Source organism: Rattus norvegicus, chromosome 1 (assembly GCF_021556685.1).
Source record: "Rattus norvegicus strain SHRSP/BbbUtx chromosome 1, alternate assembly SHRSP_T2T, whole genome shotgun sequence".
Lineage (NCBI taxonomy): Eukaryota > Metazoa > Chordata > Mammalia > Rodentia > Muridae > Rattus > Rattus norvegicus.
Window position 1 is genome coordinate 88870509 of NC_141534.1, and position 70838 is coordinate 88941346.

Consider the following 70838-nt stretch of genomic DNA (forward strand, 5'->3'; position numbering starts at 1 on the left):
GAGCCAAGCCTGTGGGGGCAGTGACGTGTGGGGTGGTCTGCAGCAGGGCTTGGCTAATGGGCAGTGTGGGGAGAGGCATGGGATGCAAAGGGGATGGCTGTCAGGCCAGAAGGATAGGGAGCGTGGTGCCGTGTAGGAAGGCCGCAGCTGGGCCGCATCAGGAGAGGGGAGAGAAGCATGTGGCTCCTGCCCTCCCACTGGGCCCACTTTGGCACCCAGAGCTCCCCACCCCCAAAGTCTCTGAGAGCAGATGTCTTGCAGCCTGTTCCCAGAGGGTGTGGGCTGGGGGTGGTGACGGAGGGGAGTGGTGGACGTTTTGCTAATGGGCACAGGGTGAAAAGTGAGGTGTGTATTTGTGTTTACAGGACAGCCAGATTGGGGATGGCAGGTGAGTTGGGAGGAAAGGACACACACTGCTGGGCAGCTGTGACCTGAGCTATTGGGCTCTGGGGAAATAGTCCAAGTCTCCTAGGGGATGCTGTCACCTCCCTGTGCTGAGACCTGGCTGCAGGGGGGGAGGGGGAAGTACCAGTTGAGAGTGAGTCATGTGACCCATGATACCATGACCAACAAATAGACAAGCTTTTCTTGGTGGGTCTCTACCTGCTTAGTGTCAAAGTGTGACTCTGAGAAAGCAGGTACTTGTATAGCACCCAGGTCACAGAGCAGGCAAAGCTATGGGCAGAGACCTTTTCTCTCACTTTGGCCTCTGGTCAGCTCTGTAGCAACCCACTGTTAGGAGACAGATACAGCAGGAGTGGCCCCAGGCCTCTGGTAGCACAGGCTGCGGAGGGGCAAAAGCACAGAAACATAGCCCATGGCTCCATCAGCCCTGTAGCCAGTCTTCCAGGAGCTTGGGTGGGGGGCAGAGCTACAAAAGTCACAGAGGGTCTAGGGAATTTCTTTTAGCTCACGGGAGGTGTGTGCTTATTGTTTATGCCGAAAGGATTTATGGCGCACCTACTATGCACCAGGCATTGAAGATATGGCAGCAATCAACAAAACCAAGTCCTGTGCTCTAGGAACTGATTCCTGGTGCCAGGCAACAACAGAAAAACTGGAACGCCTGTGGCCCATCAGACGCGCCCCCACAGGCAGTGAGGGAGGGAGGGAGGGAGGGAGGGAGGGAGGGAGGGAAAGGGGCTGCCAGCTTGAGTTGGGGTCAGGGTAGCTGAGCTCTGGTAGAAGGAAGCAAGTGAGCAAGTAGAGAGGGTTGTGGCCAGCCACCTTCTGGGGGTACACAACGGTGGCCAGCCTACTGTAAGAGAGGCGGTGGGCACCTTCTCAGTCTGGCTGGAACGGGGCACGGGGGTGGGGGAGGGCGACAACTGGATAGGTCCTGCAATAAGAGATCCACTTCAAGGCCCCAAGTGAGCTATACTGAGGGAGGGCAGACAGCCCCTGCAGAGCCTGGCTAAGGTCTGTGGCAGGGCTATGGGGTAGGTGTGGCAGTTCCTGGCTAAGCTCTTCTCCACACACATACCAACATGCAAGCCACAGACCTGGCCTGAGGTGACATGGACATACATGATGGACACACATTTTTTTTTCTTTTTTTTTTTTCGGGGCTGGGGACCGAACCCAGGACCTTGCGCTTCCTAGGCAAGCGCTCTACCACTGAGCCAAATCCCCAACCCCATGGACACACATTTCATGAGGTGCAGGGGCTAGTTAAGATCTGGCTTGGGACAGAGTACAAACTCACCTGCAATCTGTTCTTCGGTCAGCTGGTCAGCCTGGAAAAGGAGGGAGAGTAAGTCACTGGGCCAACCTATCCACCCACCCTGAATGCGGCCTCCGCCCCCTGCCCAACCCCCTTTGCCAAGGCCAGCTTCCTAAAGCATTCCTGCTAAGCAAGGGAGGATCATGTCAGAGTCAGGGCCTGGGCTAGCTGGGCCTCACTGGCACCACGGGCCTGGCAGGTGCAGGCTGGGGAAGCATCTAGAGCTGCTCCGGTTCGACCTAGACACAGTGCGTGTGGTGCTGAGGTTTCACTCTGGGAGCCCCAGAGGCTGAGGCAAGAAGCCGCTGCCCTAGAGGCCTCATCAAGCACTCTAGAAGGCTCCAAAACAAACAGGCCAGCCGCTGGGTAGGGCAGAGGGAAGCCTTCTGGGGCTGTCTTTGCTAGTTTCTCTGTCACCTATTTGGGGGAACTAGGTCCAGGCAGTGTGGCTCCAAATGGCAAGATCTCTTCTAGTTGGTGTCTCTAAGTTGCTCCTTAGAGAACCCTGGTCAGGCAGGAGACGACTCTGCCCACTTATATGCAGGGCAGGTGCAGCACACTGTTCTATTCTGTGACTTTTGGACAAGAGGACCAAGTGGCAGGGAGGGGACTGCAGCAGGCAGCAATGGTGGCAAAGAACTGAAATCTGCTTGGGCTTCGCCTTTCCAGATTCAGCACTGCAGTTTTTAACCCTTTTTAGTCTGGGTTACTTGAGGCCTGGCCAGCCATGCAGACAGTCCTACTACATCTAGGGTTTCCTGGAGGAGACACAGCTCTCAGCTTTTCCTTTACTGGAGCCCTGGTTATCTTGGGGTGTGGAGGTCCTAGAGGGAGGGGCGAAACGGGAGCTGCATCCAAACTTCAAGCTTTGAACAGTTAATAAGGCCAGTTTTCTTTGTGTGTGTACCCCCCCCAATCTCCTCTGTCTTGGGGTCACTGTAGTCCAGATGATGCTTCCTTCCTTTCCCCATGAGGGGAAGGGGTACCATGGCCACAGTGGGATCCTGGCCTGAGCTTGGGAGTCCCAGAAATGGAAGTGAACTATGGCAGCTCCATGGTGCATCATTGTACGAAGGCTCTGGAAGTCCCAGCAGAGGTGGCAAACTATCACCTGCCCCCACCCCTTGAGCTGGTCTTAAAGACCTCACTCTCCCCCATTCTATATCCATAAAGGATGCAATGGGAGGGGCAGGGGTATCATCTAATGTAGAGGAAGAGGAACTAGAGACTAGAGACCAAGCCCCGAACAGGCAGTACCGGAGGAGAATCAAGTGATGAGGACAGATGGGAGGAGGTGCCTGCAGAGGGGGTGGGGTGGGGAGAAGGAAGATGTAAAGAAAGAAATGGTAAAGGCCAAATGGGTGGGTCGTCTTCTGCATAGCTATCAAAGATGGCTCAGAGCGGTGGGCTTCCTAACACTAACCTGGTGGCCTGAGCCTGAGGGCCGGTGAAGGCAACCAGGCCCACCTCTTGGTTCTGACACCTGAGGACACTGCTGCTGGCTGCTTCCAGCAAGTGAGAAGAGAATGGGCTTCTGGTTACCGAGGCCAGCCTGTGCTGGGGGAGGGGAGGAAGGAGCGGGAGGAGCAGTGGGGAGGACGGCTATGGAGCCCATCTGCTTCTCATTCTCTTCCACGGGCCTAGGCTAGGAAAAGTCGGCCCACTCAGGGACCTTCCCATCACACAGTGATGTCTGCAAGAAGCCCTGTTCCCTTTCCCTCTCGGTGACAATAACCGGCGGTAGGGGCAAGGAGGCCAGGCAGGCTGCGGAATGGCCAAGGCAGGCTCTGGAGGCCGCTCTGTGCCATCTCTCCCCAAAGAGCTGGGAGCTGCAGAGGCACTGTCACGGGTGCTGCAAATAGGCGTGGCTCTGGCTCTACAAGGGCCTGTCAGACACTCTCCCCAGCATCCAGGAGCCCTTCCCCTGTTCACCAAGGAAAGGCCGCAGAGACCACGGTGGGGCTGCTGGCCTGGAAAACGGATGGCCCAGGCAGCAAGACCAGCTCACTGGTGGCCTTCCCAGACTAGACTGTTAGCCTTCACCACACAGTAAGCCGCATGCCTCCAGGTCTCTGAACCTTCACCTCAGGGTCCAGAGAGGGGCTGGGCAGAAAAAATCAGCTTGAGGTGAGGAGGGAAGAGGGAATTATTTCTCTGTTTTGCCCCAGCCCCCAGCAGGTGCCAGAAAGCAGTGTCAAATGAGCTCAGAAACCAAGGCCAGGGCCCCTCACCCAGGGCCAAGGAGGAGCCAGAGCTCAGGCCAAAGTCCAAGGCCGGTTACCAGGGGCTGACTCTTCCCTCCACGCCTTGCTGAATACGAACAGGAAGAGAAAACCTGCTCAGGGCCAAAGCTGAGACCCTCCTTTGGAGGTGGGGAGTGGGGATGCTGGCAGCTGCCCAAGCTGCAGGGCCCCTTTAGCAAGGTTCTGCTGGGGGGAAATGGGGTGGTGGCAAGAAGAGCCCTCAGGTCTGTGTCAGCAGTATGAGATCTGATACACGGTGGCGGCTGCCTGTCCTCCCCAGCTTTGCCAGGGAGGGTGGTGCACGAGGTTCCCAGCCTCAGCCTGGGGAGGGGGGGCTGGGGGTGTTGTGGGTGGCAGGACCAGGGAGAAGTAATCTGCTATTTTGCTTCTAGAAGCTTTAACTGTGGAAGCTGGGGAAGAGGCATGGAAAGGACAAGTGGCCCTAGAGTCAATGACAGGGTCCTCAGAGGTCTTCTCTGACAAGCACTGCAGCCCCCACCCTGAGGGATGTAACTGGGCGTCTGTCACTGACACCACACTGTACTGCATTGCACTGTCATTTGGCACAGTGAGGAGAAGCAGGTGCATGAAGCTGGAGGAGAAAGGCAGTCCTCCTGATCTAGAAGGGACAATGAGGGGGCCAGGCTTCCTGGCTTAAGCAAGAGAGCTCACTTGATGCACCCCAAACTTTGACCCCACTCTGATTTCATGCAGCTTCAGTGCGCAATAGGGACCTGAACAACTCCGCCCACCTGCTCCCACTGCCTCGGTGCCTTGAGCCTGGCCCAGCCCCATTCTTCCCAAGGAGAGGGGACCACACGTCTGACTACTCCTTTAGGTTTTCTGCTGCAGCCCATTGCCAAGCCCGACTCACCAGTCTTTGTGTCAGGACCTTTCCCCGGAGACACCCACCTCTAAACCTAGTCCTACCTCAGCTAACATCCATTGTCTCCTACACTTCTCTAGAGGCCTGTCCAACCTCACCCCTACCACCCAAACTCAAGTCCTCCCCCATCCCTCACCTTGGAAACCCCGTTTTCTCTGACCCAAACAAAACACGCCTTACCAACCCAACCTCTCTAGTGCAACAACCCAAACAACAGAACCCTTCTTAGCTACCCCCAACCAAGTTCTCCACAAGGGTCCCTGGTTCCCCCCCACTACCTGTGATTACATTCCCATTCCTTTAAGACATTTCTATGAACCCCCCCAACTCTCCTCAGTCCCCCCCTGGCTCCTCACAGGCTGCAAGAGCATCTTCTAGCCTCTGATGCCACCCACCTCGGGCTCCTCCTTACCTCAGCCTGCACCTGACCCTCCTCCTCGTCAATGCTTGTCCTTGGAGACCCCTCCCCCACCGGGGTCTAGTGTGCAGAAGTGACCCAGGATCCCCATCTATCCTCTCTGCAGAACACTCCCTAGGGACCGATCGGTCTCCTTCTCACACTCAGGCTCTGCTACCCCAAAGTCTTCATCGCCGGCGTTTCCCATTTCCTCCTCCCGGGTATCGGGTGGATGTGATTCTAAGACGAATCGCCCCGTGAGGGATCCGAATGCTGCCTGGGGGGTGGGGGGGTGGGGATGTCCTGGTGCTCTCCATTTGAAGCCTCAGACTGTCTGTTTGGGGGTCCTACCAATTCCATCTGCAGCTAAAACCGCTTCTAGAAGTCCCAAGGGCCGCATGGGAGGTCCCGAGGGACCCGGCCTCTCCCTCCCAGGGTTCGCTCGCCATCTCGGGGGTCTCTACCCGACTTCGGCCGCCTCACTCACCATGGCGAGGCACCGGTATCCGGAGCTCGGGGATCGAGGTTACTCTGGCGGCGGCAGCAGCTGCAGCAGCTCGAGCTCTGCCGCGCGTCCGCGCCTCCACACTCTTTGCCCGCAGCGCGCGCCGCCGCCACCGCCGCCCGCCCCAACGGTCCCTCAACGGCCGCCGCGCGCGCCCCGCCTCGCCTGGCCCCGCCCCAGCTGGCTCGCGCGCTCCCGCTGCACTGCGGCTTCCTACGGATCCCTCCGCGTCAGGACCCTGAGGTTCGCCCCCTTCCACAGAGCCCGGCGAAGCTGCTGCCGGGCACGCGCACGCGCACGCGCGTTCCCCGCTGCGAGGACTACTTTCCGTCTCGGCGCTCTCGGTCCCTGGCGTTCGCTCCGCTTTCCTCTCTGGCGGAAGGGCACCGGTTGACGGGGAGTGACGCGTCCCTGTGTGAGCCACGCCGCTATTGGACCCGCCTCGTGGCGGAAATGAGAACGCAACTCCGATTGGTCCGGCCTTCCCTGCAATGCGTCAAACTGGGGCGAGCCACCGCACGGTGTGTGTGGGGGGCAGCACGACCTGTGTGGCTTTGTAGAGCCTCAGGGAATAAAGAGGCGAAGACGGAAACAGAGTGGATGTTGGAGATGCGAAGACCTTGTCTCTGTGGCTCGGAAGTAGCAAAAGGTATGGAGGAAAGCAGAAGGACTTTCTTCTCTCTCCCCTTGAGCAGGTTCAAGATGGTTTAATCCAAAATCTGGGAGTCTGGTTTGGCCCGACTCTTCACAGTGGCCGGCTCTTCAAGGTTCCGCTCATCTCCTGAAGGTTCCACCCCTTGCTCATAAAATTCGCTGGGATGGCTGAGCGGGTGAAGGCGCTTGCAGGCAAGCTAGATAGTGTGAGTTCGATCACCCGGACTCACGTGGTGGCAGGAAAAACAGACTTCCACAAGTAGTTGTCCTCTGACTTAAACATGCGCACTGAATAAAGAAGTGTAAATAAACAAACACAAAATTAAAACATGCATAACAACAGCATGTGGGAATCTCGACTTGGCTCTTGATCTCGGGGTCTGTATCCAGGACACCCTCTGGATACAGAACGTTCTTTTCTTTCATTCATTCATTCATTCATTCATTCATTCATTCATTCATTCATCTAATAAACATGAAATTTGGGCACCGCTGTTTGACAGGTTTGGTGCTTGGTATCCCCAGATATCATACTTCTCAGTCACTCTCTTTTCTAGACAGTGTGACTCACTTCTTATTCTAGGGGTTCCAAGCCCTAGAAAGAAAAAGAACGTTTGCTAAGGGTACCTGAGACTACTGTATTGTATACCACAGTGTATATACTGTACACTCTGTACACTAATGTACAGAGCCCTCATATAGGATGGGAGCTGGCATTTCTTCCTTTTTTTTTTTTTTTTTTTTTTTGGACTGGGTAGTCCTGGCTGTCCTGAAGCTCCCTTGGTAGACCAGGCTGGACTCCAACTCAAAGATCCATCAGCCTCTGCCTTCCAAATGCTGGGATCCCAGGCAAGAACTGACGTTCTCCACCATGACTGACAGAGGAGGGGTGGGGGGGTGGGGAGAGAGAGAGAGCAGAGAGAGAGAGAGAGAGAGAGAGAGAGAGAGAGAGAGAGAGAGAGATATTAATTCAGCTAGGCTAATCATGATGCCCATCCAGAACAGGATGTAGGCTGAACTAATGAGAGACCTTCCCTGGGTTTTTGACTCTGGAGCTTCTAGGGTCAGAAAACGTTTTCATGGTTGTTGTGAGGGGGAGAACATAGTCTTTCTGTAGATGCTGCCTGTGGACATCTCTTAAATCTGTTCTCATCTCAGGAAAGAAACCGTCTAGAGCAGAAGGAAATAAGACTGGCAGGGCAGAGGTAGAGAGGAGGAAGGATCTTGTTGACATTGGTTTAAACTGCAGCCTGTAATGTGAAAAATTACAGCACACGGCAGTGATTCTCAACCTATGGGTCATGGCCCTCCTGTGGGTCACTTATTGGACATTTACATAATGATTCGTAGCAGTGGCAAAATTACACCTTTGAAGTAGCAATGAAATAATTTTTTAAAAGATTTTTATTTATTTATTATGTAATAGTGTTTTGCCTGTGTGCATGCCTGCAAGCCAGAAGAGGGCATCGGATCCCATTACAGATGGTTCTGAGCCACCCTGTGGTTGCTGGGAATTGAACTCAGGACCTCTGGAAGAGCAGTCAGCGCTCTTAACCGCTGAGCCATCTCTCCAGCCCACAATGAACTAATTCTGTGGTTGGGATTCCCCACAACACGAGGAACTGTATTTATATGGTTGAAGCATTAGGAAGTTGAGAACCACAGACTCAGGACATTAAAATGTGTTCTCTCTTTTTGGAGTCAGGGTATCTTAGTTTGGTTTCTATTTCTGTAATAGAGGCCGTGTCCAAGAGCAGCTTGGGAAGAAAGGGTTTATTTAGCTCACAGGCTACAGTTCTTGAAGGGAAGGCAAGGAAGGCGCTCAGGGCAGGAACCAGGAGGCAAGAACTGAAGCAGAGGCCATAGAAGACGCCTGCTGCCTGCCTTGCTCCTCATGGCTTGCTCCACCTGACTTCTTATATCATTCAGAACCACCTGCCCAGAGGTGGCATCCCAAATAGATCATCAATCAAGGAGACTCCCCAAAAGCTTGTTCACAGGTCAAACTTAAAAGGGAATTTTCTCAATTGAAGTTCCCTTTTCTCAGATGAATCTAGCTTGGGTCAAGTTACCATAAAACTAACCTGTACACAGGGTCTTACTATGTAGCCCAGGTTAATCTTTTTTTTTTTTTTAAGATTTATTTATTTATTATATAAGTACACTGTAGCTGTCTTCAGACACACCAGAAGAGGGCATCAGATCTCTTTACAGATGGTTGTAAGCCACCATGTGGTTGCTGGGAATTGAACTCAGGACCTCTGGAAGAGCTGTCAGTGCTCTTAACCACTGAGCCATCTCTCCAGCCCCTGGGCTAATCTTGATTCTTCTGCCTCAGCTTCTTCATTGTTAAGATTGCAAGTGTATAGCTCTTTTTTTTTTTGGACCCAGTCTCAAGTATCCCAGGCTAGCCTCGAACTCGTAACATACCAAGGATGATCTTGGTCCTCTTCCCCTTCTGCCTCCACTAGATGTATGCTAAGATTGCAGGTGTGCCACTACCATGGCAGGTTTCATCAGTTCTAGGACTGAGCTCAGGACCCTCTGCCAAGGCAGTCACACCCCAGCTAAGCGGGAATTCAAGCAGTGCCCTGAGCTGCCAGTCTTTGGAAGACATTATAAGGGATCCCAGGGGCAGCACACATTGTATTTCTCTCTGCTATTCTGTTCTTCTGTCTTCCAGAATAGTTGCTGGTTTTGCTAGCTGTGTTGTCACTCAGAATAAGAGCAGCATTTCCGAATGACCTTCCAGTTAGGTGTGCTTGCTTTACTAAATTCTACCGAAGAAGCTACGTGGAAATTATATATTCAATTTCAGGGCTATACTTTTAAAAGGGAGTGTGCTAGGTTTTTGTTTGTTTGGTTTTTGGTTTTTGAGACAGGGTTTCTCTGGAGCTCTGGCTGTCCTGGAGCTCACTTCTGGACCAGACTGGCCTCAAATTTACAGATCCACCTGCCTCTGCCTCCTGAGTGCTGGAATTAAAGGTGTACACCACCATACCTGCCTTTGTATTGTTTTGAGACAAGAAGATTGAAAATCTGATGCCATCTGGGTTGTATAGCATGACCTGTGTCAAAGGGAAGTTTGTTCCTTTCTTTTTCTCTTTTTCTCTTTGTTTCTTTCTATGTCTGTGGCTGTTTTGCCTACAGTATCTCTTCGGACAACATTCATGCCTGGTACCTGAGGTGGCCAGAAGAGGGTGCTTTGGATCCCCTAGAACTGGAGTTACTGATGTTTATGAGCTGGCGTGTGGGTGCTGGGAATTGAACCCAGGTCCTCAAGAAGACCAGCCAGTGCTCTTAACCACTAAGTCATCTCTCCATCCCCCAAAAGAAGTATCTTTCTTTTTTTTTTTTTTGTTTAAGATTTATTTATTTATTCCATGTGTGTGAGTACACTGTCACTGTCCTCAGACACACCAGAAGAGGGCATCAGATCCCATTACAGATGGTTGTGAACCACCATGTGGTTGCTGGGAATTGAACTCAGGACCTCTGGAAGAGCAGCCAGTACTCTTAACTGGTGAGCCATCTCTCCAGCCCCTGGAAATTTCTTTACGTAAATACCACAGCCCATTATTTCTTTCTTTAAAAGCTTTCTTCCTTCCTTCCTTCCTTCCTTCCTTCCTTCCTTCCTTCCTTCGTGTGTACATATCCGTGTGAGTATATGTGCAGCTGTGTGCGAGTGTGTGAACACCTGTGTTCCTTGAAGAGCCCGGAAGAGGGTGTTAGTGTCCACACACTCTGTCTATTCCTTTGAGACAGGGTTTTTCCCTGGACCCGGAGCAGGGGGAGCAGGGGTGGGGGTGAACCGTTTTGTTTGTTTTTATATCTCCAAAGCTGGCTCTTTTGTTTTATTGTTGGTTTTGACAGACTCTCACCCAGCCCAGTCTGGCCCTGGACTCACTGTGCTGTTAAGGATTGGCTCAATGCTTGTCCTGTCTCTGGCTACCACGTGTTGAGATCACAGGCACTCGCCAGTGCATCTAGTGCTAGGATGGACTCCAGGCAGTGAACCCTGAGCCAGCGCTCTACCCACCAAGGCTGCCCTCAGGCCCCATCTTTCCTTTTAATCACAGCCTCCTTAGAGGGTATGATGCAACATCCCATTGCTTGGATTTTATTTCCCTAATAACTAATGGTATTGACCCCACTTTGTGTGTGTCCAGGACTTGTCTGCAACCTTCAGAGAAGGTTGACTCAAATCTCTTGATCTTTTAATTTTTAAATTTTTTATTTTTTTACTGATGTGAAGCTTTGGTCAAGCTATTTCCAATAGTATGCATAGGCTGCTACGGGGAATACAAATTATTTATTATTATTTATTTTTATTTTATGTGCATTGGTGTTTGGCCTGCACATATGTCTGTGTGAGGGCGTCAGATCCCCTGGAAGTAGTGTTACAGATAGTTGTGAGCTGCCATGTGGGTGCTGGGAATCGAACCCACATCCTCTGAAAGAGAACCAGTACTCCTAACCACTGAGCCATCCCTCCAGCCCGCAATTGTTTTATTTATTTTATTTTACTTTTTTGTTACTATTTGGATTTTTGAGACAGGGTTTCTCTGTGTAGCCCTGCTGTCCTCTCTGTAGACCAGGCTGGCCGCAAACTCAGAGTGCTGTGGATAAACCACTGCTTGGCCTTTTGCCCATTTAAACATCAGCCTGTCTGTCTTCTGATTGTTGAGTCTTGGTCTTCAAATATTCTGGGCATGGTGGAGCCCACCTTTAGTCCCAGTACTCAGGATGCAGAGGCAGGTGGATCTTGAGTTCCAGGCCAGCCCGGATTACATAGTGGTACCTTGTCTCAAAAACACAACACAACAAAACTAATTCTAAGGAGGCTAAAGCGAGGGCCCAGTGCTTAAGTGCAGATACTGATTTTTCTGTAGGACCCAAGTTCTGTTCCCAGCAGCCACATTGGAGAGTTCACAAGCTCCACAAGCACGTGTACCTCCAGCTTTAAAGTAGCCTTCCTGGAACTCACTCTGTAGACCAGGCTGGCCTCAAACTCAGAGATCCACCTGCCTCTGCCTCCCGAGTGCTGGGATTAAAGGCAGGCTCCACCACCACTGCTAGGTTTAATTAGAGTTTTTTTTTTCATAAAGATTTATTTATTTACTCCATGTATATGAATACACTGTCACTGTCTTCGGACACACCAGAAGCAGGCATCAGATCCCATTACAGATGGCAACCATGTGGTTGCTGGGATTTGAACTCAGGACCTCTGGAAGAGCAGTCAGTGCTCTTAACCACTGAGCCATCTCTCCAGCCCCTTAATTAGAGTTTCTATTGCTGCAATAAAACACTGTGATCAAAAGTAACTTGGGGAGGAAAGGATTTACTTCACTTTATAGCTTATGACCATAAGCTATCACTGAGGAGAGTCAGGGCAGGAACCTGGAGGCAGGAGCGGAGGCAGAGGCCATGGAGGTGCTGCTCACTGCCTTGCTCCTCATGGCCTGCTCAGCCTGCTTCCTTATAGATCCAGGATCACCAGCCTGCGATGGCACTGTTTACAGTGAGCCGTGCCCTCCTGCATCACTCAGCAATCAGGAAAATGCAGCACAGCCGTCTCTACAGGCCAGACTGGTGGGGACATCTTCTCAGTTTCTTCCCTAATGACCCTGACTTGCGTCAGGTTGACATAAAACCAGCTGTCACAGGATCCCATGCCTCTGGCTTGTCTGGACACACACCTGCAGCCACATGCCCATACCTCCTTCACACAGAAATAAAACAAATTTAAAAACACATAATTACGGCATGTTATTGTGTGTATATTCCGTGTGTGTTCTGATAATGACAAGGGAGGCCCTGAGGAGGGCATTGGATGCCCTGGAGCTGGGTCACAGGTGGATAAGTTGCCTAATGTGGGTTCTGGGAATGGAATTGGAGTCCTCTGGAAAAGCAGCAGATGCTTTTAACCACCACACCATTTCTCCAACCATCAATAGATTCTTTTTGCTTGTTTTTGACATAAGGCCTCACTGTGTAGCCCTGGCTGGCCTGGAACTCACAGAGACCCTCCTGCCTGTACCTCTCAAGTGTTTCACAATTTGTTCTTGCTAGGACACTGCCAGTAGAATATGCAAATTAGACATATGCAAATTGATTGTCCTGCAGGGATGCCCTCCATTCTTTCCTTTCTTGCTTTTTTTCCTTCCTGTAACCCATGTTGTCTTTGAATTCATAGCAGTCCTCCTGCCTCAGCCTCCCAAGTGCTAGGATTACAGTCATGAGCCACCAGTCCCAGCCCTGAGAACACTCCCTGCACTGAGTCAGGCTTACACTTAGCCTACCGCCCGTGTCCCTCCCTAAACAGTTGTCAGAGACGACATCTCCCAGCTCTGGTTCACGTCCTTGTTGGCTGTGTGATCTGCATCGGTTTCATGGTCGTCTCCGAACCTTGGTCTCTTTTTCTGTGCAATGGGAACTGCAATATAATTTTTCTTTCAAAAATTATCAGGAGGATTTAGTGATATTTTGTTCTTGGAGCATAGCGTAGGGCCCACTAGCTGTGCATCATGACCGTAGATATCCGGCTGTTGTGTGTCTCTTGTCAACAGATTTGTCTGCGGTGACCCCTGTGAAGTATATGTGTCACCCTTTGGATCTGTCTACACATTCGCTCTACATTAAGTGCTCAGTCAAAGCGATCTGGGTTTCTTTCTTTCTTTCTTTCTTTCTTTTTCTTTAAATCTGTATCTTTTTACTTATGTACTTTCTTATTATTCCACATGACTGGATGTGTGGCCGGGCAGCATAGGCTAACGTGGTGCCTTTGGGGAAGGCATCAGATCCCCTGGGAGTGGAGTTACAGATGGTTATGAGCCATTATAAGGATGCTGGGATTTGAACCTTCGTCCTCTGGTAAAGAAGCCAGTGCTCTTAAGTGCTGAGCCATCGCAGGTTTATATATGAAAATCATCGCTCCTTTTATTCTTGGCTGTGTGATTTCAGGCTGGAGACCTAACTTCTCTGTTAGGACTGCAGTGAGGACAGATGGAGAACCCTCAGGCCACAGGCAAGGCTGGGAATAGACATCCAAGAGCCCTGCAGTTCATTCATATGCCACTAGAGGGCTCTCTGGAGAATAGTCCTACCATCTCTCTGAACTAATTCCTACCCTGGTTGATAGAGCCCTAACCCCCAACTGGGTCAAAGGCACAGGCCTTGGGCTCTAGTCTGTTTGTGGAAAATAGAACCAATGATCCCCTTCTGATTTTGTGGGAGAAAACTTAACAAGCAGGTCTTCCTTTTAACAGCATCGGAGGGAATGGCTATCACCATGGCAACAGATGAAGGCAGACAGCCAGTTAAAACCATCCGCTGATTCAGGGTGGTGATTGTTTCAGAATATAGTAACATTTTGTGCTAGAACTTCACAAGACTCCTTTCAACTGTATTTTCGAGAATTTTTATTTATTTATTTTTTCAGTTGCTGGGAATTGAACCCAGCATGCACTCCATCATTAAGCCACATCTCCCACACCTTTTCTTTCATTTAAAAAAAAAAGCATTGTGGGGGGTTGGGGATTTAGCTCAGTGGTAGTGCTTGCTAGGCACAAGGCCCTGGGTTCGGTCCCCAGCTCCCGGAAAAAAGAAAAAAAATTGTGTGTGTGTGTGTGTGTGTGTGTGTGTGTGTGTGTGTGTGTGTTTGAGACAGGACTTCTCTATGTAGCCTTGGCTGTCATGGAACTTCCTCTGTAGACTAAGCTGGCTGAGTGCTGGCTGGGATTCAAGGTGTGCATCACCACCACCCAACTCACTTTTCTTTCTTTCTTTCTTTCTTTCTTTCTTTCTTTCTTTCTTTCTTTTCCCCGGAGCTGGGGTGTTTCTTTCAATACGTAGTTTTTTTCTCCTCTCTCTCTCTCTCTCTCTCTCTCTCTCTCTCTCTCTCTCTCTCTCTCTCTCTCTCTCTCTCTCATCTATCTTTGTGTATCTATGTGTACATGGCAAATATGTAGAAGGTAGAGGACGACCTTACTGGAGTCCATTCTCTCCTTCCATTGTGGGTTCTGAGGTTCTAAACGTATGCCATCAGGTGTGGCCAGCAAATTCCAGTACTTGTTGAGCCATATAGGAGGTTCCTGCCCCCCCCCTTTTCCGGGCCTTGCGCTTCCTAGGCAAGCGCTCTGCCACTGAGCTAAATCCCCAACCTCCTGCCCCTTTTTTGAGATAGGGTCTTTCTACATAGGCCTGGCTGGCCTGGAACTCCCACTGTATAGAGCAGGCTGACCTCAAACTCACAGAAATCCACCTACCTTTGCCTCCTGCGTGCTGAGATTAATGATGGGGACCACCATGCTCAATTTCATTTTTAGTTTTCAGGTTACATCTTCAAAAGCGGGCCAGGAAGATGTTGAGCTCACTATATATGTAGATTGGGCATTCCTATCCTGCCTCAACATCTTGAGTGGCTGAGATGACAGGTTCTGAGCCAAAAAACCCAATTACATACTTCAATGCCCCCCCTCAATTACTGCTTACCACCGTTGACCACCAGGTGGCGCTATGGGAACGTTTATGATCTTCTGCCTCCAAGCTTTCGGTCCTTCTGGAGTCTAAATCTCTTTGAATGCAATTCGAAACAACAGTATTCAAAACTTGGATATAGGAAACAGGCTGGGCTGTCAGAAATCGGATCAGATAACAGGAAAACTCAGGCTGTGTCACTCATTTTCTGGTCACTTTGTGAAAGGCTACTAGGGAGAGTCACCAGGAGGGAGAGAACAGATGTCTCCAGCACATAGCCAGTTAAGACGTGAAGGGATAGTGTGTGGAAGTGGGGGTTCACACTGGAGTACTTGCGGGGGTCATGTGTTCCCTAGAGAGAGCCACAGATACCTAGGTGATAAACTAGAAGATAAACTAGAAGATAAAGTTGGGCATGGCACCTCATACCTGTCCTGCCATAAAAGGGAGGCAGAGACAGGAGAATTGCTATAATTTTGAGGCCAGCCTGGGCTACATAGTGAGTTCTAGCACAGCCTGAGCTACAGAATGAGACCCCGTGAAAAAACTAAAATAAAACCAACAAATAAAAGAAATAAAAGAGGGCTGGAGAGATGGCTCAGAGGTTAAGAGCACTGTCTGCTCTTCCAGAGGTCCTGAGTTCAATTCCCAGCAACCACATGGTGGCTCACAACCATCTATAATCAGGTCTGGTGCCCTCTTAAAGCTGTATGATGTATACATAATAAATAAATAAATGTTTTAAAAAAAAGAAATAAAAGAAAAACAAGTTGTTAATTGTTACTTGTTTTTGTACTACTGATGATGAAATCCAGGACCTACTGTATGTTTTTTTTTTGTTTTTTTTTTTTTCGGAGCTGGGGACCGAACCCAGGGCCTTGCGCTTCCTAGGTAAGCGCTCTACCACTGAGCTAAATCCCCAGCCCCGACCTACTGTATGTTAAGCAAGGGTTCTACCACTTAACCACACCCCAGCCCCTCACTGGAGGATTCTAGGCAGGGGCTCTACCACTGAGCCATGCCCCCAGCCCCTCACTGGGGGATTCTAGGCAGGGGCTCTACTGCTGAGTTTATTTATGTAAATATGAGGGTAAAACAATATCAGGAAGTTGGGTTGTGTCATTCACTTGCCGCCAAAGCTGACTACCTGAGTTCAATCCCTAGAATCCATGATAAAAGGAGAGAACCATCTCCTGAAAATAATTGTCCTATGTTCTGCCCTTGCTCTCACTCTCTCTTGCTCTCTCACTCTCTCACTCTCTCACTCTCTCTTGCTCTCTCACTCTCTCACTCTCTCTCCCTCTCCCTCTCCCCCTCCCACTCTCCCTCTCCTCCCCCCACACTTTTAAAGAGGGAGAGTCACCTTTGTAGCACATATCTTCTTGGTACCTGACCGCTGACCACCAGATGGCGCTCTGCATTTGGGAACCATCACCAGGATTTAAATCTGCGCCACATTGAGTTAGAGCGTTTGCTAATTTATGTAAGACAACAACCTCTATTTTCTTGTTTAAGTATAAATCTGGAAGACCATTGTGCTCTCGTTCTCTCAATCTCATGGAAAGAGACAAAACCGTTTTTCTGATTTCATAAACCCTCAGGTATTATTCTCTACAAAACAGAGGTGAGGGTTTACTGCCTTGTCACCATAGCAACAGATGATAGAGATGCAACCAATCAGCATTCAGCCGTCTTGGGGGGTGAGGTTTTTTGTTCAGTCCTAGGAACAATTTATAAGAGAATCTCAGATTCTTTTGTTCAAATGATTCTGTCAAGGACAGACTTACATAAACAGTCTTCCAGCCAACTTTGGTATGCAAAATGGTACCCTTCCCCAAACACCTGCAGGGGAAAGCACTCCTCACTCTCGCTTTATGTGTTTATTTGTTCGTTTTCTTCTTTAATTATTTACCTTTTCGAGACAGCGTCTCAGGTAACCCCAGCTGGCCTCGAACTCCCCATCCTTCTGCCTTCAAACTCCCGATGCTACTACTTCCACTTTCGGAGTCCTGAAGTGACAGGCGTGAATCTATACAGCTGGTTTTATGAGTTGCTGGGGATCAGACCCATATTTTCGTGCATGCTAGGCAAGCATCCTACCGACAAAGCTACACTCTAGCCCTTAGTTTTGTTTTCACGGCTGAACTGTTAAATGGTGTTAATCTAAGGCTTGGCCTCCTTCCCGTGGCATCCAGAGAGCTCTCTATTGGTATGTTAATAGTGGTCCCTCTAGCACCTGAAGTATGATCCCAGATGCTCCACAGCTACAGTGACTCCTCTAGATATGTCTAGGGCGCTGTCTGCAGGTAGACTCCACAGTGTCTGAGTCTCAGATAAGCCAGTCAACCCCTCCTTGGCTTCTAGCCATGCCTTGGTGGCGAATGTCTTTAATCCCAGCACTTGGGAGGCAAAGGCAGATGGATCTCTGAGTTTGAGGCCAGCTTGGTCTACAGAGCGAGTTCCAGGACAGCCAGAGCTGTCCTGAACCCCTATTTCCAAAACCAAAATGAAACAAAAGGGCTTACACTGCGAATGCACCATTGGGGTTGAGCTCCCCATGGTCAGTTCTCTGTGCTATGACAGGTTGTGGGGTGCTGTATTTGGTCTCTGTCAGGAGGGTAATGTGGAACTGTGAGATTGTGTCTTTTACATACACGACAGAGAAGCTGCATCCATGACATCTCAACCATATGCCTGATAAGCCCTCAACCTGGACACCCGTTGACATGCCAGTGTGGGTGGGGAGAACTTCCTGATACTCCCGCCCCTGAAATAAAAGAACTACAGACAATGAGTGCTGAGGGAGGGAGGGAGGGAGGGAGAGAATTAGTCTTCCCCAGGGATGAACCCCTAATTGATTTTCCAATATTGAATGGCTAGTCCTAAAACAACCACATACATATGAGCAGCAATAAAAACAGCATTAGAAGTAAATAAAATCGGAGCTAAGGCTAATGACTTCTTTATCTGCGGTCCATCCCGGGCTTGAGCCCACGGTCCTTGTGAGCATTCGTGATCTGGAAGCTCCGTGATCCGGCACATGCATGAAGGGCGACCGGGCTCCAGGGGCAGTGAGACCATGCTCTCTGTTGACAAGAGACCTAGGGGTTCAACAGCCACAAAGCCTGTGGCAAATTATGGTGCCCCAGACATTGGAACACCCTTTTCCTGCCCTTCCTGGAAACAGTGTCCTATCTTCCTATGCCAATTTATCTTGGGAGCCTGGACAGTGCTGTAGGTTATGGGTTATTAAAACTGTGTTTTTTCCCCCTGAGGTTTGTTTTGCCTTTGTGTTTTAAAATTACATTGTATTTACTTATTGTGTGTGAGAGAGGGCAAGCCCCACAGTACAGGGGCGGAAGTCAGAGGACCATTTGAGAGGGTCAGTTCTCTGTTTCCATTCTGTGGTGCCTGAGAACCCAGCCCACGTTGTCAGTCTTAGTGCCAATCCCTTTATCTGCTGAGCCATCGCTATCCCAAACCCCACCCCATTTTGGAGACAGAGTTTCACTATGCAGCCTAGACTAGCCTTGAACCCATGACTCTCCTGCCTCAGCTTCCTGAATGTTGGAATTACAGCCATGAGCCACCACTTTCAGCTTATAAATACCCTGTGGGTTCCAAGCATAGAAATCCAAGAAAAGGGCTGGAGAGATGGCTCAGCGGTTAAGAGCACCGACTGCTCTTCCAAAGGTCCTGAGTTCAAATCCCAGCAACCACATGGTGGCTAACAACCATCTGTAATAAGATTTGATGCCCTCTTCTGGTATAGCTACAATGTATATAATAAATAAATAAACCTTAAAAAAAAAGAAATCCAAGAAAAATGATTTAAGAAGATTAGTGTAAAGGGCTTAACTGGCTCACATTACCTCAAAGTCCAGGACTGAATTGGGTTCAGGCAAGGTTAGCTCTAGGTTCCAGAATAGGTAGAGCCCTGAGCCTATCCGTCCCCACATTAATAAGTGACTACACAGGGATGAGGAATCTAATTGGTCAAGAGGATTGTGAAGGAAGGCTAACTAGGAGTCACATGGAAGGAAAGGTCAGATGGTTGGAAGCCACCATGTGGTTGCCAAGAATTGAACTCAGGACCTCCGGAAGAGCAGTCAGTGCTCTTAACCACTGAGCCATCTCTCTAGCCCTTTTAATCTTTTTATTTTTTTTAAAGATTTATTTATTTGTTTTATATAAGCACACTGTCACTGTCTTCAGACACCCAGAAGAGGGTATCAGATCTCATTACAGATGGTTGTGAGCCACCATGTGGTTGCTGGGAATTGAACTCAGGACCTCTGGAAGAGCAGGCAGTGTTCTTAACCGCTGAGCCATCTCTCCAGCCCCTTGAATCTTTGTCAAATGAAAAAAAAATTTTTTTTGAGACAGGGTCTCTCTACATAGCCTTGGTTGTCCTGGAACTCACTATGTTCACCAGGCTGGCCTCAAACTACAGAGATCTGCCTGCCTCTGCCTCCCTAGTGCTGGGATTAAAGGGGTGCCCTGCTGTGCCTGCCTGAGGTTCACAATCCAGCGATTAGCATGTAGCTCCTGACATCAACACCTCATCTCTCACCTCCACCCCCACCCCTAGGGTTGGGGTTACAGGTGTGCAGCATCAGTCAAGCACAGTTCCATTCAGATGCATCTTCTGTGTGCTCTGATCTCCTTAACCCAGGTTTAGCAGCCTTAAAAGATTAAAGTACATTTATTAGTTTTTGTATGTGTGGGTAGAAGACATGATTCACTTGTGGAGATCAGAGGACAGCTGTCTGGAGGTAGTTCCATTGTGTGGGGTCCAGGGTTTGAACTCTGATCATCAGGTAACACATGTTTTTATCTCCAGAGACATTCCACCATCCCTTGACACACTTTTTTTAATTATACAATTTTTAAAAAAATGATTAATTAATTAATCAATTATTTTATGTGCGTTGGTGTTTTGCCTGAATGTATGTATGTCTGTGTGAGGATGTCAAGTTCCCCTGGAGCTGGAGTTATAGACAGTTGTGAAGTGCCTGGTAGGTGCTGGGACTTGAACCCGGGTCCTCTGAAAGAGCAGCTAGTGCTCTTAACTGCTGAGCCAACTCTCTAGCCCCAAAAGAAAAGGAAAAAATGGGTGTGGGGAGAGCTGGAGAGATGGCTGAGTAGTTAAGAGCATATGCTTCTTCTCCAAAGGACCCGAGTTAGGTTCCCAATTCCCATGCTACAGGAACTTCAGCGCCAGGAGATCCGGCGCCCTCTTCTGTCTGCCCTGGGCATTGCACTCTGACACGTTTTGTTTTCTCTTTGTGGCCCTGGCTGTCCTGGAATTCGTTCTGTAGACCAGACTGGCCATAAACTCAGAGATCAACCCACCTCCACCTCCTGAGTTCTGAGATTAAAGGTGTGCACCACCACCATCACTACTACCCAGCTTCTGTACATATTTTTAGAATTTATATACTTTTTTACGTACGACATTTTGAGTCAGGGTCTTGATATATATAGCTTAGCCTAGTTTCTTGATTCAGCGTTCCTACTACTTAGAGCACACGCATGTATTGTCCTCTGGTGGTGATACCCATTCAACATAAACGTCAGAATAAGGTATTGGCATTAAAAAAAAAAGGGGGGGGCTGGAGAGATGGCTCAGCGGTTAAGAGCACCCGACTGCTCTTCCAGAGGTCATGAGTTCAATTCCCAGCAACCACATGGTGGCTCACAACCATCTGTAAAGAGATCTGATGCCCTCTTCTGGTGTATCTGAAGACAGCTATAGTGTACTTATATATAATAAATAAATAAATCTTTAAAAAAAAAAAAAAAAAAAAAAGGGTAGCTGGAGAGACGGCCCAGCGGTTAAGAGCACTGTCTGTTCTTCCAAAGGTCCTGAGTTCAATTCCCAGCAACCACATGGTGGTTCATAACCATCTACAATGGGATCTGGTGCCCTCTTCTGGTGTGTAGCCATACACGCAGGCAGAATATTATATGAATAATAACTAAATACATCTTTAGATGAAGAAGAGGAATAATAATAATAATAATAATAATAATAATAATAATAATAATAATAATAAGTTGCTCAGGAAAAGGGAGGAACAGGAGAGAGGAGCCTGTGTAAAAAAGAAAAAAAGAAAGGGCGTATTTTACTGGACACTGTAGGGGCATGCTCCTCGGCCCAGTACTCAGGAAGTGGATGCAGAAAGATCAGGGAATTCCAGGCTAGCCTGGGCTACACGAGACTCTCAAAACACAAACAAGCAAACAAAATGTGTGTGTTCCTCTGTGTGTGTGCCCGTGTGTGTGTGCACATGTGTGTCATTTTTAAAGACACCAAGGCAGGTGAGATCAACAGCTTTTTTTTTTTTTTTTGGTTCTTTTTTTTCGGAGCTGGGGATCGAACCCAGGGCCTTGCGCTTCCTAGGCAAGCGCTCTACCACTGAGCTAAATCCCCAACCCCGATCAACAGCTTTTTGTTTTAATTCATTTATTTTTAATTAAGTTTATTATTGACTAATTGGAAATAATGAAAAAATAAAATTAAGAATACAGTTCTTCAAAATACAGTTCTGTAGGGCATTTCCACTCAGATGCGAGGTGGTTAAATTGATCTTGCGCTAAGGATGTGCTGATCTGGTTGCCAGGGCAACAGAGCCAGTGGGGCTGAAGAGGCGCTGAAAGAGGACCAACCTGTGTGCTCTCAGCTCCCACACAGCTCAGTCATAGCCTGCTGCAAGAAAAACAACCCCGCAATCATTTGCTTATCTGGGGGCGCCAGGGAACATTGTGATGTATTCTCTAAGGCTCTGACTCAGAAAATTCCAGTTTTTTTCTTTTTCATTTTCCTTTAACTTAGAGAGGATTTTTTTAAAAATTACATATTTATTTATTTATTATCTGTCTATCTATCCATTGTGTGTGTGTTCTTCTTGTGCACAGGAGTGTGCCACAGTTGTGTGTGGAGGTCAGAGGACAATAGTTCTCTTTGTTCACCACATGGGTCCTGGGGATGGAACTCAAATTGTCGGGCTATTCAGCAGGAACTTTTACCCACTGGGTCAAATTACCCAGCCCTGATTTTATTTTTATTGTTTTGGAGACAGGTTCCCATGTAGCCCAGGCTAGCCCCGGGAGTAGCTGAGGATGACCTTGAACTTCTGATCCTCCTGGCATTACTTCTCAGTTACAGGTGTGCACTCTGCTATCTGAACTACCCTTTCAGTCTTCTTTTCTTTTGAGACAGGGTTTCTCTGTGTAGCCCTGGCTGTCTTGGAACTCGCTCTGTAGACCAGGCTGGCCTCAAACTCAGAGACCCACCTGCCTAAGTAATGGAACGAGAGCCACCACTTCCTAATACTAGTTTTTTGTTTGTTTGTTTGTCTTGTTTTTTTGTTTGTTTATTTGTTTGTTTTTTTCAGAGCTGGGGACCGAACCCAGGGCCTTGTGCTTGCTAGGCAAGCGCTCTACCACTGAGCTAAATCCCCGACCCCTTGGTTTTTTTTTTTTAAGATTTATTTTATTTTATTTTATTTTATTTTGTGTGGGAATGTTTTACCTGCATATATGTGGGCGTACCACAGGTGTACTTGGAGCCCACAGAAGTCAGAAGAAAGCATCCAGTTTCCTAAAACTGGAGGTACAAATGGTTGTGAGACACCGTGTGGGTGCCGGAAACCAAAGCTGGGTCCTCTGCGCAAGCAACAAGTGCTCTTAATCCCTGAGCCACCTCTGCAGCGGCTCCTCTGTCTCAGTGCAGCCATACTTGTTTGTCTGGGTTTTGTTTGTTTGATAGATATACTATCTCTATCCATCCGTCCGTCCGTCCATCCGTCCGTCCGTCTGTCCATCCATCTGTCCATCTGTCTGTCTGTCCGTCCATCTGTCTGTCTGTCTGTCTGTCTATCTATCTATTCACTCTGTAGCCTTGCTATCCTGCAACTCTCTCTCCCTATAGATCAGGCTGACCTGGAACTCACAGAGATCCTCCTGCCTTGCCTCCCTAATGCTGGGATTAAAGTGTGTGCTACCCCACAGCCTTGTTCAAATATGTGCTTTCTTTGTGGGTAGATGATTTGTATATGCCTATATGACTGTGCTATTGAGAAAACTGCAAAGCCTGACCACCTGAGTTCAATTCCCAGGACCTCCTTGGAGGAAGCTTGTACATCTTCTCCTCACACCCATGCCCCCCCCCACGCACATAATAAAAGGAGAAATGGCAAATATGTTTGATCTGTTTTCAAAAAGCACTTCAATCCTAGTTCTTGGAGGTAGAGCCAAGACCATACGTTGAAGAAAGAAAGAAAGGAAGAAGGAGAGAAAGAAAGAAAGAAAGGAAGGAAGGAAGGAAGGAAGGAAGAAAGAAAGAAAGAAAGAAAGAAAGAAAGAAAGAGAGAAAGAAAGAAAGAAAGAGGGGTTGGGGATTTAGCTCAGTGGTAGAGCGCTTGCCTAGCAAGTGGAAGGCCCTGGGTTCGGTCCTCAGCTCCGGGAAAAAAAAAAAAGGAGGGAAGGAAGAAGAAAAAAAAGCCAGCCACACAAGCCATCTCAGAACCTAAGAGGCTGAGGGGAATTGAATTTAAGGCCAGTTTGGGCTACACAGAGATATGGTTCAAATAAGTGTATTTGTTTTTAACATTTTGACTACATAAGACCAGGTGGTGGCAGCAGTGCAGGCTTTCAATCCTAGCACTGGGGAGGCAGAGGCAGGTGGATCTCTGAGTTCGAGACCAGCCTGGTCTACAGACATCAAAGGCTACATAGAGAAACCCTGTCTCTCTCTCTGAAAACAACAACCTCCCCCCCAAAAAAAACCTCAACAAAAAAAAAATGTGACGGCATAAAAAATGATGAAGGCCCTTCAACAGATTTTATTGCTTAAAGGGCATCTTCTTTCGTTTTAACAATTTAACAATTTGGCAATTTCACAGGTGGACCACTTACCACCCCTCATACCCCCATCCCCAGGACCCCGTGAAGCCCTGACTATCCTGGACTGGATTCATAGACCAGGCTAACCTCATCCTCACACAGATTCACCTGCCTCTGCCTCTGGAGCGCTGAGATTGAAGGGGTGCCCCAAGCTTGCTGACCATCTTTTACCCCCCTTCTCATTCCTACAGAACCCACTCCTTTCCAGTTAGTCCCCTTCTGTTTGTTCTCTCTCTCTCTCTCTCTCTCTCTCTCTCTCCTCCCCTCCCCGCGCACTCGTGTGTGTGTGTGTGTGTGTGTGTGTGTGTGTGGTGTGTGTGGTGTGTGTGGTGTGTGGTGTGTGGTGTGTATGTGTGTGTGGTGTGTGTGAGTGTGTGTGTTGTGTGTGTTGTGTGTATGTTGTGTGTTGTGTGTGTTGTGTGTGTGTGTTGTGTGTGTGTGGCGTGTGTATGTATGGTGTGTGTGTGTGGTGTGTGTGTGTGGTGTGTGTATGTATGGTGTGTGTGTGTGTGTGTGGTGTGTGTGTGTGTGTGGTGTATGTGTGTGGTGTGTGTGTGGTGTGTGTATGTATGGTGTGTGTGTGTGGTGTGTGTGTGTGGTGTATGTGTGGTGTGTGTGTGTGTGTGGTGTGTGTGGTGTGTGTGTGGTGTGTGTGTGTGTGTGGTGTGTGTGGTGTGTGTGTGGTGTGTGTGTGTGTGGTGTGTGGTATGTGTGTGTGTGTATGTGGTGTGTGTGGTGTGTGTGTGTGTGGTGTGGTGTGTGTGGTGTGTGTGTGTGTGGTGTGTGGTATGTGTGTGTGTGTGGTGTGTGTGTGTGTGGTGTGTGGTGTGTGGTGTGTGTGTGTGTGTGTGTGTGTGTGCTTGCACAGGTCTTGAGTGCATAGCCACAGCTGCTATGGTTAGTGAGTGCATGGGCATAGTCAGAAGACAGCATTTCTGGCACTCCTCTTCATTCTCAGCTTCTATAATGTTTCCACCCCACTTTGTGTGCCTTTCCTGGGCCTGCCTGGGAGGGTACAATTTCTTGTAAGGCTTCACAAATCTCATTCATGTGTCACTCCATAGTCCACCTACCTACGCCTTCCTTGTCAGCTGCAATATCAAATACCACGCAGGCTCTGGAAAATTCCACTGAACACTGGGAAGAGATCGGCAGTGAAAAGGGCAGCTAGTGTTTTTGTTTTAGAATTCTTACTCCACCATCACTTTGGCATGGGGCGCTCTCTCTCTCTCTCTCTCTCTCTCTCTCTCTCTCTCTCTCTCTCCTCCCTCCTCTCTTCCCTGCCCCACTGTGCAACTGTGTGTGTGTGTGTGTATGTGTGTGTGTGTGTGTGTGTGTGTGTAAGTTAGTGTCAGGTATCTTCCTCAAATCACTCTCCACTTTAGTTAAAAAACAAAATATTTTAAGAAAATCACTACATGTCAAGCAACCAGAGCCTTCAGGGACTAAGCCACTACCTAAAGACTATGCATGGACTGATCCTGGACTCTGACCTCATAGGTAGCAATGAATATCCTAGTAAGAGCACCAGTGGAAGGGGAAGCCCTGGGTCCTGCTAAGACTGAACCCCCAGTGAACTAGACTGTTGGGGGGAGGGCGGCAATGGGGGGATGGTTGGGAGGGGAACACCCATAAGGAAGGGGAGGGGGGAGGGGGATGTTTACCCGGAAACCAAAGAATTATTATTACGTATTAAATAAATTAAAAAAAAAAGAAAAAAAAAAAGCTTGGTTAATGCAAAGCACACACAGCGGCGTCTGGTGCGTATGGAGAACCTACACAAACACAGGTTATTGCCTGACTCTGCAGACGGAAATCTTGCGCTGAAAGAGGAGGCGTTACCCTCGAGATGGAGATGTAGACTTTTAAATGAAGAGTGAGCGAGATGGAATTGGGCGGAGTATATGACAGTACAGACTGAAAAGGAAATGGGGAGAGTTCAAAAGGGGAAAGAAAGGCATCTGATGGTCCCCAGTGCATCCAGTTCAAGTAGACAGGCAGACTGAGTGCATATTAAACAAATGAACCAGAATTGGAAAATCTCTGAGACCTCTGAGCCGGCTTAGGCTGCCAAAAAAAAAAAAAAAAAAAAAAAAAAAAAAAAAAAAAAAAAGAAAAAAGAAAAAAAGAAAATCACTACATGTATATGTGCACATTTATTTGTGAGTGTGCCACGCCATGAATGAAGAAGGTTAGAGCACAGCTTGCAAGAGTTGGTTCTCTCCTTTTATAAGGTAGCTTCAGGTATTGAACACAGGTCTTCAAGCTTGGCAGCAAGCCTCACTACCCACTGAACCAACTCACTGGCCCTCTACCTGGCTTCTTGAGGCTGGCGTTCACTGCCTCAGCCAGGTTGGCTGGCCCAGGGTGCTGCAGGGAACCTTGTGTTTCTGCTTCCTTGGCACTGATTACAAGCGTGCACAGCCCGGCCAGCAGCCTCCCTCCTTTTTACAGTCCGATTCACAGCTCAGGCTGGATTGGCGCTTGATATGTAGTGAAAGCTGTCCTCGAATCCCTGATCCTCCATCCGCTGCTGTGACAGGGTGGCAGGGGCTAGCATGCCAGGCCTCTGGCCTCAGATGCGGCTTCTTTTTCCCCCTCAAACACAGGAATTAGAAAAGAATCTCATAAAACATTTTACATGCTTTTTTCTTCCTTCTGTCTCCATGGTAACCTCGGGGGCTGCAGCATGGCCAGTCACAGGTTCTTCCTAAATCCAGAGAGGCTGTGACTCAGAGGAAGTGTTCAGGGAAGAGCTGGAAAACACACTTGTGGGGCTCTGGGTGCTCCGGGCTGGTCCCCACTCAACCTTTTGCTTAGAGAAGCAAGGTTCTAGTCTATCCTTATCCAACGTTCTGAGGTGTCTGCACCCGAAAGAGCCTCTGCTTCTTCAGGACCAGACCTACCTTCTGGGAGTTTGGGTCCCTAATTCTCTACCCAAACAAGAAAAACAAAAAAGCAAACCAAACCCCAGGCTTGCAGGTGCGCATCTGTATTCCAAGCATGCCCACTATGCCTACGGAAGGAGATTGGATCAGGAGCTCAAAGATAGCCTGGGCTACATACCCCAAACAGAGCAATAGAATGTGAACTTGCAAAAGCTTTGTCCCGGTATAGCTTTGCATCCTTGCGATCCTAGTTCTGGGGAGGCAGAGGCAGGAGGATTCCAGGCCAGTCAGAACAATGTAATGAGGCTTAATGTAGCCACCAGCCCCCCAAGCCCCCAGATTTCAAACTAGCGTATACAGATTAACAGATGTTTATTACCATGTGAACAATGTGTTATACACTTTATATTTTTATTAAAAGTTTATTACATGGGGGCTGGGGATTTAGCTCAGTGGTAGAGCACTTACCTAGGAAGCGCAAGGCCCTGGGTTCAGTCCCCAGCTCCGAAAAAAAAAAAGAACCAAAAAAAAAAAAAAAAAAGAGTCAGTTCTTTTTTGGGCTGGAGAGATGGCTCAGTGGTTAAGGGCACCGACTGCTCTTCCCGAGGTCCTGAGTTCAAATCCCAGCAACCACATGGTGGCTCACAACCATCTGTAATGAGATCTGATGCCCTCTTCTGGTGTGTCTGAAGACAGCTACAGTGTACTCATATATATAATAAATGAATAAAATATTAAAAAAAAGTTTATTACATGTATTTATTTAATCATTTATTTCTTCACTTTGTCTTGTACGTGTTTGGGTTCATGTGTACCCTTGCATGTGAGTGGGGGTCAGAAGACAGCGTCCAACCATGTCCAGTTCTCTCCTACTCTGTAGGTCTGGGGATGGGACTCAGGTTGGCAGGCTTGTTGACAAATGCCTTAACTTGCTATGGCATCCTGAAGGCTCATTTTGTTTTAACTACAGAGTTTTTTATTTACTACTATTGTTAGTGTGTCTCCATGAGTTTTCGTGGGTGGCTACCATGTGTATGTGTGGTTAGAGGAAAGCTTGAAACAGAAAGTTACCCAGGAATTGAACCTGGGTCCTCAGGTGTGGCACAGCAGCCTCCTTAACCTGCTGAGCCATCTCACCTGCCCTCGATCATATACAGTTCATTATATGGTATTCATTTCCATGCCAGCTTTACCTACAGCTAGCTGTCCACAGCAGAGGTAAAAAGGCACCCGGTTTAGGCTTTTCATCTTGTCCTGTGGATCCAGATCACTCCAGTGCCTCCGTGTCCACAGCACACATCCCTGATGATTATCTCACCATGAATGCCTGGAAGCCATCTGTGGCTGCCGAACCCTTGTCTGTTCCAAAGAGACTCATTATGAACAGCAGAACGAACAATGGCTTCCATTGCTCTGTGCAAAGACAGTGCACACGACTACAGCCAGGTGTTGTGGCTGGCTTTATATAATCCCAGCCATAGTTGGCTGAGACAGGATTGTTGAAAGTTCAAACGCAGCCTGCACTCCAGAGGGAAAGCCTGTCTCAAAACAAATGGACAAACCCCAAATTAGGGACAGGAAGGTTGCTTAACAGGTAAAAGTGTTTGCTACCAAGCCTGAAGACTAGAGCTGAATCCTCCGTTTCCACATGGTGGAAGGAGAGAACGGACCAAGTTGTCTTCTGAACTCTATACATGTGCCATGGTACATGGGCATGCATATGCACACATGCACACACATACAAACATGCATGTGTACACGCTCACACACACGAGCACTTGAGTGACACACTCACACATTCACTCATGCACACACATGCACATGAATGAACACACAAACATGCGCACATATGCATGCATACACAAGTGCACGCAGCACACACACACACACACACACACACACAGAGTGAAAGAGATGTAAAAAAATTTTTTTGGAACCCAAGCCTATCTGGAGATAATGTGAATTCAGGGGTAGATAAAATCTATTCAGAAAATTCACTTCTGCTTTTTATTAATTAATAGTGGCTACTGTAAAATGTCATGTCACGCAGGCATTTTTCATTTGAGGCTAGTATGGTGTTTTGTGTCTGAGGGACATCCAATTTAGGATCAAGAAGACGAAGAGCAGGTAAGCGGTTTGCGCAGTGCCTGGTTGCCATGGGAACTGTGCCATCAACCTTTTTTTTCCTACTGACAAAGCAAATAACAAAGCCGGAGATGGTGGGAACCCAAGGTGGTTTTGTTCTGTTCAGTTTCTTCATTATTTAACAAACGCTTATGTAATGTAAACAGTAGCACAGCCAGTGTTCACGGAGAGGCAGCTGTAAGCCGGCTTCTCTCCCCTCACTTTCAAGGGTTAAGGTCTCCAGGACAACCAGGTTCCTTAGGAAAAGGAACCATGGCTGTCACTATTTCACAGAGAAGCAAACAGGTTAGGGAAAGTTCTAGAAGATTCTCAAAGCTGCGGCTGGGAAAGCAGTAAGGATAGAGTATAAATCCAGCAGACGGTCTGTTCAACCCCATCGAGTGAGTGCAGTCAGCTCAAGGGCCTTCAAAGCAATGGAGATGATGGTGGGTGAGAGCTGACCTCCTAAGAGTTGTCCTCTGACCTCCTACATATGCTGTGCACAGGCGTGCTCCACCCACATACATTGTACATACATACACACACAGATTATAAATAAAAATTAAAAATAAAGAATTTGGAAGACCTCTATACAGTGGTTCATACCTATGACCTCAGCATTCTGAGGCAGGAGGATTGCCAGGAGTTTGAGGCTACCCTGGGCTACGTAGTAATATCCTGTTTCAAAAACCAAACCCCAAAAGGATGCAGGTGTGCTAGCACGCAATCTTAATCCCAACATTCAGGAGGCAGAGGGGCAGAGGGGCAGAGGGGCAGAGGGGCAGAGGGGCAGAGGGGCAGGGGGCAGAGGGGCAGAGGGGCAGAGGGACAGAGGCAGAGAGGGAGAGAGGCAGAGGGGCAGAGGCAGAGGCAGATAGATTTCTATGAATGGCTAATCTGGGCTACACAGATCCAGGCTAACCTGGGCTACAAAGTGAGATCCTGTTTCAAAAACAGAATATAAGAATAACCATGAGTGAAACTGGTCTCCCTCCGTGAGTCTAGTACCCACTTGCTGGGTCCCGTATACCCAAATGATACCCCTCAGCTCATAAAGGACAGCTGACCTGGACGTCTCTATTTTACATTGAGACCCCCTATACCTTAAAACATAGAGTCCATGTGAGGTCACACCTCCAAAGGACAGTTTAATTTGGGGCTTTATTAACCAGAGGTCCATCTGTCGCATGGGAATGAGAATGTAGTTGGTAGAGTGCTTGCGCAGCATGCACGCAACCCTGGCCTCGAGTGCCAGAAACACATTAATAAAACAACGCAGGCTAGACATCACTCAGGTCTGTGATCGCAGTACTTGTGAAGAGGGTGGAAGCAGGAGACTCAGAAGTTCAAGGTCATCCTTGCTACATGCCAAGTTCAAGGCTAGCCTGGTCTACAGGAGACCTTGCCTCAAAAAACAAAAACAAAATAAATGACCCTGGTGGAAGTCTCTCTTCTTTCAAAGGCGGTCTCTATTCTTTGAAGCGAGACTGATCTCTTTCAGTGGTTTCCACAGTGACTTTGTCCTTCTTGGCTCATCAGTCCCCAAGCCCTCCTTCCCACCTGGCCCTTTAAGAGCAGCTGCTGCGACCGTAACCGGGCAGACCCCAGCTGCTGCCTGCAGTGTTACTATGGAGACAGGGACTAGCAGGAGGGGGCGGGGAGGCGACTGAGTCCGCGCAGGCGCAGACTGAGGCTGCCGTTCCGCAGCGGCCCCGCTGAGCGTCTAGACCTGGCTACGCGCTTCGCTCCAGACTCCGCGGGAGCACAGGCGAGCCGCTGCTCCCACCCACCCCACGCCCACCAGGTGCATTGATTGCCGTCCTCCTGTACCCCACCAGCCGCGTCCAGTCGTCTGGGTTGTCAGGGACAAAGGGAGGAACAACCCGGGCCAGCCCGGAGAACGTACACGTAAGCCCCCTGCAGACCCTCGGATTGCCCCAGGGGAAGATCGTTGCGTCGTCCCGCTAGATAGCAGGTAGCTAAAACCCAGAGCCCCAAACCCGAGTCTGGACTCTCACCCTGCGGGTGGCCTTTCCAGAGTGGGTTTGACCTAGCCTTTCTCGGGCTCCCTCCCGCCCAAGATTAGCCTCTGCCAGGCAGCGCCATGACTATGAACCTTCTGCAAGATTGGTGTAAGGAGCTGGAAGTGGAGGTGCACAGGGCCCTCCTGATCACGGGCATCCCCGAGCGCCTGCAGCAGGCGGACATCGAAGCTACCCTGAGGCCGAACTTGCAGCCCCTGGGCAACTACAGGCTTCGAACTGTGAGAGCCGTGACCAAGGAGAAGGCTCAGGCCGCCCTTGTTGAATTTGGGGCCGACTTCGATCACTCTGCCATACCTATCCACATTAGGGGAGAGAATGGGATCTGGAAAATCCTGAGTAAGGACCGCGGGCAAGATGCGCGGGTCCTTAGGCAGATGAGGCGCCTGTTGCTGGATGAAAGGCCCATGGATGACTTCAGAGAAATTGCCATCCCTCTGGTATTGGAGGCCCAGGCCCAGGCCAAGGGATTAGGGAAGGAGGCCAAGAAAGCTGGCTCCTCTGAAGGGGCAGCTAGGAGCGGCCGTCGGGGCCGTCGGGGAGGTAAGCGGCGATCCAGAAGCCACAAGTTGACGGCTCAGAAGGGCCAGAAGAGGAGCCGGGGAGGACGCCGAGCCAGGAGTGAGTCGGAAGACTCTTCTGATGACAGCCTGGGTATCGTCATAGAGGAGATCTACGCAGAGGACCTGAGCGTAGATGAAGACCAGAGAGCCCTGTATGCCACACTCCAAGCAGCCGCCAAAGAGCTCACCAAGAAGTGGGCCTTTCGGGGTGACCAGGACGAAGGAGATGGCCCCCGAGAGTTTTTGGCACTTGTCACGGTCACCGACAAAGCTAAAAAGGAAGAGATAGAGAAAGACCTTCCTGGGACAGAATCTATTTGCTTAAACATCAAAGACGAAAAGAGCGGGGTCCCTGATTTAGTCGCGCTACTGGCTGTGAGAGATACCCCCGCAGTGGAGGTAGAAACAGAAGTGGAGGATGATGAAGAAGAAGATGACGATGATGACGATGATGAAGACGAAGATGAAGACGAAGATGATGACGAAGATGACGATGACGATGATTCCGACAGCGAGTCTCTGGAAAATGGAGAGCAAGGGAAGGAAGTAATGGACAGCCCCGAGTTTGTGGCTATCGTGGCTTATACAGACCCCGCCGACCCGTCTGCCAGAGAAGAAATGCTGAAAATCGCTTCTGTGATTGAGACCCTCGGTTGGGGCGATAAAAAAGACAAAAAAGATGTCCTTCCTCAAGTCCTGTCCGTCATGGCCAAGGACACCTCTGGGCCCAGGGTGAAGGTAGAAGAGGCAGGTCGCCAGGTGGACGCCATGGTTCTGAGGAAGGCAGAGGAAGATGGGAATCTTCTGGAATGTATTTCCACCTTGGCTGAAGCAGAGAACTGCCTTAAAGGAAAGAAATCTGGGCTAGGTCTCCTCAGAGGCTGGACCGCTGAGGGCCACCAGGGTGGCCTCTTGGAGCTGGTGGCACTCCTGGCTGCTCAAGATATGGTGGAAGCTGTGAGAGAGGAAGAAGCCAGCAGGTGGGGCGGTGGTGGAAGTGGTGGCCGGAAGTGTGATCACAGCCAAGGTGGTTTATCCGAGGTCCTGGCTTTCCTGGCCTCCCAGGAGAATCTCGAATCCAACGAGGAATCGGAGGAAGATTCAGACACAGAGTCAGAGGGAGATTCCGAGGACACTGACAGCGAAGAGTCAGAACCTGGTGACAGCGTGTCCAAGAAGCCGCGCGCCAAGAGAGCGCGCACCGGCTCCAAAGGCTTGGCACCGGCCGGCGCCACCGCGGTCTCCACCGGGTCCCGGGCACGCAAAACCCGCAGGGGTGGCCGCGGTCGTGGCCGCGGTGTCACCCCAGAGAAGAAAGCGGGGAGCGGGGCTTCAACCGAGGACCATGCGGGGAACAACAAAAAGAAGAAGAAGAAGGGATCCGCAGGCGCCGGGGCCCGTGTCAGGGCTGGTGAGGCCAAGGGACAGCCAGCTGCTGTTCCCAAGTCTACCCGCGGAAAGAAAGCACGCAGGGGCCCAAGGCGGGCGCCCAAATGCCGTTAGTGCCGCAGATGTCACTACGAGCCCCGTCTCTTGTGTGTGGACTTCCCCCTTCCCGTTTCCTCCTATTCTCTCTTCTCCCTGCAGCTTCCCTCTCGCTTAACCGCGTGCATTTGCTTTGTGCTCCGCTGTGTCCCTGGCTGGCTATGGCCGGTGCCCAGCTTTCCCTCTCAGTTCCATGAACAGATGGCATGAGCGATCATTATGGCTGCAGCCTAGATACAAGGAAAAGAGACAAGGCACTCGGATGCAGTGGCCGGTGAGTGCGGGGGAGAAATGGACTTGAAGACACCGAGGGGCTCTGCTCTACCTCCGGAGCCCTCTCCCCCCGCCCCGCGTGAGTGTGCGTGAGTGTCTGACACTCCTGCCGGCCCATTCTTTCAGGCACCTGTTTCTGGCGGAGCCGTTGGGATCTACTGGGAGCCACCTCTGGCCCTGACGGGGCATTAGGGAGAAGCAAGAGTGATGGGCACAATGCGTATTAGGGGATTTTGGAAGGGTTAAGGGCCGTGTGTGTGTGTGTGTGTGTGTGTGTGTGTGTGTGTGTGTGTGTGTGCTTGCGCAAGCGCGTGTGTGCGCATGTGTGTCTGCGCTCGCGCGCCCGTGTGTACATGCGTGTGTGTGTGTGTGTGTGTGCGTGCGCGCGCGTGCGCTCCTGCGCGTGTGCGCGCGTTTATGTGTGTGTATTTTGAGGGAAAGGTATTCCATAAATGCAAGTCTGAGGGGGCTGGGAGCTGGAGGAGGAATAAAAATGGAAGGAGAGGAGGGGAATGTTGGGGGGGGGGACTGGGGAGGAGGGAGAATAGGGGAACCAGGAGGAGGAAGGAAGGAAGGCGTTTGCATTAGCCCATCCTCCTGAGGCTTTGCAGTTGGGAACGAGGGGGAAGCTAAGCCTCCCCCCACCAGCCCGTGTCCACAGGTTGAACTGGTAATATACTGCCAATATGTTCTGATTTGGAAAACTTACATGAAATCCAGATTTCCAGCTTTCTGGGCAAGCCTTGCCCCTCCGACTGTGGTGCCCCAGCTGTCAGTGGCCACCCCTCAGCTGTTTGCCCTTGTAACTCTTGACTTAATGTAACAATGGAGTCCCTTGTTCACCCCCCCCACTCCAACTGTGTGCAGTAAAGACCCCAGATCCCCTTAAAGGGTCAAGTGTCCCTATTGTAGGAAGCAGTTGCTGTGCCCCACCCTGGCATCATTAGTCCCCCAGTAAAGCCTGTCTGATGCTGGCCACTCTCCAGCCCTCAGCTGTCCCTGAAAACAGCCGCTTTAGCTGTGTGTTTTCCTGTAGTGCTACGCGCCAGAAGCCCTGGCCGCCTAGTTCTGTGTTTCGATGTGTAGATAATGCTTTGCCCTGCACAGCACTTTGCACCCTCTTGTTCGTGTGTGTGTGTGTGTGTGTGTGTGTGTGTGTGTGTTTTCAACTTTCTATCCCCAGGAAGTGACCAGTTCGTGGTACCTGGACCTTTTAGGATGTAACAGAAGTTCTGACCAGCCTCACACCCAGACCGAACTGTCCAGCTCCTCAGTGGGGACATACAGAAACTGCAGGGGGCATGGGTACCTCTTTGTACTCAGAGGCAGCCCCACTCCTTGCTTCCCAGGACCAGGGATGATGACGGGACAGATGGAGAAGCAGGCCAGGGGAGCCTTCGGCTGGAGAGGAAACCCCACTTCATGGTGGCTGATGGACTTGGGGTGTGGTGGCTGGGGAGGGCCCCACATGTCACTTCCCCTTGCATAGTTACAGGTACCTGTCCTCGTGTGCTGTGTGATCCGGGATCCTCAAATGAAGCAATGAAGCATCTTAGTTGTTGATTTTTCTCTGTGGTCTGGACAATGGTGTGAGTGCGTACCAGGTTGAAGGGCATGCCCTGCTGTCATGGCTGACCCATGTCCCTGGCTCCTGCTCCTGGGACCCTATGTGGAGTCTGTACTGCCCTTCCACACTCCAATTCAACCCTGTGCACTGCCACATTTATGGAGACCTGCATCCCCCTGCACCCTGCTATAGCTCCTATTTGACCTCACAGTCCCTTTTCCCAAGCCTCACTGCAGAACAAAATCCTGCACTCTGGCTTGGGTTTTTAGCCTATTCAGCATCTCACTGCCAAGAATGCCAACATGGTGGTCCAGGGGGTTGTCTTAGCAGCCACATCTGACACCTGGTAGTGTCACTTCTCTCTCCATACCCTGGAATATCTTGCTATGTCAACACAACTGCAAGCCGAACATCTTACAGTGATCTGGACCCTCTTGGTCCGACAGTGTCACCACTGGCCACCTAGAGGTGATTCGATTTACATAGAAAGGGAATAAAATAAAGCTAAACATTGCTATTGTTTTTGAAGTTGGGTCTGCACACAGTCATGTGCTTCTCGTGGCCAGTGGTGACCACATTGCTCACGGTAGGTACAGGACATCTCCGTGGTCACTGGACGTTTTCTCTGTCACTGAGTTCCACACATGAGCTCCCTTCCAATCTCTGCCTCATTTCCCATAACCCCTTGTGTGTCTTCAGTTCTCCAGGTCCTAGGAAATGCTGCATGCTCCTACCCCAGGGCCTTTGCACAGGCTGCTTCTGCTGCCTAGGATGTCCTTCCCCAGGAGTCTTCAGATACCACATTCCCAAGGAGGCCCCCTTCATGACACTTCCCATAGTCAGAGCCCTGACTGCCCCTTGGCAGATTTGTGTGTCAACCACACACAGTGGGCTCTTTCATAGATGCCACAAGAGGATGGGTATGTTGCTCAAAGATGAAATAGGGCTCTCTTACTGGGTTGGGGGAGATACTTCTGAAAAGCCTATAGCCTGGAACCTAGGTCACTAGAGTCTGGAGACCCCAAACTCAGTGATTTTACTGAAGACCACATAGAGGCTTTGGTTTGTCCATGTGGCTTTTTTTTTTTTTTTCTGCAGCCTTCGGGATTTGAGCAGCCTTCTCCAACCCCAGTGCCCCATTCAAGCTCAACATCCTTGGCAAAGAACTTTGGAACTAGGGCTTTTGGGGTCATACCTGGCCCCAGAAAGAGGGATGAATTGGGTGGAGGGAAAGCGGAGCCTCTTAGATCCAAGCAGTGGGAGTAGGGCATATCCTGTGCCCCCAGTGCGTGTCGCTGTGTGCCCGATAAGCAGCGTCCTACCGATTGGCTGACGTTTGTTAAGTGGTTGCAGTGGATAACTCTTTGGATTGGATAAATCAGACCCCAGATCTATGGCGAAGAACATTCCAGAACCATACGGTCTCTGAACGGACGGAGTTAAGGGTCGAAAAAAGAAGAGCAGAAGGACCTGTGGAATGGAGACTCTAAGGTCCGCGGGGGTGGAGGGGAGGTAGAAGCAAGGAAGGTTTCAAGACCAGCAGCCCTTGCAGGAGGAGCAGGGCAACCTGCCGGGATCCCTAAATGGCGGAGGTGGGTGGGGTACGGTTGCCCTCTGGCGGCAGAAAAGGTAACCACAGTACAGGCTGCGCAATGCGGATTCCTTCAAGACCATTCGGGAGCATTCCTGGAAGGGGCCACAGGTGAGGAATTCTGATAAGGACAAGATCTATGTATTAGATATCCAGGACTGCCTGGCTGGAAAAGGCCCCCAAGGCAGAAGCGTGAGGACAGCTGAGGCAACAGAGGCCTGAGGCAGGTACATGCCCCAGGGAAGTTACACGGCAAGGCAAGAGATTGACCAGAGACCGTCAGCATGTAACTGCCGGTCCCTTCTGTGCAAGGATCAGAGCTGGACCCTGGGGGATCAGTGTTACCGAGAGACTTATTTAGCATCATGTATGTGGTAGCGCACATCTTCACTCAGGGAGTGAAGGCTGGAGGATCAATTCAAGGCTAGCCTCCTCTACATAGGGAATTCCAGGTCAGCCTGGGATACAGGAGACCCTGTATCAAAACCAAGCAAGACCCAGTTCTCGATGGGCCTAGGGCGTGGAGGAGCTTGGGGCAAATATGATGTCCTGAGTTCTATTCCAGCTCATGTGGTGGAGGAAGGGAACTGACTCCCACAGCTGACCTCTGATCTACATACATGACAAGAGCATGTCCAAACATACACATGCACGCACGCAGGCACACACGCTCCCCCCCGCCCCCAACACACACCCTGTCTGGATCCCATAGAGGATCCTTAGTGCAGACTCCTCCCCTTCCACAGGGTACTTCTAGCCTAAGCAGAAGGATTTCACAAGAGCTGCAGAGACCCCATTGTACCACGAGGGGGTGCACAGAGATGGCCGGCTCAACCACACGCTCACCACAGATTCCCCTGCAATTGCCATCGAAGCCCAGAGTAAAGGCCTAAGCCTGGCTGCTTCATTATCTCCTGGAATTTGTGAGAAACGCACATTCTTGGACCCACCTGCATCTATCGAGCCATTGAGGAGATGGGCTTCCTAAATCTGTTGCCAAAAACTACCCAGTTTAAGAACAGCCACTCTGGGGTCCGAGTCTCTCCGTTCTTAGGGATCTGCTGCTTGGCTTCAGGTTACCCAGGGAGCCTTTTCGTTTATAGATTTATTATTTATTTATTTATATTTATTTATTTTGCAGTTTTTTGTGGTTTTATTTAAACACAAAACAGGCACACAAACCATCTATTTTCTTTACTGTGTAGCCTGGCATTGGGATTGGCGACTCTGATGGCCAGCTGTGCTGCTCTCTCTACGATGGCTTTTCGGTTCGTAGAGGACACACTCAGCCCAGTAAGATTTGTTGCACACCAGCAGCACTTCCAGAAATTTCCGGAAGCCACTAGGCAGCATGTGCTTGTGTTTCTGTTGCTCCCGCTAACTAATGTTGGACATCAGGATCTGGCCCTTGAATCTTCTCCCCGCCCTGCTGTCGATGCGTTTCTGCCAGTATCGCTTAATTTTCACATATCGGTCTGAATGGTGCCTGAGGAACTTCTTGGTCCTCTCTTTGACGATCGTGGGTTTCATCAGAGGTGGGAGGGCAGCCATGATGGTGCAATACAGATGATAGCCACCTCACAGACAGCGCTGAGGAAGAACCAAGATTTATTACTTCTGAGACAGACTCTTTATGTAGCTCTGGCTGTGTAGCTCAGTCTGTCCTCAAACTCACAGAGATCCCCCTGTGTCAATCTCGGAGTTCTGGGATTAATAGCATGTACCATCATGCCCTCTAGGAGCTGTACAAATACCAGGCCGTTTGGGCACTAAAGGAGCTTCCTGTGGGCAGAAGGTGCTGCTCTGCCCTGGCTACTTGTTCAGGAAAGGAACTTTGTTGAGGTAACTCCTCCGAAAGCAAGAAGGAAACGGAGAATGCAGGAAGTCTCTACAGTTTTGTGGTGACAGCTCTCTCTGTGTGTTTTGTGTACTTTTTATCTTTGGTGACAGTGAGAAGCAACAGAGTTGGTACAGATAGAGGCTGAAGTGGAGTCTGGCTTCTGGGGTTTTCTCCCTGGACACCCGTTTCCTTCAGAACTAAAAGTGTAGCGGCACCAGTCAGAAACAGTTTGGGACTGGGCCTGCAGGAACCACCCGCACCTCCCTAGACGATAAAAATAACGAATACATCTCACTCTTAGTTTATTCTGTATCGTTGTGACAAAATACCAGAGAAACACTTTATGTGAGAAATGCTTTATATTGGCTTATAGGTTCGGAGAAATCTCAGTCCATCAATGGTGGGGAAAGTATAGCAGCTTGGAGAAGTGGCGGAGCCTGTTGCCATGGTGACAAACCAATCCTCAGAGGTACCACTGCTAGAAAATGGTGGGTGGGAGGATCAGTAGGACCTACAGCCAGCCAGGCTCTGCCTCCTTAAGGCTGCAGAGTCTTTAGATAAAGCCCTCAGCCCATTGTGGTAGTGAAGTAACCTGATGCTGAAGAGGCAGAGGCAGGAGAGTCATGAGTTCAAGGCCCACCTCATCTACATCCACAGGGCTTGGGAGAAAGCTCAGTTGGTGCTGGCTACACAAGCATGGGTCCTGAGTTTGGATCCCCAGTATCCAGAGGAGAAGTTGGGTGTGGTTGGCATGTGCTTGTACTCCCAGCACTGGGGACATAGAGTCAGGCGTGAACTCCTGGTTAGTGTACAGGGCTGTGAGCAATGTTGTTTGTGCACCTGTGTGCCGTGTGTGATGCTGTGGAGGCCAGAGATCTGCATCTGCTGTTTTCCTCCACTCTCTTTTGTGAGATCAGCTCTGTCACTGAACCTGTATCAGCTGGAATGGCTGTGCAGTGAGTCTCTAGAAACTACTTTTCTCTGTTCCTCCATTCCTAATGAGTTATCTTCCTAACTCTGGCTCATATTTCAAAATAATAATAGCAATAATATATAATATAATTATATAATAATTTTAGTATAATATTATTTCATTATTACTTCATTATTATTAGTGGTGCTGCAAATAGAATACAGAACTCTTTATTTAAAAAAGACTTATTGGGGGTTGGGGATTTAGCTCAGTGGTAGAGCGCTTGCCTAGCAAGCGCAAGGCCCTGGGTTCGGTCCTCAGCTCCGAAAAAAAAAAAAAAGAAAAGAAAAAAATTTTAAGGGGTGGGCAGGGAAGATGGCAAACAGTAAAGTGCTTGTCACGTAATTATGAGGATCTGAGTCCAGTCTCCAGCACCCGTGGGAAAGCCTGGCATAGCGTTCCTGCACTCCCAGTGCCGGGAGGTGGATCCCTCTGGGCATCCAGCCTTGCTGAGCTAGTGCGCTCTAGGCTCAGTGACAGACCTTGTCTCAGAAACTAAGATGGAGATGGTCTGGGGAGACGGCTGAGCTTAGAACTCTGGCCGCTCTTCTGGGGGACCCATGCTTGATGCCCGGCTCCCACACCAGATGACTCTCAAGGTAACTCCTGTTCTAGGAAGATCAGACGCCATCCTCTGACCTCAAGGATGACATGCAGTGCCAACTCCTGGCTTCCACACGCACAGGCATGTCCAAACACTTGCACACACGCGGAGGAATTTGCCCCAGTTGGTTTAGAAATCAAGGACACTTCACTGTGGATGTGGTGACTTCACTGTGGAGGAATGTGAACGAACATTCACTATTACATCTTTCTAAAGATGAATTCCGGGGCCAGTGCCATGGTTCATCAAGCAGAGACACCAGGCACCAGCACCGATGGCATGAGTCCCATTTCCAGGACCAACATGGTGAACTCGCTGGCTTGCCCAATTCTGACCTCCACACATGTGGCCATGAATGTGAGCGCACACACAATAGATGATGATGATGATGATGATGATGATGATGATGATGATGATGATGATGATGTAGGGAGAGGGCCCTGGCAGTGGATGACTGTGGATCGTGGGGAGAGTCATTATTCTTTTTTTTTTTTAAAGATTTTATTTTATATATATGAGTACACTGTCACTATCTTCAGACACACCAGAATAGGGCATCAGATCTCATTACAGATGGTTGTGAACCACCATGTGGTTGCTGGGAATTGAACTCAGGACCTCTGGAAGAGCAGTCAGGTGCTCTTAACCACTGAGCCATCTCTCCAGCCCGAGAGTCATTATTCTTTAGGGATGTGATCACCGCTAGGTTGCCCAGTGAGTGTCTCACAGCCATGAGTACTTAGGCAACATTGGACCCAGGGGCTTCTTCATAACAACAATAAGTCAAAAAGCAGACATGAGGGCTGGAGAGATGGCTCAGTGGTTAAGAGCACTGACTGCTCTTCCAGAGGTCCTGAGTTCAATTCCCAGCAACCACATGGTGGCTCACAACCATCTGTAATGGGATCCGATGCCCTCTTCTGGTGTGTCTGAAGACAGCTACAGTGAACTCATATAAATAAAAATAATAAAAAGAAAAGAAAAGAAAATGACTCTGTAAGATCGGGCTGTAGACAAGGCTGTAGGGCATCTTCCTAGTGACTGTTGATGGGGGAGGGGGAGCCCCTTGGGAGTTGTGCTATCCCTGGGCTGGTGTCCTGTGTTCTGTGAGGAAGCTATGATGGTCAGCAGTGCTCCTCCAGCCCCTGCTCTGTTTGAGTTCCTGTCCCGACTTCCTCTGATGATGAACAGTGATGTGGAAATGTGCGCTAGGTAAACCAGTTGCTCCCCAGCTTGTTTTGCTTGTGGTGTTTTCCCTGTAGAAACAGTGGCCCTAACTAAGACCCTGGCTGATTTTCTTCTTTGGCTATTTTTTTTTCCCTAAGAAAAATAACTTAAGCAAGAAAAAATGGCCAGGGCTCCGGGGTTTGTGGCTTCGGCCCCCAGCTGGAATGCTGCCTCAGAGCGAGCCAGCTGCTGCGAGCTCAGGCTGCAGTTGGGGCTGTAACATGAGCCTTACCCCACAGAACACGTCTCCCTCTTGCCCCATAATCCTAAGATTATGAGAAGAAATCAGAATGGCCAGGATAAGGTTGCCGAGGTGATGCCGCGGAACCGTTGAACTCCTCCTCTCCTCTCCTCTCGCTTCCCTTCCCTCCTTTCCCTTCCCCTCCTCTCCTCCCCTTCTCTCTTCTCTCCTCCCTTCCCTTCTCTTCCCTTTCTTTCTCCCCCTCTCTCCTCTCTCTCTTTCTTTTTCATTTTTTTCTTTTTCTTTTTTCTTTTTTTCGGAGCTGGGGAGCGAACCCAAGGCCTTGCGCTTGCTAGGCAAGTGCTCTACCACTGAGCTAAATCCCCAACCCCTCTTTTTTAGTTTTTTGAGACAGGGTTTCCTGCGTAGCCCTGGCTGCCCTGGAACTCACTCTGTAGACCAGGCTGGACTCGACTTGAAGGGATCCACCTGCCTCTGCCTTCTGAGTGCTGGGATAAAATACAAGCTTGGGCCACCACTGCCCAGCTTAAGAATGGGTCTTAAATCTTAAACTTTTTCTACTAGTAATCACCTTCCCCCCCCACGACATTTTTATATTACCCCCGATATAAAGAGGAATAAAATATGTATACAGACCAAATATCTTCTGTTAACGAATCGTAATGCATTTAAACGTTCTTTGACAAGCACCTACTGTTTTCATTACTAAATAAAAGGCAAAGTATGCCAGTGGGATGATTGCTCTCTCTCATCTTTTTTTTTTAAAAACATTTATTTATTTATTAAGTATACATCATACAGCTTTCTGCCTGCATGTATGCAACTACAGGCCAGAAGAGGGCATCAGATCTCATTACAGACGGTTGTGAGCCACCATGTGGTTGCTGGGATTTGAACTCAGGACCTCTGGAAGAGCAGTCAGTGCTCTTAACCACTGAGCCATCTCTCCAGCCCCCTGCTCTCTCTCATCTTAACTTGAAGAATCACATCTCGGTTGAATAGTTCATCTGCAGGATACAAAGAATCGTCCACAGTTTTCAAAGTTAATTTATATTTTGACTTTATAACCATCATGCCAAGGATGATTCCTGCAGAAATATGCAGCACAAAATAACAGGACCAGGCTGGTGGGACGGCTCAGGAGACGAAAGTGCTTGCTGTGTAGCCCCAATGACCTGAGTATGATTCCTGGCTCCCAGTGTGGCAGACGAGAACAGATTCCTGTGAATTGTTCTCTGACCTCCATCTGTGTGCCAGGGAACCCGCGGCTGACCCCATACATAGACAAATACACAAAATAAACAAATAAATGAACAATTGTAACAAAAAAAAATTGTGGGGCTGGAGAAATGGCTCAGCGATTCAGAGAACTGATTGCTCTTCCAGAGGACCTGAGTTCAATTCCCAGCACCCACATGGTGGCTCAAAACCATGTGTAGTGGGCTTCAATGCCCTCTTCTGGTGTGTCTGAAGACAGCAACAGTATATATATAATTATATATAATATATATATACTATATATATTATATATACAATAATAATAATAAAAAAAAACCCAAGCGCTTGCCTAGCGAGCACAAACCCCTGGGTTCGGTCCCCAGCTCCGAAAAAAAGAAAAAAAAATCCAAAACCCCCAAACTCAAAGTTGTTCTATGACCTTCACACACGCACTGTGATGTACGTACACTTGCCTTACACAGACATACATTATATGCATGCATGGGCACGCAGACACACACACACACACAAAATAATAACGAAAATTTAAAAACAGAATAAGTATGCTATGGTCATTTGGAAATTCTGTTCCAATGTCAGGAAAATTCATCTGTTATGAAACTCAAGTCATCAACTCAAATAACCTAAAAGATTTGTTCTTTTCATTTCCTTTTTTATTTATATGCATCTGTGTGTGTCTGAGCATGTGAGGCAGGTGCCCATGGAGGCAGAGGGCATTGGATCCCCTAGAAGTGGAGTTACAGGCAGTCGTGGGTGCTGGGAACCAAACTCAGGCCCTCTGGGAGAGCAGCACATGCTCTTAACTGCTGAACTCTCTCTCTAGTCTCAGAGTAACTAGAAATACTTTATCTAGTCTATGTGTATGGGTGTACTGTCTGCATGTGTGCATGCACACTGCATGTATGCAACGCCTTGGGAAGGCACAAGAGTGTGTGGGTTCCCCTAGAACTAGAATTGCAGATGGTTGTGAGCCACCATGTGGTTGCTGGGAATTGAACTCAGGACCTCTGGAAGAGCAGTCAGTGCTCTTAACCACTAAGCCATCTCTCCAGCCCCAGATGTGCTTCTTTTTTTTTTTTTTTTCTTCTTCTTTTTTTTCAGAGCTGGGGACCGAACCCAGGGCCTTGCGCTTCCTAGGCAAGCGCTCTACCACTGAGCTAACCCCCAGGTGTGCTTCTTAATCTCCAGTTTTAATTTGACACAAACTAGAGCCACTTGGGAAAAGAGAATCTCAACTGAGGAGTTGCCTAGATCATACTGGCCAGTGGGAGTGTCTGTAGGGGCATTGTGGGAGGGCCTAGACCATTGTGGGCGGTGCCATTCGCTGATAGGTGTGGTGTGCAGGTCTTTAATCCCAGCTGGAGGCTGAGGCAGGCGGACTTCTGTTGAGCTCAAGGCCAGCCTGATCTACACAGGACTGCGTAGTTTCAGAGAGCAAGCCCCAAAGCAGGGTTCTTCCACGGTCCTTGCCTCTGGTTTCTTGCTTGTTCCTGTGCTGACCCCCATGGTGGGCTGTGACCTGGAAGTGTAAGATGAAATAAACTCTTTCCTTCCCAAGATGCTCTTGGTTAGAATGTTTTGTAGCAGCTGCAGAAAGCAGCTGAGGACACAAAGTTTGGGAGGAATCAAGTTGAATGGAAGAGATTTGAGCGCACGAACGAAAGAAAATGACCATCAACCACGTCAGTCTCTGAGGTGGGTTGGTTAGCGCGGTATCTGGGAAGGAGAATCTAGGAGGAACCTATACACTGTTATTTTGGTTAGTTTTCTTATGATTATGATTTGAGAAATGCCCTTATCAGATTAGCCTGTAGGCAAGCCCGTGGGACCTCTTTTTTGATTGATGATTGATGTGGGAGGACTTAGTCCACTGTGGGAGGTCCCACTGCTGGGCAGATAGCTATGGGGCAAACTGAGCAAGCCAGTAAGCAGCGTTCCTCTAGGGCCTCGGCTTGAGTGCCTGCTCTAGGTTCCAGACTTGACTTTCCTCAGTGAGGGATTACGGCTGCAGACTGAAATAAACCCCTTTCTCCTCAAGTTGCTTTTTTGGTTATGATGCTTATCATAGTAATAGGAAGCAAACTAAGGCACTGCTAAACCTTCTCAGGAGTTGGTGTTTCTGGAAATTTGATGAGTTCTCAACAACCACAAAAACCCAGTAGGGTAAAAGAGAAACCCTACGGCTAGCAGATACGGCAGCACATGCTCGCCATCCCGGCTCTTAAGTGCTGATGCAGGAGGACTTTGAATTTGAAGCCAGCCTGTTCTACACAGCTGGAACTTGTCTCGCCAAAGAAATGGAGCTGGGCGTGCTGACTCACACCTGCAATAGCGCTGGGGAGGCGGAGGCAGGAGAATCAGGAGCTCAAGGCTACCTTTGGCTAAGAAGCGAATACGAGGCCAGCCTGGGTAAGATGACAGTTCCCTCTCCAAGCAAAAACTAAAACCAAACAAACCCAAACCCAAAGGCTAAACAGAGAGAAAGAATATAGAAAAATAACCCTAAACGCAAAGCAGAGAATGATGGGAACGTTGGAGTTGCAGAGATGTGTTGTCTTGGAAACCGCTCTGCAGTGTTGTCATGGGAACCAGAGGGCCATGTGTTGTCATGGAAACCACTCCTCTTATGGATGCTTCAGAACTATTTTTAAACCCTCTGGCAATCAGTGTAGGTTCTCAGTGTGAGATCCGGCAGGCAACTGATTCCACTAAGGACATGTATATAATATATAAGCACACACATATAAAGTTTATATGTATATATTTTCTACATGAAAAATATTTATTTTTTTAATTGAGATAGTTTCCCAAAGCATAGGCTGACCTCAAATTTGAAATACATCCAAGGACAACCCACCTGCCAAGGGTTTACAGGTGTGCACCACCATGCTGACTTTTAAGTAATTAATTCTTTTGCGACAGTCTTGTTATATAGCCATGAGTGGCCTGGCACTTGATCTGCAGACCTAGCAAGCCTTGAATTTTCTGGGATCCTCATGCCGAGAAAACAGGCATGCACGACTATGCCTGGCTTTATAAACACATCTTAATTTATTGACATTCACAATTTTCATTTTATTTAATGTGCATAATTTTTTACCTGAAAATATATATTTTTTAACCTGAAAAAAAATATACCCTGTGTATGCCTGGTAACCAAAGTGACCAGAGGAGCGAGTCAGATTTTTTGGGAGTTGGTCTTACAGATGGTTGTGAATCACCATGTAGATGGACCCTGGCTCCTTTTCCAGAGCAGCCAGTGAGTTATAACCATTGAGCAATACCTCCAGTCTGATAAACACTTTTTTTCTCCTCTGAGAAAAAGTCTCACTATATAGCATTGGCTGGCCTGGAACTCACAGAGATCCACTTGCTTCTGCTTCCTACGTTCTGGGATTAAAGGCGTGCGCCACCGCTGCCTGGCAAATTTCTTTCTTACATACTGCAACCACATAGAATGACAAACGAAGCCAAAATTTTGGGCTGGCAAGATGGCTCACTGGGTAAAGTGTCCACAGCACGAGCCTCTGACCCGAGTGCGATCCACTTGGTAGAAGGAGAGAACGGATTCCAGCAAGCTCTCCTCTGACATGCGTGCCTTGGTATGTGCACATGTGCACTCATACATGCATGGCTTGCACCCATATTAATAAATGAGATCGCTTTGAAATACAGAGGATTAGAAATGCGACTTCCTCTAACCCCACATTTCATTGAGCAGCGTAATTCCAATCATTTTTGTTTTTGTGTTTGGTAGTGTTGTTTGCTTGCCCTGTGTGCTTGTGCTGGCCAGAGGTCAATGTGGGAATCTTCTCCAATTGTTCTCCACTTTATTTAGAGACTGGGTTTCACTATGTAGCGAAGGTTGACCTAGAATTTGCTATGTAGACCAGGCTGGCCTCAAACTCAGAGATCTTCCTGTCTCTGCCTCCTGAGTGCCGGGATTGAAGTCATGTGCCACCACTGCCCAGCTCACCATGAATTTTTGAGGCAGTGTCTCACAGTGGTCTGGATCCTGCTGTTTCTGGCAGATTGGCTGATCAGGGAACTCTTGCTGTTCTTCCTGTCTCTGTCTCCAGTGCTGGGATTAAAGGCCCATGATGCCACACCTCACTTCTTTCATGGTTGCTGGGGATTTGAACTCATGAACTTACGCTTGCGCAGCAAGTACTTTATCCACTGAGCCATCTTCCTAGCCCTCCAGTGTTATTTTTTATGACCGTCTTCCAACCATTCTTAGTCTACTGGAGAAATCTCAGTTTCTGGGCCACAGAATTACCTTCTTTGTAGTTATTTGTGATATGGTTGGTTAAATTCAGACATAACCCTAGTCACAGGAAATTTCGTCTTAGGCACCTCAACTATAGTGAATGTCGTGAGGTAAATCGTTTTCTTTCTTTCTTCTTGTTTGCTTCTGATTTCTTCAGCAGTGCTGAGATTGACTCCAGGGGCTCCAAAGTGTTTTGCCACTGAGGTATCCGGAGGTTTAAACATACTTATTTATTTAGTTTACATGAGTGAGTATTCTACATATATATATATATCTGTGCACCACATATATACAGGGTCTGCAGAAGCCGGAAGAGGGCACTGGGTTCCCAGAGCTGTAATTATAGTTGTGAGCTGCCATGTGGGTGTTGGGAACCAAACCTGGCTACTCTGGAATTCTCCAGTGCTAACTACTGAGTTATCTTTCCAGCCCTGATTACTTTGTACTTTAGCACAACAACAACAACAACAACAACAACAACAGCAGCAGCAAATTATAAAAGTTGCCAAACATGGAGGCACAAGCCTTTAATTCTAGCACTCAGGAAGTAGATAAAGGTAGGTTTCTGTGAGTTCCAGGCCAACATAGTCTACACAGAAAGTTCCAGACCATCCAGGGCTGCACAGTAGGACCCTGCCGAGGGGTTGAGGGATACATACATACATACATACATACATATATGTAAATAAATAAGTATATATTTGTATATATGTGTGTGTATACTTTTTTAAAAAGATATATTTATTTATTATATATAAGTCTTCAGACACACCAGCAGAGGGCATCAGATCCCATTACAGATGGCTGTGAGCCACCATGTGGTTGCTGGGATTTGAACTCAGGACCTCTGGAAAAGCAGTCCGTGCTTTTAACCACTGAGCCATCTCCCCAGCCCATGTGTATATAAATTTAAAGAGACAAAAGTAGTCGGTGGTGGAGAAATGGCTCTGGAGGGATGCAGAATGTGGACTTTTTGCCCAAATGGACACCTGAGCAGCGGTCACAGCGGTCCCATCTTTTCTGTCTTCCACATTAAGCCTGATTGCAGAGCCCACAGCAGGCCAGGATGATGCTTAGCAACCAGTAGACTGTTGCCATGGAGACCGCCGGGGATGCAGATCTGAGGCCCTTGTGCAGGAAGCAAGTGCGCATGAGCCATCTTCAACTAGCTAGCTCCGTGCAGCCTAGGGGATCAAAGCTGTGTGACCCGTGCTGGCTGGAGTAGGCGTCCTTGCTCTTTGGGGCCAGAGCCTGCGCTTGGGAAGCAACTGTGCTCCAGGCTCCTGTCCTTGGCCTGGATGAACCGTCAGAAGTGGGGGAGGCCAGAACATCCCTGTGAACCTGTGGAGTGCTAGAACCGGCGAGGGCTGATTGCACCATATTTGGGACACGTGAGCACCAGGGGCTCAGGCTGGGAAGGTAGATCCTGGGCGGGGGTGGGGAGGGTGGGCAAGGCGTCTTGTAAGGCCAAAGCAGTGGAGGAGTCAGGGGAGACCCTAGGTGCCTGTCCATCTTCCAGGGAATCTGACCTCACTGTCCTGTCACCTTGCAGGATTCATATTTGGGGACCGCCTTACCTCCACCATCTCCCTCATAGACTCTGTTCCACGCATAGGTAAATCAGGAAGATGTCGGAGCCCATGGCCATGAACCTGCTGGAGGATTGGTGCCGGGGCATGGGAATGGACATCCACAGGTCCCTGCTGGTCACTGGTATCCCTGAGCACTGTGGCCATGCAGAAATCGAGGAGACCTTGAATGGGGTCCTCTTGCCACTGGGCACATACCGTATACTCAACAAAATGTTTTTGAGGCAAGAGAATGTGAAGGCTGCTCTAGTTGAGGTTAGCGAGGGTGTGAATCTAAGCTCCGTACCCCGGGAGTTCCCAGGGAGGGGCGGTGTCTGGAGAGTGGTCTACAGGGACCCCACCCAGGATGATGAGTTTTTAAAAAATCTGAACGAATTCCTGGATGCTGAAGGACGCACTTGGGAGGATGTGGTGCGCCTCTTGCGGCTTAACCCCAACCCACCACTCCCGAATTCAAACCAGCCTCCACCAAACTGGGCAGAAGCCTTGGGGTTGCTCCTGGGCGCGGTAGTACAGGTCATCTTCTACATGGATGCTGCGATCCGTAATCGGGAGGAAGAAGCGAGGGCTGAGGAGGCTGCTGAGGCTGAGTTGATGGAGGCTTGGGCTTCCACTGCGAGGAGGAGAGTAAAGAAGGAACCCGGGCTGGGCGTAGAAGTGGGCTCGACTTTCAAGATGGAGGACCGAAACCATTGGAAGAACACAGAGGACCATGGTGAGCCTCCGAAGCCTCTAGTTCGCAGGGCTGGAGGTAAGATTCGCTCCAGGAGAAGGAAACAGAAAAAAAATCCTAAGCAAGAACCAATATGCTGGAGAAAACCCCAAGGCAGCAATTATAACAAGTCTAATTTGGAAGCTGGTGAAGCTACGGCTACCCAAAGCTCAGAGGTCTCAGAGTCTGCGAAGAACAACAAAAACCCCTTTGTGAAGCAGGAGGAGACAGTTTGGAAGAAGAAAAGAGTCTGGAGGGATCCCAACGATTTTCCTCGGAGTGCGCTGCCCACAGCTGACAGCCCCGGGAATCTAGAGGATTCAGATCAAGATGGTGGACCTGAGAACCCCCCAAAGAAGAAAGCCATGACCTGGGCCTCAAACAGGATCCCTGCCCCCATGAGGAAGAAGAAGAAGATGAGCTTGGGTGCTCTCTCCTATGTCCTGGTTGATTCTGAAGCCACCAAGAACAAGACGGTGATTCCAAAGAAAGGGCCTGGATCTACAAGGTCGGTGTCAGTTCCTCAGGGGACCCAACCTGATGATGCACTGGCTTCAACATCCAGGGCTCAGAAGACCAAGCCAGGAGGCCTCCCTCGTGTCTCCAAAGGTGAATGTGTACAGAGATGGCTTGGTTAGTTAAAGTGGAGGTTCAGCTGGGGTGCAGAGGGGTCCACAAGTATGGTAGGGTCAACAGGGTAACCAGGATGACTTCAGGGTACTGGGGGTTGTAAAAAGACACCCTCCTAGGTGAGGATTGGTAAGTGAGCTCCTGGGCCTCCTTCCTAGAACCTTTGCTAGGCATCATTGGGGTCACTGCAGGTCCTTGACCATCTGACCTATTTCCCTCCATAATAATGTAACAGTTTTGGCACAGGACAACTTGGTACATGCTTGTAATCCCAGCACTTGGGAGGCGAAGCAGAGGATTGAGAGTTTGAGGTTAGCTGGGCTACATAAAAATTTACGATTTGAGATTCTGTTGTCTGTTAGGGTATAGGGCCCTAAGGCTAATGTTTCTAGTGCCTGGCTGGGTGGGGGTGGCTGTGGTCCTGGACTCAGGAGATTTTCAGGCTTTAACTATCTAATTATGGTTCTCCCTGTTTCTTTTGGTGTGTTCTGATCTGTCCATAGATTTCAGGAAGCTATGATTTGAGGAACCCTGTTGCCAAGGAGGTGGATGAGCTTCAAGGAAGAAGTAACAAGTTGGAAGCGGACTTTTTCTCTGTGGTTGACTGAACTGCGACTGTGGACCATTGGGGGCCCCGTATGCACGTGTGGGTCTGATCCACACTGGCAACAATGTAAGGCCTTAGGTGGGGGATACTGTTCTGGAGAGACTCTTTCTGTGTCTTTTCCTGAGTTGGAGCTACTTTTCATCTCTGTACACCCTCAAAGGTGGACAAGGTAATTAGTAGCCTTGGGAAATTCTAGAATGTTCCTTCCCACAAGGCAGCTCCTGGTATTGCGTACCCACACTTAGCCTTTGTTCTCCTCTATCCCCTGCTTTTTCCTCTGGAGGCACAGCCTACCCGCACAGCCTGACGTCCAGGAGGGCAGGCAGACATTTTCTCTTACACTACATGTTTGGTAAGTCGGACCTTGCTCTTTGAAGCTCAATGTGTGCGTTCTTCATTGTTTGCCCTCCAGCAGCCTAAATGGAATTGAGGTCCCGAGAGTTAGTTCTGGAAAAAAACAGAACATCTGCCTGCCCTTGAATCCTTCAGTTTTCATTGTCTTTAAAGAAAGCTAGGGGCAGGAAAGATGGTTCAGTGAATAATAGGTCTTGTGATACAAGCATAAGGACCTGAGTTCTAATCCCCAGGACTCATGTAAAAGTCTGACAGTGCCAGTAACACCAGCATCAGGTAGGGCAGACAAGTAGACCCTAAGAGCTTGCTGGCCAGACAGCCTATCTGAAATAGTGAGTTTCTGGGCTGGAGAATCTCCTAGTGAGGGGCTGGGGGCGTGGCTCAGTGGTAGAGCCCCTGCCTAGAATCCCCCAGTGAGGGGCTGGGGGCGTGGCTCAGTGGTAGAGCCTCTGCCTAGCATATGCAAGGCCCTGGGTTCCATCTTAAAAACCAATAAAAAAACAAAATGGAATAAAAATGGCACTTTAGTTCCCAAATGAGCTGACTTCTGCCCTCTGAATTTAGTGCCATTAAATCTGACCATGCTGCCCTGTCTCATTCTATGTGCCTGTGAAAGAGAGAGAATGGTGTCCCCTCACCTGTGGTTTCATGTTTAAAAGCAAGAAAGAGAGGCTTCAGATATGGCTCAGTGGGAAAAGGGGCTTGCCATTAAGCCCGAGTCCCTGGGTTCAATCCCCAGTACCCACATTGTGGAAAGAAAGAGGTAATTCCTGAATGTTCCACTCTGACCTCCACTTTTATTCCGTGGCACGAGCATGGCCCTATAAATAAATATAATTAAAAAATTATGTGTGAAAGAAGCAAGAGTGTTGATGTGTGGCTGTTATCCCAGCATGTGGAACCTAAGGCCGGAGAATTGCTCTGAATTCAAGGCCAACTTGGGCTACAGAATAAGATCCTATCTCAAAATAAATAAGTAAATAAAAACATTTTTTTTAAAGTGTAGAGAAACAATAACTTAGCTAACTGTTGTAATCCAAATGACTGCCACATTCCCTTGGGTGTATAGGATGACTGTCACTAGTTATCAGCACTGTGCTTTGGATATAATTGTACTTGTGTGTGTGTGTGTGTGTGTGTGTGTGTGTGTGTGTTCATCTGTGCATTTGTGCATGGGTGTGTATGGGGGACAGAGGATTACCTTGTGTGTCACTCCTCGGCCACCATCCACCTTTTTATGGGACGGGGGTCTCTCACTGGCTAATAGGCTAGGCTGGGCTAGGAACCCCCCCCCGGGGTTCTCCTGTCTGCCTCCCCAGCACTGGGGCTATCAGCCCACGCCGCCACGTTCTTTTTCTTTTTGCACAGGTTCTGAGGATCAAACTCAAATCCTCATTCTTGCAATGTGTTTTCGTAACTGGGCTGTCTCTGCTGCCCCCTAATTAAGTTTCTTGTAAATGTGAACTTCGAGGAGAAAGGAGGAGGTGGAAGGGATTTGAACCCCTGCACGTCCTGTAACAATATCCTAAGTGAGTGTGCGTCTGTGTGTCTCCATCTCCTGTTCAGCTGTGAAAGACATTGGGGTCACTTGCTAATCTGGGCTAACCTGGTACACCATGGGATTTCTGGCCTGGATCTGCAGCCCTCCTGACATTTCATGACCGACCCCTCTCTGTCCCTGCACTTCAGTTTTCTTGATCCAAAAACTGTCTGTGAATCAGTCAACCACCAGGCAAATTTCTTGTGGTAATTCTTGAGGCTGGATTACATCTTTGTGGAAGCAGCACATCGATACACTGATGGATGAATGCAAATGCGTGAGCGTAGAGTAAAGCTGTGTAAATGAAGTCTCTGTGTGGTCTGTCTTATTTGCGGAGGGTGTGCGAGGAGAACAGAGCTCAGAGGGAGATTTCTCTGCTGAGCTGTAAGAGGCGTGACCATTGTGAATTTCCCAGCAGAGAAGCCATTTGGTCTTGGTTGTAGCCTGTCATCAAAGCCCCCAATGACCTTACAGTTTCTACAGTAGGTAATAAGTGATGCTGAATGGTATGAGGGTACCAGGTTGTTGTTGTTGTTGCTGTTGTTGTTGTTGACTTATGTTTTGGTATGAGGGACTGAACCTAGGGCTTCACACAAACTAGGTAATCACTCCACTGCTAAGCCACGCCCCCAGCCCCTCACTGGGGGATTCTAGGCAGGGGCTCTACCACTGAGCCACGCCCCCAGCCCCTCACTGGGGGATTCTAGGCAGGGGCTCTACCACTGAGCCACGCCCCCAGCCCCTCACTGGGGGATTCTAGGCAGGGGCTCTACCACTGAGCCACGCCCCCAGCCCCTCACTGGGGGATTCTAGGCAGGGGCTCTACCACTGAGGTACATAACCAGCCCTCTTTTTAAGTTTTATTTTCAAGCTAGAGTTCAGTGTGCTGAGTGTAGCTCTGGCTGACTTTGAACTTGCGGCCTTCCTGCTTCAATTTCCCAAGCAGGTGGAAGTATAGGCCTGTACCATCAGATCTGGTTGATGCCAGTTTATTAGAAAAAGTATCTAGAGAGTGAGAGCTCTTTCTTCCCTCACCCCTCTTGGCAGAGGCAGAGGTTTTTTTTAAAAATCTTATTGTAAGTGCCCCATGTCCCTGATATGTGCGGGCACCCATGCCTATGCACTCTATGGTGGTCTGGGGACAGTTTTGTGGGACAGTTTTCTCTTTCCTCCTTTACATGGGATCCAGGGATCTAAAACATACCTGGATTTTGAGTGTGTGTGTGTGTGTGTGTGTGTGTGTGTGTGTGTGTGTGTGTGTGCAAAACATCCCACATCTACCCCATTTATGAATGGCTGGAGCACACGAAGGGGCCGTTTCTGCAGATCCAAAGCTGCAGGATCTCCACGATGAGGGCAACAACAGGAGATCCGAGAGGAGTCCCCAGTGAGGATGCAGAACTGACAGTGAAGCAGAAGCCAGAGGCCCTGTAGCAGATCAATGACTCATTGCAATGAACATTTGCAAGTAAACAAGTGTGGACAAAAGGGTGTACTATGTGACACACTGTGACACACTACAGCTTCTTGTAGTAGATTGGTATAATGCTGCTTGTAATCTAATGCCAACCCTGGTTCCTCAAGATCTGGTGGCCCCAGAGAGGAGAGACCCAAGTGACACTATGTGACCTTGTCCCAAAGTTATTTCTGATTGGTAAATAAAGATGCTGACAGCTAATAGCTGGGCAGGAGAGACATAGATGGGGTTTAGGATTCCAAGGCTGGAGGTCTGAGGAAGAAGAGGAGTAAGAGGAGGAGGAAGAGGAGGAAGAAGAGGAGGAGGAGGAAGAGGAAGAGGAAGAGGAGGAAGAGGAAGACACACATACACAGGCACTCACACAGAGAGAGAGAGAGAGAGAGAGAGAGAGAGAGAGAGAGAGAAGAAGAAGAAGAAGAAGAAGAAGAGGAAGAAGAAGAAGAGGAAGAAGAAGAAGAGGAAGAAGAAGAAGAAGAAGATTCTAATGGCATAGAGGGTAGGTTTCTGCCCAGCTCCTGGCTGTTTAAGGCGTATTGTAAATATAAAGGTGGTGTCTGTCGTTTATTCAAGAACTAAGTGGACAAAGGTGGGGTAGAAACCTCAGTTTGGGATTAAAAATTTTCAACAACAGCTTCCACAATGAGATGTTTTTGGTGGGGGTTGAAGGGCAAATGGCAGGTAAGAAAGAAGGGGGAGGCCAGTGGGATTGAAGTGCATGATGTGAAATTCACAAAGAATCAACACAAAGTTAAATAAAAAATGTATCTGTAATTCAGTTCCCATTGGCTAGAACTTAAAAAAAACTTAATATAAGAATAAATGAAATTAATTTTCTCCTAAAAAAAAAAAAACCAAGGAACTCCAACATTTTGAGATGCAGATACATAAAACAGGTAATCCCCTGGCTCAAGCAATCTCCCACAACCTGCCCCTAGCAGCCCATCTTCCACAGCCTGCCTCCCACAGTTTCTAGAATAGGAATCTTTTTTTTTTTACATTTCTTTTTTTATTTTTTTTTATTAACTTGAGTATTTCTTATTTACATTTCGAATGTTATTCCCTTTCCCGGTTTCCGGGCAAACATCCCCCTAATCCCTTTCCCTCCCCTTCATTATAGGTGTTCCCCTCCCCACCCTCCCCCCATTGCCACCCTCCCCCCAACAATCACGTTTACTGGGGGTTCAGTCATAGCAGGACCGAGGGTTTCCCCTTCCACTGGTGCTCTTACTAGGATATTCAATACTACCTATGAGGTCAGAGTCCAGGGTCAGTCCATGTATAGTCTTTAGGTAGTGGCTTAGTCCCTGGAAGCTCTAGTTGCTTGGCATTGTTGTTCATAATGGGTCTTGAGCCCCTTCAAGCTCTTCCAGTTCTTTCTCTGATTCCTTCTACGGGGGTGCTATTCTCAGTTCAGTGGTTTGCTGCTGGCATTCGCCTCTATATTTGCTGTATTCTGGCTGTGTCTCTCAGGAGAGATCTACATCCGGCTCCTGTTGGCCTGCACTACTTTGCTTCATCCATCTTGTCTAATGGGGTGGCTGTATATGTATGGGGCACATGTGGGGCAGGCTCTGAATGGGTGTTCCTTCTGTCTCTGTTTTAATCTTTGCCTCTCTATTCCCTGCCAAGGGTATTCTTGTTCCCCCTTTTAAAGAAGGAGTGAAGCGGGGCTGGAGAGATGGCTCAGTGGTTAAGAGCACCGACTGCTCTTTCAGAGGTCCTGAGTTCAACTCCCAGCAACCACATGGTGGCTCACAACCATCTGTAAAGAGACCGGATGCCCTCTTCTGGTGTATCTGAAGACAGCTACAGCGTACTTATATATAATAAATGAATAAATCTTAAAAAAAAAGAGTGAAGCATTCACATTTTGATCATCCGCCTTGAGTTTCATGTGTTCTATGCATCTAGGGTAATTCAAGCATTTGGGCTAATAGCCACTTATCAATGAGTGCATACCATGTATGTCTTTCTGTGATTGGGTTAGCTCACTCAGGATGATATTTTCCAGTTCCAACCATTTGCCTACGAATTTCATAAACTCGTTGTTTTTGATAGCTGAGTAATATTCCATTGTGTAGATGTACCACATTTTCTGTATCCATTCCTCTGTTGAAGGGCATCTGGGTTCTTTCCAGCTTCTGGCTATTATAAATAAGGCTGCGATGAACATAGTGGAGCATGTGTCTTTTTTATATGTTGGGGCATCTTTTGGGTATATGCCCAAGAGAGGTATAGCTGGATCCTCAGGCAGTTCAATGTCCAATTTTCTGAGGAACCTCCAGACTGATTTCCAGAATGGTTTTACCAGTCTGCAATCCCACCAACAATGGAGGAGTGTTCCTCTTTCTCCACATCCTCGCCAGCATTTGTTGTCACCTGAGTTTTTTTTTTTTTTTAAGATTTATTTATTATATATAAGTACACTATAGCTGTCTTCAGATACACCAGAAGAGGGCATCAGATCTCTTTACAGATGGTTGTGAGCCACCATGTGGTTGCTGGGAATTGAACTCATGACCTCTGGAAGAGCTGTCGGGTGTTCTTAACCGCTGAGCCATCTCTCCAGCCCCCTGAGTTTTTGATCTTAGCCATTCTCACTGGTGTGAGGTGAAATCTCAGGGTTGTTTTGATTTGCATTTCCCTTATGACTAAAGATGCTGAACATTTCTTTAGGTGTTTCTCAGCCATTCGGCATTCCTCAGCTGTGAATTCTTTGTTTAGTTCTGAACCCCATTTTTTAATAGGGTTATTTGTCTCCTTGCGCCCACACACCTATGGGCACCTGATTTTTGACAAAGGAGCCAAAACCATCCAATGGAAAAAAGATAGCATTTTCAGCAAATGGTGCTGGTTCAACTGGAGGTCAACATGTAGAAGAATGCAGATCAATCCATGCTTATCACCCTGTACAAAGCTTAAGTCCAAGTGGATCAAGGACCTCCACATCAAACCAGATACACTCGGGGCTGGGGATTTAGCTCAGTGGTAGAGCGCTTACCTAGGAAGCCCAAGGCCCTGGGTTCGGTCCCCAACTCCGAAAAAAAGAACCACAAAAAACAAACAAACAAACCAGATACACTCAAACTAATAGAAGAAAAACTAGGGCAGCATCTCGAACACATGGGCACTGGAAAAAATTTCCTGAACAAAACACCAATGGCTTATGCTCTAAGATCAAGAATCGACAAATGGGATCTCATAAAACTGCAAAGCTTCTGTAAGGCAAAGGACACTGTGGTTAGGACAAAACGGCAACCAATAGATTGGGAAAAGACCTTTACCAATCCTACAACAGATAGAGGGCTTATATCCAAAATATACAAAGAAATCAAGAAGTTAGAATAGGAATCTTGGTGGCAAGGCAGGTATGGCTGTGGCTCAGTTTGTTGGCTGGTCTGCCTGGGTTCACTGTGCTAATTATGAGTGGGCCTGAACAAACATTTCATCCATTCTGGACGAGAGAGGACTCGGGCTGACTTACTGGGGGCTTCTCCCTCATTGTGCGAAGGAATGTGAGCAGCTGCTGGTATTAACAATGCAAAACTGGAGCCTGGCGGTGATGCACACGCCTTTAATCCCAGCACTCGGGAGGCAGAGGTAGGTGGATCTCTGTGAGTTTGAGGCCAGTCTGGTCTACAGAGTGAGTTCATGACACCAGGGCTAAACAGAGTCACCAAATCAAAACAAACCAAATAAAAATATTCAATATTGGACTGGAGAGATGGCTCAGTGGTTAAGAGCACTGACTGCTCTTCCAGAGGTCCTGAGTTCAATTCCCAGCAACCACATGGTGGCTCACAACCATCTGTACTTGGATCTGATGCCCTCTTCTGGTGTGTCTGAAGACAGCTACAATGTACTCATATATAATCTTAAAAAAAAACAAAAAACAAAAAACCAAACCAGAACAAAAAATCAATACAAACAAATAAATGCACAAAAAACGAAAACCAAAACCAGTGCAAAGCTGAACTGAAAGGCTCAGTAAGTAAAAGCACTTGCAGCCAAGTCTGAGGATATGGGTTCGATCCCCAGACCCACAGGGTAGAAGCCGAGTCTCACAAGTTGTTGACCTCTGTGTGGGAGTGTGTGTGCTAGTTTTTGTACACATGTAAATAGTAAATAAAAACACCTGAAGCTGAAACAACATTCTATTACTGTGCTTTTAAGCCCTTGGGCTTTGTTTAGTGGGTGAATTTGCTATGATCACAGGATAAAATTAGCAATCTTAATACTCAAGTTAGTAAAGAAAATTGTGAAGCAGACAAAGAAAGGATAGGTCTTAAAAATTGTTGACAGATTTTTAAACACTGAAATAAGAGCTCATGTAGCTCAAGCTAGCCTTGAACATGCAGTGTAACATGTTCAACCAGATAACTATGTACCAGATAACTATCAACTTCCAATCCTTCTGACTCCCCACTTCCGAGTGCTAGGATTAAAGCTGTATACATGGTGTGCCACACTGCATGTGGAGGCCAGAGGACAATTTGTGGGAGTCAGTTCTCTCCTTCTACTACATGGGTTCTGGGGAATTAAACTCAAGATTTTCAGGGATGAAGGCAAAGTCTCCTGTGACAGTTTCCCCAGAGATAGAAATGTTTGTCTCTGAGGGTAGCTCCTTGAGATTCAGGAAGGAACCAATTCAAGAGTTTCAGGAAGTCCCTGAAACTGACCAGATAAACTAGGCCCCTCCCTTTCAAGGTTATATAAGCAGTAAGGACTTCCTTTTTTTTTTTTTTTTTTTCTTTTCTATTTTTCGGAGCTGGGGACCAAACCCAGGGCCTTGCGCTTACAAGGCAAGCACTCTACCACTAAGCTAAATCCCCAACACTGCAGTAAGGACTTCTTGAGGGACACCTTCTCACCTGCCCAACTACCTGGAGGAGACTCTCTCCAACCTGCTGAGCTACCTGCAGGCTATGCAGTGTGTTCCAGGTTTCCAACTTTGTGAGCTGTCACCCATGATCATAGGCTTTGGTGATGCAGCTGACTGAGTTGCTCCTGCTCTTTTTTTTTTTTTTTAGATTTATTTATTTATTTTATGTATGTGAGTACACTGTCTTCAGACACACCAGAAGAGAACATCAGATCCCATTACAGATGGTTGTGAGACACCATGTGGTTGCTGGGAATTGAACTCAGGACCTCTGGAAGAGCAGTCAGTGTTCTTAACCGCTGAGCCATCTCTCTAGCCCCACTTCTGCTCTTGAAAGTAACTTCCCGCCCATATTTCCTATAAATAATTCCAATAAAACCATTGGTTCAGGAAGTTGGATGTTGGACTTTGGTGGTATCCCTACTGTTGTGAAATCTGTATGTGGAGTGAGTAGAATTTGTTCACATTTCTCCTGGGATACTGTCAAACAACATAAACAGATTCACCCACTATCTTGGTTACTGTTCGATTGCTGTGAAGAGGCACCATGACCAAGGCAAATTTTAGAAGGAAGCTTTTAGTTGGAGACTTGCTTACAGTTTCAGAGTGAGTTCATCATCATCGTGGTGGGGCATTGTGGCAGCACACAGGAAGGCAGGCATGGTGCTGGAGCAGGAGTGAGGGAGGCAGGAAGGAGGGATGGATAAGGAGAGAGAGAGAGAGAGAGAGAGAGAGAGAGAGAGAGAGAGAGAGAGAGCGCGCACAGGACGGGGTAGGGGGAAGGAGAGGAAAAGAGAGAAAGCCTGACTGACAAGGGCTTTTGAAACTTCAAGTCCCACCCCCAGTGACACACCTTCTCTAACAAGGCCATACCTTCTAATTTTTCTGAAATAATCCTCTAACTGACCAGACATTATATGAGTCTATGTGAGCCATTCTTACTCAAACTACCACATTCACTGAGGCACCACACTTCACTTTTTTTTTTTTTTAATTATAGAATAGAGTTTATTCAGAGCATAGGGAGAGGAAGTAAGGGCCCAGTCAAGAGCACATGGAGAAAGAGGGGAAGGAGAATGGGGAGAGAGTAGGGTCAGGAAAGCAAGAGCAAGAGAGGAGCAAGAGATCAATTTTTTATTTCAATCTTTTGTAACTCTTAAGATGTTTGACATGGAAAATTGTGTCTTTAATATTAAACTAAAACATTAAGGCTTATGTGTATATTATTTACTTATATTTCATTTAATGATTTGCTTGCATGTGTGTAGGTGACTGAAGAGAGAGTCAGTCTCTGAGAACTGGAGTTGTGGACGGTTCTGATCCACCATGTGGAGCTGAACAGGTGCTTGTAACTTTCTCTCTCTTTTTTTTAAAGATATATATACATATAGATATCTATATATCTATCTATCTCTATCTATCTATCTATCTATCTATCTATCTATCTATCTATCTATCTATCTATCTATCTATCAAGTATGCTGTAACTGTCTTCAGACACACCAGAAGAGGGCATCAGATCCCATTACAGATGGCTGTGAGCCACCATGTGGTTGCTCGGAATTGAACTCAGGACCTCTGGAAGTGCAGTCAGTGCTCTTAACCACTGAGCCATCTCTCCAGCCCAACTGGCATCTCTTTAACCTCTTAATGCTGAACTTCAACAAATGTCTCTCACATAAGTGAATGGCCCTGGTTGCGCGCGCGCACGTGCGCACACACACACACACACACACACACACTCATTTACACACACACACAGGAAACAGTATCATTATACAATCCTGGCTAATTCTGGACGTGGGATCCTTCTGCCTCAGCCCCCTGAGTGCTGGAATCACCCCACACTTGTGTTCGTGTATTTCAGGTATTTTCTGAGATACTAGGCAGATGCTGCCGCTGAGCTCCTTCCCCAGCCCTTCCTTCACTCTGGGATCCTGGGCAGGTGCTGCACCTCTGAGCTCTACACTCTGGTCACTGAGTGGCCCAAGCTGGTCTCAAATTTGTGAGTGTCCTCCCTCAGCTTCCAGAGGGGCTGAAATTTCAAACCTGCACCACTAGGCCTAGTTTGAAACTTTTTTTTTTTTTTTTTTTTTTAGGTTTTTCAAGACAGGGTTTCTCTGTGTGGCCCTGGCTCTACTAGAACTCACTCTGTAGACCGGGCTGGCCTTGAACTTACAGAGATCCACCTGCCTCTGCCTCCCGAATGCTGGGATTAAAGGTTTTTGCCACCACAGTCCAGCTGTCATTTGTCTTTTAAAAATCTCACCCCTGGGGTGGGGAGTGGGGGTACTAGAGACATGTCTTAAGAGCTCTGCTCTTCCAGAGTCCCTGAGTTCAATTCCCAGCAACCACATGGTGGCTCACAACCATCTGTAATGGGATCTGATGCCCTCTCCTGGTGTGTCTGAAGACAGCTGCAGTGTACTCATATAAAGTAAATAAATAGATCTTTTTTAAAAAGTCACCTTGGGCTGGAAAGATGACTCAACAGTTAAGAGCACTGGTTATTCTTCCAGAGGTCCTGGACTGGCTTAAAATCATCTGTAACTCCAGTTTCAGGGCATCTGACACCCTCTTCTGGTCTCCAAAGGCACTTCGATCATGTGGTACAGGGACACACACGCAGAAAAAAATACTCATATGCATGAATAAAAATTAAAAACATCCCCATATTAACCACACACACAAAGGGGGTGCAAGCTGCGATCAGGACGTAAAGTGAATAAGTCAATTAAAACACACACACACACACACACACACACACACACACACACACACACACACACATGAAAAAGTCACAGGGCCCCACACCTATGTTGTATGTGAGAGCCACACCTCCCTCTTGTGCCTTGAATGGATTCTGCTGCACATCTCTCAAGAAGTCATTTCCCATCACCCACTTGGAGCATTATTTGCGTTTTAAAATTAACATTAGTTTCATTCAGTTAGGAATGGTTTTGTTGGGGTTGGGGATTTAGCTCAGTGGTAGAGCGCTTGCCTAGCAACCGCAAGGCCCTGGGTTCGGTCCCCAGCTCCGAAAAAAAAAAAAAAAAAAGAAAAAAAAGAAAAAAAGAAGGAATGGTTTTGCCTTCAAAGGTCAGTTTTGAACACTCTAACTCGGGGCCATTATCTGTTCTGGTAAAGCATGAAAAGCCAGGGACCCGCAGGGTCCACAGCTCTAATCAGGTGCGAGTGAAGCACAGTAGTAGGGAAGTGAGGGGGCGCCCTGTTGATACTATGGGAATGTTCTAGAACAATGGCAAATGTGTAACCAGCGCCAGCAATTATTGACCATTTCCATGCTCCCGGAGAGTTCGGGACGTTTCTCTTCTGCTTTTGATCTTCCGTGAGAAGCGTGAGCACTTACAGAATGTTCCAGATTAAGTCTGAAGCAAAACATCTCCTACCATTACTTTCTCAAGACTCTGTGGGGACTCCCCCCCACCCCCAGCTGGGGACCAAACGCTTGTAGGCAAGCGCTCTACCACTGAGCTAAATCCCCAACCCCGACTCTGTGGGGACTTAACCGAGGCTTCTTCTGTTGGACAGGGAAGAACAGAGGGGAGAAATCTGAAGGGACCAGAAGGGAAAGAGGCACGGGAGGGGCTCATGAGGCCCACTCCTAGCTGAGGAGATATTGGCCCTTAATGGTTGCAGGGGAGAGGGGCTCGTTTTCTTGAATGGTGGGGCCACTGGTAAATATTAAAGTGGATTATGAACCGATGCTGCATTATTTAGTCTCATTCTATTAATTAGTCTCATTAACAGAAAAAATTAAGGATGGATTTAGACGGAGGCTCCAGGACAATTTATCAGCGTATAAAAGAAAAACACCCTAGGGCAGGCAAGCTGGAGCTCTTACACCTGCCCTCAGCAGACAGTGGTGAAGTCGCCAGCATTGGAGGCTAGTCACATAGTGGCGTGTAGTCACGCGGCAGGGAGGGGGACTTGAGAAAAAGAGGAAGCAAGCCCAAAGTACCACGGAGTGTTTGTTTATTTGTTTGTTTGTTTATTTCTTTAGAGACAGGGTCTCACTATGCAGGCCCGGCTTAAAATACAAAATGAACAGCAGCAAGAAAGCAAAACTGAGTAGAGCCCATCAACATACAGCTTGTTAAACAAGCGGGAGCCTCATTATAGGGGATGGACTCCCCTGGGCTGGAGAGATGGTCCAGCCATGAAGAGCACTGACTGCTTTTGCAGAGAACTTGGGTTCAATTCCAGCATCCATGCTTGCAGCTACAGTTTTACGCTTCTTCTGGCAAAATACCTGTTGTGGTTTGCCCTGGAGTTATCTGTATTTTGATGCTAATTCCACTGCCCCAAGGACAACTGCCTAGTACTCAGGACTCAGGGGACTTAACCAGAACCTTCTCCCCACTTAAATTATAAAATACAGGTAAGGGCAGGAACAGGCTAGAAGGAGGCCTGTCATTGGATGAGAAGGAAGGATGGGCGGGAGAAGAGTTTGAAGGAAGAGGAGGACACTGAAATGGAAAGGAGAGAGGAGGGAGAGGGTGAGAAGCCATGGCAGGTGACGTTAAGACAACCATACTATTTTTTATTTTTTATATTTTTACAACAACAAACACCCATACAAATAAAATGAAGTAGTTAAAATAAACTGAAACAACAACAACAATAATCATAAAAACCAGCCTGCTGGGCATAGTGGTATATGCCTTTAGTCTAGCACTGAGGAGACAGAGGAAAGAGGATCTCTATGAGTTCCAGCTCAGCCTGGTCTACCTCCTGAGCCATCTGGTCAACCCCAAACAATATACTTAAAAAAAAAAAAGTTAGGGCTCTTCTACTGGGGCCATTCATACATGTAGGTAACATTTATTCAAGTTTGCATCAGATGACATGATACTTCATGTTAAACGCCTTATCATAAGGTTAGGGATCACAACAAAAAGAAGTTTAAAAAGTAATACCAGGCAAGAGGGTTCAGTGGGTAAAGGTGTTTGTGGCCAAGACTGATGACCTGAGTTCAATTCCCAGGACCCAGCATGGTGGAAACAGAGAACTAACTCCTGAAAGTTGTCCTCTGACCTCTGAATGAGTGCTTGACAACCCTTTATACACTTGCACACACAAATAAATGAATGAATGCATAAGTAAATGTAATTTTAAAAACTTAAAAGATACGGAACTACATTCATCAATACCGCTAAGTTAGCCAGATTTTTCTGTAGTTCTCAGACATGTTTCCCAGCAAAATATTTGCTCTCCCTATGAAGCGTCCGTGTTTTGGAAGGTGTATCTTTGCCTGGGGAGCTGGTTACTTTGAAAAGTTCATCCACTGTGGGCACGGTGACCACCCAAAACCCTCTGGACTGTTTCTGCAAAGCACGTGCCTCATTTTGCTTCATTCCTGTGAAAGTCAACCTCCAACCTGGTGGCCGCAGACAAGCTTTGGTCTCTGAATAATAGTTTAATAAAAGATGAGTGAATGAGTGGGGTCACATGACCATGGTGGCACTTGCTGGAGGCCACCTGTGACTTTCCTATCTCGGCTGAGCCTCCGATGTGAATAGTTGCTGTAGCATTGGGTTTTTTAAAGCCCTAACTTCTTTATTATCATCATCATCATCATCATCATCATCATCATCATCATCATCATCATCATCATCATTATTGTGGTTGTTGTTGTTAGGTATGTGTGTGTGTGTGAGAGAGAGAGAGAGAGAGAGAGAGAGAGAGAGAGAGAGAGAGATATCAAGCATTTGTGTGCCACTGTGTGATCAGAGATCAGAGGATAAGGTATTGGTTCCCTCCTCCCACCAGTGGCTCTGTGTGTTGAGGTTTGCTCTGTTGATAGGCACTGTAGTGCTAAATACTGGCCCCAAAGTCTGGCTGCCTCCAGGGATGAGGAAATCCTCTCTAGACCAAATGATGCTATGTAACCCCGCCCCGCAAGTTATCCCTGATTAGTCAATAAAGATGCCGACAGCCTGTTGCTGGGCAGAAGAGAGATAGGCGGGGCTTCGGTTCCCTGGCATGGAATCTGAAGCAGAGATCAGTGGGGAGCCTGGAGGATTTGGAGCCATGAGGAAGAGGTCCGGAGAGAGAGCAGGGAAGCACACCTGAAGCCCAAAGAGCCAGATCAATAATACTATGTTGGGCATACCCGGTCCTTGAAGAGGCCAGAAGAGAACATTGAATCTGCTGGGATTGGAGTTACGGGTTACGGTTCAGGATTGGTCTCTCACAAACCATGCGGACGCCAATCTCAGTCAGACAGAGATAGTTTATTGAACACGTACCCTAAGACTGATCGATCAGGGACGTGACTCAGACTTTCGTAGCTAAAAGCTATGACCCTGAACATTTCTCAGGACCAGTTTATAAAGGCTAAAACCGCAAAACCACGATGAGCTCATACGCAGGTGCTGGAAGTGTCGCCCAGTGGTCAGCCCTGTCTCAAGCCATTTTACACATAACAGATCATATTGACCTATAATTTGATGGGTTTAAGTGAAAGTTATAGTTGTGGAATTTCTTAAGATTAACAAACCTCATAACACAGAACGTAACATAGTATGTGGTCAGCATGACCTAGATCTAATTTGTGTTATTTTTCTGTGAAAATGACTAGCAGGCATATCATAACAGTAACATGAAATGGCTGGGGGGTGTGGAACAAAATGGCTGCAGCTATGCTAGGGGGAAGGGGGCAGATCTCAGCATAGATGGTTATGAGCCCGGCGTGGGTTCTGGGAATTGAACCCAGGTCCTTTGCTAGAGTAGCCTATGTACTCTTAACTGCACAGTTATTTCTCCAGCCTGGAGACCCTGTCTTCAATATGAAAAATGTAATTTTAAATTAAAAACTTAAAAGGATTAAATGAAATAATTTAACAATAAATAATAAAAATAGATAACTAATCAATCTGATCAATAAATGGTAGATAAATAATTAAACTAAATAAATTAAATTAAATTTTATTTTACAATTTAAAAATTTAAATTTCAGGGCCTTCTATAAGTTAAGTAAATTCCTCCCTTGCCCCAGCATTCAGACAAGTGTTGACTCTTTGCTTGCTCCCACAGATCCTGAAGAACTCAGAGTGGCGTGGCTGGGAATTAAAATAAAAAACATGTATTTCTGAGAAGTACAGAATCTTCTTCTGTTTACAAAGGAAACCATCCTGGTCAGGGCACTTCCAACTCTTCTAGAACAGCAAACCGTTCACGCCCATTGCACAATGTCATGCTGTTTTAGGGGTCTTACATCATCGAGGGTGAGCACACCCTTGGCAGATCCCTGGCCCATTCTTGGATGGGGAGAAACGTCCACCAGGGCAGCTGCACAGGCAGGGGCTCCGGCAGAAGGGTGGGGGTGGGGCCCGGCCAGGCCCCGTGATTTATTTGATGACAGATACCCAAGAACAAATCACATGAAAGAACTGTTTTAGGTCAGACTTGAAGAAAGAGGAGGGGTAAAAGCGAAAGGAAGATTCGCATGACATATAATGTGGTCTTGGCTTCTAACACGTTTTTATTTTTAGGTTGTGCAGTTTGGTCTTTGTTTTTAAAGAAGCTATATAAAGAGGAACACAAGAAGGGACCCATAAGCTCATTGCCAAAATAGCACATGTAGATATTTTAAAATAAGAAACATGGGGTGTTAGACATTTGAACAGTACAGAACTAAAATTACAGGGTGCCCCCTCTGCTTGTCCCCTACCTACCCACAAATTCAAGCGACCACAATGGCCCTCATTTTCCTTCCAAAAGAGAAAGAATGTTTATGTATATACCACCACGCCTCTCTCTCTGTTCATGTGTATACAGTGCATGCATATATAAATACATGTCTGCACTTATGTCTCTCTCTTTTTTTTTTTTTCCTTCGGGGCTGGGGACCGAACCCAGGACCTTGCGCTTCCTAGGTAAGCGCTCTACCACTGAGCCAAATCCCCAACCCCGAAGTTTTCTTTTCTCTCTCTCTCTCTCTCTCTCTCTCTCTCTCTCTCTCTCTCTATATATATATATATATATATATATATATATATATAGAAAGACTATAGATACATAAGTATAAACATGCTTGTTTTCATGTATCTGCATGCCTATGCATGCTTGTGCATATGTGAATACTAATGGTTTACATAACATAATGAAGTATTAGGTAGAGTTCTTTTTTATATGTATGGTGGTAGGGCTAGAACTCAGTCTCGTTTGAAAGCTAGGTAAATGAGCTACCACTGAGCCACGCACCAAGCCCCTCACCGGGAGATTCTAGGCAGGGGCTCTACCACTTAGCCACGCCCCCAGCCCCTCACTGGGGGATTCTAGGCAGGGGCTCTACCACTGAGCCCCACCCCCAGCTCCTCACTGGGGGATTCTAGGCAGGGGCTCTACCACTGAGCCACGCCCCCAGCCCCTCACTGGGGGATTCTAGGCAGGGGCTCTACCACTGAGCCCCACCCCCAGCTCCTCACTGGGGGATTCTAGGCAGGGGCTCTACCACTTAGCCACGCCCCCAGCCCCTCACTGGGGGATTCTAGGCAGGGGCTCTACATTCACAGATGTCTTTTTCATGCTCCATCTGTGGCACTCGCAATACTGCCTAGAGCATAGCAGGTGTGTAATGTTTACTGGCTTGCACATACGATTTATCTCCATTTTGAAAGTGACTACAGCTTATGTTTATCAAGTACCCACTGCGTACCTCTCACCGTGGTCAGCCTTCTAGATCCAACTCTGCATCAACTTTTCAGTACACCACGATCACTACCAACTTACAGGTTGAGAAATGAATTTAGGGTTAAATTTCCTGGGCCAAATCTTTGCTGGTCACCCGTCCATTGCTGTAACAAATGTAACCACAAGCTTGTTGGGCTGAAAGGACATAGGGTTATACTCTGACAGTTAAGGAGGTTTCCAGTCTAGAATCTGCAGGGGATGCTGGCCCCTTCCCTTACAGTTCATGTATCTGTTTCTTTGCCTCTCCAAGTGCTGGAATCCCTTACTTATCACTCCTTCTTGCATTACTATTACTCTTGTTGGCATGGACACTGTTCCTTCTCTGGGTCTCATCGTGTCTTAGTTATCTCTCTACTGCTGTGACCATGGCAACTTAAAGAAGAAAGCATTTGCTGAGCAGAGGTGGAGAACAAACGCCTTTAATCCCAGCACTCAGAAGGCAGAGGCAGGCGGATCTCTGAGTTCAAGGCCAGCCTGGTCTACAGAGCGAGTTCTAGGATAGCCTAGGCTACACAGAGAAACCTCGTCTCCAAAAATAAAAACAAAAGCAGAAGAAATAGAAGTAGTAGTAGTAGTAGTAGTAGTAGTAGTAGTAGTAGTAGTAGAAGAAAGAAGAAGAAGAAGAAGAAGAAGAAGAAGAAGAAGAAGAAGAAGAAGAAGAAGAAGAAGAAGAAGAAGAAGAAGAAGAAACATTTATTTGGGGGGCTTACAATTTCAGAGGCTTAGGTCTTGACCATCTTGGTAGTGGGACACGGCAACAGGTGGGCAGCCATGATGCTGGAGAAGTAGCTGGGAGCATACATCTGATCTGCAAGCACAAGGCAGAGAGAGAGAGAGAGAGAGAGAGAGAGAGAGAGAGAGAGAGAGAGAATATGAGCATGAGAGAGAACTAGGAATGACATGGTTTTTGAAACCCCAAAGCTCACTCACAGTGACACACCTCCTCCAACAAGGCCACATCTCCTAATCCTTCCCAAACAGTTCCACTGACTGGGGACCAAGCATTCAAATGTATGAGCCTATGGGGGTCATTCTTATTACAACCACTACAGATCCCTACCTCCCCTCTCCTTCTTTTCCCTCCCCTCCCCCTTCTTTCTTCCTATGTATCTGTGTCTGCGCATGCTTGTGCATATGTGAATACTAATGGATGGGAATACAGGATCATCTCTCCTTGCCAATACTGCTGCCTCCCATCTTCTCTTCCTCATTTCCCTCCGTTCTTCCCTTCATGCTCTTCCTCTTCCTCTTCATTTTGGAATGAGTCTCCAGCTGGGGCTGGCCTCAAACTCCCTTAGACTCTGTAGATGACCTTGAACTCTTGATGTCCCTGCCTCCCCTTCCCGAGGACTGGGGTTACAGATGTGCACCACCACACAAAATTAATGCAGAGGCAGATGGAACTTAGGACTTCCTACATGCTATGCAAGCCCTCTACCAACTGGGCCTCAGCCTCCTCTCTCCTCATAGTCCTGCTTCCTCTCCTCCTCCTCCTCCTCCCCCTCCTCCCCCTCCCACCTCTCTCTCTGACAGATTCCCATTCCCACAGGCTTACCCTAAGCCCAACTCTCTTGTCTTAAGTCTTTCCAGGGATGTTTGTGGTAACATTGTTGGTGTGGGGATGGGGGGGACAGAATCATCTTTCCTTGCCAGACTCTTAGCTTCATCCAGTCTGCAGAGACCCCCTGGACAATCTTGCCTGCTCCGAAGAAACCTGGCTCTCAGCAGCTTCAGAGGCCCAGGGGCTTTGGAAGGCTGCTCCTCACTGAGGTTTTGGGGAGGTCTGGGTGCAGTTCCTTGTGAGTAACTAGTTTCCTTTGGATCCTAGTCTGAAAATGAAAGATCCCACGCAGAGAGACCCTTACTCAAGTCTTGGGAAATCGCGGACCCCAGACACAGAGAGATCATTTTGGATGTAATAAGCAAAGGCAAGGTTTATTACGGAGACCTATTACAGAGATCTCTGGGCCAACACGTTTCTCACGCAGGAGACAGAGGTGTCGACCCAGAGAGGCTGGGAGAAAGAGCATTTAAAGGCAGAGGCTGTGAGCCCAGGGGATGGGGATGTCAGAGGGGAAGGCACCACAAGTCACAGGATTGTTTTATGGCTCCAGGAGATAAAGGGACGCCAAAAGGTTTTATGGCCCCCTGGTTCCTGGAACAGAGCTACTAAATCAGGAGAAGGGTCGGGTCTTCAGGTCCTCATTATTTTTAAAAGTTTGTCAGAATTGATGAAGCATTTGTATTTGAAACACCTCTGGTTAGGCTTGGGCCGCCGGTTTCCTGGAGTGCTCTCTGTAGGACACAATGGCTGGAAAGCACAAGTAGGGGCTTATCAGGGTCTGGAGGACATCTGGTTAAAGTATAACTCTGAGTAAGCTGGGGGGATGTCTTTGGATGGTTTATGGGTCAGTCCTTGATAGCCTGAGCTGGTTTTTGTATTCCTTTTTTTTTATCTTCATGGCCTGCTATTCCTGGCGGCAGGGCTTAGCCCTGGGTTTGTGGCTTTTGGGGCTTACTCTTTTAATTTTATATTTTTAAATCTTAAATTCGTATAATTTTCCTTTCAAAAACACTTCTAGGTGCTGCTTTCCTCCACCCAACCTACATTTGATCAACACCTAGAGGCCCGGTTTGATCATCACCAAGTGCCTGCTGGGAAGGGTCCTGTCAGCCACTTAGCTTCAGACTGTGGGGCTCCTGAGACAATGAGGGGCCTGCATACCTTTTTATTTGCTGCAGCTGAGTCCGGGGAAGGGCCAGAGCTGTCAGCCTGTTGTTGGAGATTGCTTCTAATGCTTGATTCAATCGGGAATCTGCATGTCCAAACGCTGAAGGTCCTTGTCCCCATTTGTTTTTTGATCCATCCATAAAGATGCCCGCGGCCAATGGCAGGGCAAAGGGAGATGAGACAAAACCCTTAGAGTTGCTCGGGCTAGGACTCAGGGAGAGGAGAGGGAGAATCACATGACTTGGGGAAGAAGGACAGGACACAGGAACAGCAGGTGATAAAGCCAAACAACCGTGTGAGATTTTGGTAAGTAGCCACTGGTCACTCCCTTGATTGGGCCTGGGCTAGCAGAGGAAGGTTTTGGAATGCTCAGTCATTGAGTTAGCCAAGGCATTTTAGAAATAAGCTAATGTGTGTGTGTGTCTTTCATTTTTGGACCCAAAGATATCTCCTGGGCGGGTGCACTCATGTGCGCTTGTGCATGAGAGATCCACCAGGAGCACGAAGGGGTTCAGCCCAAACTCAGTGCTGCAGCCTCTGTGCCTTCTTCCCTCACAAAAGCCGTTCTCTGCCCTGTGCTGAGAAACCACCTAGTATCTTGGAGTCTCGGGAGCCTCAGACCTCAAGCCTCAAATACTTTTTTCTTCTACCAAGCTTCAGGCTTCTGAGTCTCTCCTCTCTCTGTAGCTACACACGCCTCTGTCAGTACCAACGCTAAGGGTTTATCTGAAGTTCGGCTTGTCAAGAAAGGAGTTCAGAGAAGTGGAGGGACAAACCGTCCAAGTGGAGAGTCTGGGACGCTGCAGTCCGACGGTCATCTTGACCTTATCAGCTGTGTGATCTTAGTGGATATCTGAAGTGTAAACTTAAGGGTTCTTTGGAAAGTCAGTTGTGTCAGATTTCGCTAAAAC

At 48.1% G+C, this 70838-nt stretch overlaps 3 protein-coding genes and 1 pseudogene across 6 annotated transcripts in view; 2 read left to right on the forward strand and 2 right to left on the reverse strand.

The window, feature by feature from the left end:
- Calm3 (calmodulin 3) overlaps positions 1 to 5749 on the reverse strand; it is a 7122-nt gene extending 1373 nt beyond the window's left edge. Inside the window, exons 1-2 of the mRNA NM_012518.3 lie at positions 5737 to 5749; positions 1706 to 1736 (exon numbers count right to left, since the gene is read on the reverse strand). Coding sequence (NP_036650.1) covers positions 1706 to 1736; positions 5737 to 5739 — 34 coding nt within the window. The 5' untranslated portion in view covers positions 5740 to 5749. The remainder of the gene's footprint in view (positions 1 to 1705; positions 1737 to 5736) is intronic.
- A 24760-nt stretch (positions 5750 to 30509) lies between these two features.
- Positions 30510 to 34729, forward strand: Pnma8b (PNMA family member 8B). Of its 2 annotated transcripts, NR_199369.1 has the most exon segments (2): positions 30510 to 33175; positions 33301 to 34729. NR_199369.1 is itself a non-coding variant. In NM_001107481.2 (1 exon segment), a coding segment is annotated over 1 exon segment (2004 nt). In that variant the 5' UTR covers positions 30510 to 30915; the 3' UTR covers positions 32920 to 34729.
- A 1158-nt stretch (positions 34730 to 35887) lies between these two features.
- LOC103691045 (60S ribosomal protein L32 pseudogene) lies at positions 35888 to 37939 on the reverse strand (annotated as a pseudogene).
- Positions 37940 to 47769: 9830 nt separating this feature from the next.
- On the forward strand, positions 47770 to 52426 carry Pnma8a (PNMA family member 8A). 3 transcript variants are annotated; one of them, XM_087568588.1, is made up of 3 exons: positions 47770 to 48106; positions 48240 to 49597; positions 50122 to 52426. In XM_087568588.1, the coding sequence occupies exons 2-3, from the start codon at positions 48316 to 48318 to the stop codon at positions 50136 to 50138; spliced, it is 1299 nt and encodes a 432-aa protein (XP_087424714.1). In that variant the 5' UTR covers positions 47770 to 48106; positions 48240 to 48315; the 3' UTR covers positions 50139 to 52426.
- Positions 52427 to 70838: the final 18412 nt, after the last annotated feature.

Excerpts from the sequence above, each read along its gene's own strand:
- Pnma8a (XM_087568588.1), top strand. The coding sequence starts at position 48,316 with ATGTCGGAGCCCATGGCCATGAACCTGCTGGAGGATTGGTGCCGGGGC.